Below are 72,089 nucleotides of genomic sequence, written 5' to 3' on the forward strand. Positions count from 1 at the left end.
TTTCTTCTCTGCTATCTTATGAAAAGTTTCATAATGTTACATTTTACTTTTAAATTTATGATTATGAGTTAATGTTTGTACAAGGTGCCACTTTTAATTCAAGATTTATTGTGCAGGGATATCTAATTGCTGCAGCACAGTTTCTTGAAAATGCTCTTTCCTCCCTGAAAATGCTTTTGTGATTTGTCAAAACCGAGTAAGCGACACTAGTTTGGACCTCCTCCTGGGTTCTCTCCTCTGTACCTTTGGTCTGTATGTCTATCATCTGCCAGTGCCACACAGTCTTGATACTGTAGCTGTGTATGAAGTCTTAAATTTGAGTAGATGGATTCCTCCTACTTCAGTTTTCCTTTACAGAAATTTTAAGCTTTTTTTTTTGAGGTGCCGGGGCCAGGGATTGAATCCTAAGTGGGGAGTCGGCTCCACCACTGAGCCACATCAGCCCCGCTGACTTGGTTTGTTTGCTTGTTGCTTGTTTTTGTTTTTATGAGGCACTAGGAACCAAACCCCGGACTTCCCATGTGGGAAGCAGGTGCTCAACGCTTGAGTCACATCCACTCCCCTAAGATATTTTAATTCCTTTGCTTTCCACATAAATATTAGAATAATTTTCATTATGTCAGCCAACAATCTTGCTGGAACTTTGGTAGATGGTGAGTTAATCTGAATACAATTTAAGAACATTAGCATCTTCATTTTGTTGGGAGTTCCAATCCATGAACGATACTCTTCCTAAGTTCACCCTAAATTATCATGGGTATAAAATTTGAAAACACATTTATTGCTACTTTTCAAGATTCTCCTTTGACTTTTCCTGTTTGAGCCCCCGTCCTCCTAAATTATACTGTAATGACCCAGTATATATATGAAGAAAGGGAGGGGGCTTCTTAGACCTTCTGCAAGGCTGAGACCAGAAGTCTAGGAAAGTTTTGCGGATGAAACTTTAATGAGGAAAAGATTGGTCAGCCTGATGTTAGCTTCACATAAAAGAACATTCTCTGTGTGACTCAGAGGTAAGTGCTTTTAAGCAGAATCTCACCAGAACCTACAGGCTCAGAGTGGCAGGGATGGAAGTTGAGGCAGGAATAAGCTCAACCTGTCAGGGAGCAAATGCTTTTGCCACATGCGGTGGGAGCAGTTGGTCAGCCTGTGCAGTGTTCAGTCTTTGTTTGAAATAAGGTGTGCTGTTCTTCCTTAACAGCATGTCCTGTATTTGGCCTACCATTTTTAAAAAACTCATGAGAGCACCGCACGCATGCAAAAGAAACAAGGAAATATTCAGAAAGTCTTCTTCAAATGAAAAAAAAAATTACTAAATTACAAAATTCAGTAGAGAGTGAAAATCCAATAGCCACCAGAGAAAACTGGATTAGTAAGATGAAGATGAGATTCTAAAAATTAATTGAAAGGAAAGGAAAGGGATAAAGCTGATGAGGGACTATGCGGAAGAATGTATAATAGAACTTCAAGTTTCAATTTACACGTAATATGCATTCCAGAGGAGGATACGGAAACAAAAATATCAGAAAAAGAAAGACAGTGATTTGAAAAAGAATTTGGAGAAGCAAATGAGTCACCAAGTTCCAGAGTACTTTCTTTTTACAAATAGACTCAGCCATTCCCTAGTTCTTCAATATTCTTCTTATTAAAGTCTGTAGAGGCAAAGCCCATATATGTACAGTCCAGCAAACCTATGCTTGAACAGGCAAAGCGTTGTCTGCAATAGGACAAGGGGAAGGAGAGCCAGTCTTCCTTCTGGTTTCAGCTAGTCTTTTACATCTTCAAGACCTACGTACATTTTCTAAACTTTACCCGCTCTGGGTTCCTTCAGGGGTGTGGGGTGACAAGAGGGTGAGAGTGCATGAGGCGGATCGCCTGGGCTTGCTTCCAGCTTGCAGGGATGTCCTTTGCCCACTTCCATTTTCCTAAGGAGCTTCAGCGGACAATGGCTTAGATGTCACAAGGTTGCTTTCAAATTTAAAGGAGATGACACATCCAAACAATGGCATACAGTAGGAATTCAGCATATATTTCTTCCCCCTTTCCTTTCTCATATACCTTCTAAGATATACAATTGTATAATTTTATAACTGACAATTAGTCATCCTACCAGGTTCTTAATTCCATAAAAATTTTTCACTTTTCAAAGTCAACTTTTTCATGCTTCCTTTTTTTCCAAACAACAAATAAAACAAATGCATACCTTTTCTCCTATGCCTTTGTTAATACAGTTGATTACATAGAGAAATTAGAAAGATGCAGGACATTGTATACCCTGCCATAACCCCATGGATGGACTGGGGGAGAGTGTGAACTACGATGTAAACTATGGTCTGTGCCGTGTGGCAGTGCTCCCGGTGTAGTCCCCAAATGCAGTGAATGTGCCTTACTGATGAAAGGGGATGTTGATGTGGGAGGTGTGTGTGTGTGGGGGGGGGGGGGGTTGGAGGAGGGGATGGATATGGGAACCACTTATATATATATTTTTTAAAGATTTATTTTTATTTATTTATTTATTTAATTCCCCCCCTCCCCCGGTTGTCTGTTTTCTGTGTCTTTTTGCTGCGTCTTGTTTCTTTGTCCGCTTCTGTTGTTGACAGCAGCACGGGAAGTGTGGGCGGCGCCATTCCTCGGCAGGCTGCTCCCTCCTTCACGCTGGGCGGCTCTCCTTATGGGTGCACTCCTTGCGTGTGGGGCTCCCCTACGCGGGGGACACCCCTGCGTGGCAGGGCACTCCTTGCACGCATCAGCACTGCGCATGGGCCAGCTCCACACAGGTCAAGGAGGCCCGGGGTTTGAACCACGGACCTCCCATGTGGTAGACGGACGCCCTAACCACTGGGCCAAAGTCCGTTTCCCGACTTATATTTTTTAACGTAACATTTTGTGTGATCTATCTATAAAAAAAGACAATAAGAAACAGTAAAAAAATTAAAAGAATTAGAATTTAAAAGAATATATGTATAAAATATAAGACCTGAATTATGTGTTAAGAAGCCACATACTGAAGGGTGAGCAAATCTGCATAAGAACAGGGCTTGTGCTAGGAACTATTACGTAGGATTTGAAATTTGTGGGATTCACTGCATTTCTATCAACAGAGGGATGGAACGTTCCATCTGTTAAATATGTAAGTAATCATATTTGGTAGTGGTGAAAACTGAAACTGCAGGAATGGAATGGCTCTTGTAGTAATACGAAGGCGGCACACATGTACTGTATCCTCACTACCGACTGCAAGCCAGAGGGTGCCACGTGTGCAGCTGGATCCTCACTGGCCGATTGGAAGTCAGAAGGTGCCACGCGTCTAGCCGTGTATTTACTGGCTAAGTGTAGCCCGAGGGCGCCACACGGGAGGTGCCTCCTCACTGCTGACTGTCAGCCAGGGAACCATGGGGCCCGTGGGGAGAACAACTGCTGAGGTGCCACTGACACACAGCAAATCGCGTAAAGTTGAAGTAAACAATTAAAATGTCAACTCCTTTTACTCCACATTTATCAAGGGCTAAAATCTAGTATGCTCCCTTGCCTGTGTCAATTTGAGGGACACGCATATATACTAGCCTTCAGGAATCAAGCCACACGGACGAAATAGCATTGCCAGTGATTTTACAATACTTAACCAGTTACAATTATTTTAAAATTCTATATTGAAACCTACTGTAGTAAAACAGCCTCTAGATGATTTTTTACAGTAAACTTGATTTCAAAGTCAAAAAATAACAGAAAAAAAGCAGCTTAACAAAATATGGAAGCGTTACTTTAAAAACTTCTGACCAGGCACAGTCATCTCAATCCAAAAAACAAGCTCAATCGTTTTAGCAGTGTTCAGAAAGATACAGAAAGGAGCACAGATTGATTTAATGACGTGACCAAGGTCTCCTTGTTAGTAAAGAAAATGAAGAAAAAAATACTTATTCATATTTCATAAAACTAAAACCCATGTTCTTTTTCTGAATTTAGCATTGATATAGTACCCTCTTTGCCTTTGCTACAAACTTATCATAATATCACTGTTAACTATAGTCTATTTTACATAGTCTTAACACCTTGTAGTAGAGGAACGTACTTGTATTCATATTATTATCCACAATCTTCATCTACCACCCAAATCACTATGCTATCCAGTCCCTGGATTATTTTCAAGCTGTCTTTCAATTAACATTAACCTCCCTAGACTGCCCCTTTCAGCCACAATCACATTCATGAATCAGCAGTGTTTTATATATATATACATAAAAGAATTAGTTAACTAGACCTTAAAAATAAACACATACATTGCCCACCTACACACACACACTCTGCTGCTGCGCTTTTCCCTAAAGGTGACGCTTTAGTTTCCTGGCTGCTGAAGAAAATACCTCGCAATGAGTTGGCTAAAACAGCGGAAATGAATTGGCTCACAATGTTGAGGTTAGGAGAAGTCCAAATCAGGTGTCATTCATCAAGGTGATGCTTTCTCCCAGGAGGCTGTGGCATTCTGAGGCTGGCTGCCGCGCCCTGCTCTTGGTCTTTGGCTTTTCTGCCACCTGGCAATGAACATGGCAGGGCTCCTTGGTTCCCCTGACTTCCAGCCCCTGGCTTGCTTTCTCTCTCTCTCTCTCTCTCTCTCTCTCTCTCTCTCTCTCTCTCTCTCTCTCTCTCTCAGTTTGAGAACATGTTTTTCTGGGGCACGTAGCTGGAAGCTACCACAGATGGTTTCAGTTACTAGCTTTTGTTTGTTTGGACTATATACCAGATACTGTGCTAAGCATTTTATTTATATTTTCTTACATTCTCACACTAACCTCGTGAAAGAGGCATTGTTACCCACGCGTAATTACAAATGAAGAAAATAAAATTAGAGAATTATATAATTTACCCCAGTACCATACAACATAACTAAAAAATAAAGTGTGGACATAGATTTAGGATTTAAAATTATGAAACATCTAGAAATAAAAAGTGGAGAAAATCTTTCCAGCCTTGATTTTGGCAAAGAGGAAAGAAGGAAGGGAAAGATGGAGGGAGAGAAGGAGGGATGGAGGCAGGGAGGGAGGAGGCCAGCTCCAAAATGCTAAGGCCGTAACTCTTCTGTTTTCTTTGAATCCTAATCTCAAACTGAGTAGATACCTCTTACTTCATCAACTGGTTATATCATGTGTGAGAGAACTAGAAAGATAGACAGAAAAATTGTTGCTAATTATCTCTATAACAAATTCACCTCTCTTGATTTCTTCTTGTAATTTTACATTCCGCTCTTTCCCCTCCCCTCCCCCTCTCTTCCAATCCCCTTCCTTCCCTTCCCTTCCCTCCTTCCTTCCTGTCATTTCCCTTTATGTTGGTGAGCTTGCTGGCAAACAACATGCAGCCAGAATGGCCGCTAAGCATACACAATGGCTATCACAAAAGGCACCTTCCTTCTTCCTGGCCAGCTTCCCGCCAGAGAAGCCCATGCGCGCCAACTTCAAAACTGCCTCATCCCATCAAGTAGCTGCTTCATATTATCCCAATCCCCTTAGCCCATCTGTAATTGACACATCACCTCAAGCGCCCACCCCTGCCTATATAAGCTGTGCCCCTTCCCCAATAAACCAGACCTGCGCCACGAGCCTGCGTCTCCGGGGCGGTTACTGTGTGTTTAACCTGGCTGTGTGGTACCGGGGCCCCGTTGTCACTGACAAGCCATTTGAGAAGTTCGCCTCACCGAGGTGAAAGCCGTCTAGCTAACGGCCAGGCCAGCCATATAGCTAATGGCCCCAGGGGCACGCCCACACCTTTATGTCGTGGCTATTTGTGTATTCTGTTTCTCTCTTTCTCTCTTTCTAATTTGCTTTCTCTGCCTCAGACCTTGCAGCAGAACCTAGCACCAGCCCTGAGTACTTGCTAACTGTATCCTCGAGTGAAGAGACCACTTTTATCTGCTGGAGTTTGAGAGCATAGGAGCAGCTTCCCAGGGTACTTCTAGCCCACAAATCCACTGCCAAGTTAACTTCCTTGTCTATTCTCCTATTCTCAATCTCTGGAATGGATATTAGTAACTACTTAACAAAAACACATTAAATTTTAAAATAATTATAGACTCACAAGAGGTTGTGGAAATAAAAATATCCCATGTACTGTTCACCCCATGTTTTAGTTCCCTGGGATGCTCAAGCCAATACCATGAATTGAGTTGGATTAAACAATGGGAATGTTTTTGCTCATGGCTTTGAGATTAAAAGAAATTCCAAATCAAGCCATCATGACTGTGATGCTTTCTTCTTGAAGATGGAGGCATTCCTGGGGACGGCTGCCTGCGAGTCTTGTTGTGAGCTTGCCACATGGCAAGCACATGGTTCATCTTCTCGTCTCTCCATTGTCTTCTGGCTTCCTTTGATATTCCGCTTCTGACTGCTTCCTCTGTGGCTTTCTCTCTGTCTGAATTTCATTAGGCTTATAAAGGACAATAGTCATAGGATTTAGACATATTCCGAATGAGGTCAGTCACACCTTAACTGAAGTCACCTCATCAAAAGGTCCTGCTTACAATGGGTTTACGCCCGCAAGAATGGATGAAGTTAAGAGCATGTCTTTCTGGAATACATAAAACAGCTTCAAACCACCCAACCCCAACCTCACTGAGGGTGACCTCTGACTTATCCTCAGGACACTATGGAAACCAGGACGTTAACATCAGTCCATTGCTACTAGATTACAGACTTTATTCAGATTTCACCTTTTTTTTTTTTGCAGGTTCAAATCCAGCTCTGTCATTTAGTAGCTGTGATAATTTATTTAGTCTTTGTCATATAATGTCACTTATTAACGAGGGTAACAGTTACTCTATTCCAAACATAATGTAGACTGTAAAAAAGCCAGGCAGAAAAGGGAACATGCTTTATTATTCCATTTATATGAAGAAAATACACAAGCAAAACTACTCTCTCGAGTTTGGTGGTTGAGACTGTGGTTAAACTTTAGGGCTGTGGGTAGAAGGAGCATCAGGGTATTCTGGGGTTCTGGCAGTACCTGCTTCTTTTTAAATTTTAGTTTAATTTTTATTTTTTAAAGACACTTAGATTATTCAAATGTCACATAAAAAATATAGGGGATTCACATATGCCCCATTTCCCACACTTCCCACATTTTCCCACATTGACAACATCCTTCATTAGTGAGGTACATTCATTGCAATTGATGAACACATTTTGAAGCATTGCCACTAAGTGTGGATTAAAGTTTACACTCTTCCACCCAATTCTATAGGTTATGGCAAGATTTATAATGCCCTGTATCTGTTGTTGTAACGTCATTTGGGACAATTCCCAAGTCTCAGAAATGCTCCCATATTACACTTGTTTTTCCCTCTCCATGCCCTCAGAACCTCCAGTAGACACTGCCTCCACATCAACGATGTAAGTTCTTCCAATGCTGGAATCACAACAAGTGTATAGTAGAATACCAGTAAGTCTACTTTGGTCAATAGTTCACTCCCCAACCCTGAGGATTCAGGGATGGTGATGTCCACTCCACCTCTAATTGAGAAGGGGCTGTGACCCCACAGGGCTGATGGATGGGACTTTTTTGCTTGAAGTGGTAGACTCTCTCGGTTCCTTGGTATGGTAGGTGTCTATCATCACCTCCATATTAGTTATTTTGGTTGAGACCAATGAACTGGAGAGTCAGATCTCATCATTTTTTAACCATGTGTGGTGGTGGTGTAAGTGTGGTATGTTTGGGGGGTGGCATGGGAGGGTGGTGTGCATGCTTCCATGTTGCAATGAGCCCCATAAATTATGTACCCTGGCTGTAACTGGCTATAATTGGACCTCCTCTCTCATGCTGCCATTTTCCCCCACATAGAAGGAGGTCTTTGGGTATCAGTTCAGATTTTAAAATAGATCATGAAGTTAATTGGTAAAGGTAGACGGTGTATCTTTGCACTTGAGTCTTCTCCTTACGGTGGGAATACCCAGTGCAGCAGTGAGGAGTACGAGGGTGTTGTGGACAGAAAGGGTAGTTTGCCATCACAGTGCATCAGTTGAAACTCCTGCAAGGACCTTAAAGGAAGGCTCTGCTCAGTTGGTTCAGAACAGCATGGAAATCTCCGATGGGCCATCTCTCCTTTCTTACCTTATCACAGCAGTGAGAGTCTGCAGTTAGCACCCACTCTTCTGCTTCCTCCTGGACCCTGGCAGGGGCTTCAGAGAAGGCGCTGTGTGGGAAGAAGCCGGTGAGGGGGAGAAGAGGTTGGAATTTTCTGAGAGGCCCCAAACAGCTTGAATGCACTGAACATCCCAGCTACCCCCTGCACTGTGTGCGCGAGGTCCCTGAGCTCTCCTGGAAGTGTGGGCTCCTTGGGGTCTTCTGGGGCTCCCTCCACTGGTGCCAGTGCAGCCCCAGCACAGCTCCTTTCCTGCCTCCAGGGTGCCCTCAAAATCCTGGACTGCTGCTGGCTCCTTCCTTCCTTTATTTATTATTATTATTATTTATTTTATTTATCCCCTCCCCCCTTGCCGCTTGCTTGCTGCCTGATCTCTGTGTCCATTCGCTGTGCATTCTTCTGTGTCTGCTTGTCTCCTTTGGTTGCATCATCTTGCTGTGGCAGCTCTCCATGGGTAGGAGCGTCAGCTCTCTGTGGGTGAGCCTGCCTTCAAAAGGAGGCCCCAGGACGCAAACTCAGGACCTCTCATATGGTAGATGGGAGCCCAATCGAGTGGACCACAGCCACTTCTCATCCTTCCTTCTTTTAATGGTATGATTATGACTTTCCTTCTCCCTCTCTCTCCTCTCCCCCTCTCTTGCTCTCACTCTCCTCCTCCACCCACACCCCGACGCACGCCCATTCAACACAAGCTTTGAGCTAGGAAGGGGAAAGGGACACAGAGTTAAGTGACCACCTGCTACCTCAAACCACATCATTCTGGCTGTGGCTTATTCAAACACAGAGAACATTAAGAGCTAGAAACAGGCTCATTTGGTTATTGATCAAAACAAAATCTATGTGCCAATCCTTTTGTGAATTATTTGGCTTAAGCAAATCCTTCAAACCCTATTAAGCACTCCCCATATACCAGAAATGTGTTAGTAAGTTCTACTCTTGTCGCTGTTAAAATGAGCTATATCACTTAATATTTCCTTTCCTGGATTTGAGCAATATCAGAAAGGCAAATAAACAAAGAAACATATATCAAGAGAAAGAAAAAATAGAGAAGGAGAGATTTTAATAGTGAATGTAGGAGGCGGGGCAAGATGGCGTCCAAGTTTTCTGGGCACAAAAGCATTGCAAATATTCTGAATATCATATAGACTTGAAAATTATGTGAAATTTAAATACTCTAAATTGGTATAACCAGATGTCAGAGAAAAAATGAATGCTCTGGCCCACCCTACCTACTAACTGAAGGACTGCTGGGCAGAAAGAAGAAAACAACTAGCTGAGACAGTGAAGACTTTTTTTCTCTAACACATAGGAACTCAAAAAATTTGCATATTTTCTAATACTAAGAATATAATCATTAAACTCCTTTTATATGTAACAAATGTCTGTAACTTCAGTTAGGCAGAAACAATGTGTCAGATGCTGAACTAAGAATTTTTAAAGGATTATATTTTTAAATCTTCACTGGCAAGTGGCAAAGCCAGGATTTGAACCCAGGATTCTGGCATCAGAGCTCTTTATCATCCTGTTACCTATCAATAAAACGTGGATTTTAAATCTTCATGGCCAGTTTCCTTTGCTCACAATAACCATTAATATTTCTTCATTCCCCGCTAATTTTTTTATTACGTGAAATATTAGCCCATGTTTGATAAAGGAAATGAACACATTTTCCAGATGAAAATCTCACAACTACCTATTCTACACAATGTTTTGGCTAATTAAATCTGAATAAAAATCTAAATCACAATCTGAATGTAAATTATTGTTATCAAGTAATTGAATTCCAGACCTGGGTGATATTTAAGTATCTCTTACACTCACATAGATTATATGCTTTGCACATAGTAAGAACTCAACAAATATTTGATTATTCAGCCATAGCAGATAAAGAATTGAATTACAATGGACAAAAGTTTCCAGCAGTCCAAATATTTGTCAGTAACTGTAAGTTTTCCATGGGAATAGAGAAGACAGTGAATTATAGGTGATTCAAATGTTTATTTTCTTGTTAATATTTAAAGACAAATAATTAAAGCAGGAAAAGAAGCAAGATGATTTTCAAGTACTTAAAAAAAATGACCAACGCTGTAGTGGGTAGTCATCCTACCATATTTCCTTTAACCAAATCCCCTTGCTGCCTTCTCCAAAAAGAAGCCTTACTCTGACTATAAAGATGCTTACCATCTCTTCACTTCTCACAGAAATTATTTAAAATTCATATTAAGTGAAAAGCATCTTTTTTCATTGAGACCATATTTTCAGTATGCCTTTCCAGTTGTTCAGTGAAGAAACAAAGCAAAACAATATGCTGGAAATTGCTCATTGTTATTCATATCATTATAATATCATGTTTGTTCTCGGGCACATTTTAAAAAGTCAGATTTGATTACAAAGTAGAGAAAATTGAACTAAAACATGTAAAAGCTTTTGTGGAAAAAATAAAATAGTGAATGTAACACAACCTGCCTGTCTATCATTAAGCCTGAGTCCCTGCAGAGGAAGGAGATCGGAGATCGGGACCGAATTGATCAGTGCTGATTGGTGAAACCTATGGGAGGAGGCTGGGGCGTCAAGTCTTCCTCCTCACAGGCAAAAAGGTGAACAGGAGGGCAGGCAAGTAGAGGGTGACTGCTTGAGGAGGAAACTGATGGATTAACTAGGGGCTACAAAGAAACACAGAGAAGAGCTAGGGGAGCTGGAAAAAATGTATCCATACAAGAGGGATGACAACTAATGAGAGAAACCATTACATTGGAAACTTAATAAGTTTGATATATTCTATACATCAGAACTCTCAAAAATTTTAATTTTGAAGAGCAACACTCTACAGAATTACATTTTCTTTTATGTTATATACATATAATGCATATTTACCATCTAGGCTTCAAAACCAACACAATATATAAAGTAGACCTCGTTTTACACAAACTCAACATATGTGAATTCAGGTATATGTGATCGGCAAACAAAAAAAGAAAGAAGGCAGGTAACAGATGTGGCTCAAGTGGTTGAGCACCCGCTTTCCATATGGGAGATGCCGAGTTCCGTTCCGGTCCTCCTGAAGAGACAAAACAAAAAAGAAAAATAACAAGGAAAACAAATGAAAAAAACCAATTCAGGGAAGCCAATGTGGCTTGGTGCTTGAGCACCGCCTCCCACTTATGAGGTCCCCTGCCCCTAATACTGGGGGGGGGGGGGGGGGGGAGGAAGCAGAGAAAGAAAGAGAAAAAGAATAAAAATTTAAAAAAAAATATTTCTATGATTAATTTTATTTACTTATTTTTATTAGAGTGTTTATTTGCCTTATTTTAAAAGATTGTGGTTGTGATAGGCATGTTCATATAAGAAATTCTTGTTAAATACTTATGAAATGGAGTTTGCTATTATATGTGATTTTCAACTTACGCAAGGGTCTTGGAACATATTGGTCCTATAAAATGAGGTCCTATTGTACTATACAGAAAAAACTACAAAAATAATTTTGATCTCACATATTTCTTTCCTTAAATATTGAATTCAGCCTCAAATCGCATCATAAGTCTTGCCAGCACTCTAACTCACACAATTTGCTGTTGTGTTACTATGACTATTTTGTAAAGTTGAGATATTTATATCTTTTGAGAGCCAGAGAGTAATGGAATTCCTTTTGAGTAATAGTTGGCAATGAAATACCGCAATCCTGGACAATATCAAATGACACAGAAGCACTAATCACTGTAAATTAAGAACACACATATTTGTTAAGAATCAGGCTGTATCTTTCTCGTGGAAGCTGTGATTGGTAAATTAAGTCAAGTGTGGCAGTTTGAACCTTCTGTGGACCCCAGAAAATCCTGTTCTTAAACGCCGTCCATTTATGTGCTTGTACACCTATTGCAGGTGAGTCCTTTGGAATGAATTCTGGTAAGGGACTTTCCCTATGGTTAGATCACCTCGCAGGGCAAGACCCAGGGCAGGTCTTCATCCTCTTACTGGAGTCCTTTATTAAAGGAAGGAATAAAATCACAGACTCAGGAAAAAGCAGCAGAGGCAGAGAGAAGCCTCCAAAAGTTGAAATCAATGAACTCTAGAGAGAGAAAAGGCACAGATGGAGGAGTCAAAGTTGAAGGCAATGAGGAGAGGGAGTGGGCATGGCCGTGTGCCTGATACCCACAGCTTCACCTTGGGGAGAGAGCATCTCCTGAAGATGCCTTGATTTGAATACTTTCACGGCCTCAGAACTGTCAGCTTTTAACCTAATAAATTCTCATTGTAAACGTCAACCCATTTCTAATATATTGCTTTGGCAGCATTTAGCAAAATAAAACATCAACTAATACATGTTTAATTTTTTTTAGTCAAAAATGAATGGTAGTCAAACTATTCACAGATCAATTCAGTCTTAATAGTTGACTTTTTAACTCCAAGTGAAGAAAAAACTAACTGCCTTTTCTAAGGTTCCTCATTTTTTCTTTATGATATATTTCAATTTTGCATGAGTTTTTAAAGAGAAGAGAAAAAACATATTTTAGAAATTTGAAATATTTAGTATGAGATTTTTTTACACTCAAGCTTTATATGTTTGATGTTCCTTCTATATCAATTAGTCGCCAACTAATCTTGTTTATATAATAACATTATGGGCTATTAAATCAATAGCAATTTTCCTAAATAGGCATTTTACTCATACATTTTGGTCAATAGCCATGCCCAATATATTTTCTTAACATCTATACATAAAGTGCTGTTCTTTGATATTTCTTAGCTCATTTATATTGTTCTTATTTTGGCGGAATTTATTTTGTTTTTCTTTAATACCTGTAGCCTTTCATTTAAACATCCTGTTCCACCGTTTATTGGGGTCAATTGAGTTTATTATCTTTTAATACAAAGACACAATAGCTATATAATCAAATAAGCCATTATAATTGATTACTCTTTATGAAATCCATGCACTACAAAGCAGATTTTTTTAGTATATGTTTCTTTCCTGTACAAGAAGTGGCACTATTATCGAAACTTTAAAAACTTACCGGGATTGATGCTTCACAACTAACTGCTATTTTTTCTCATCTGCTCATCTTCTGTCAACTACTTTTTAAAAGAACACATTTTTTCCCTATAAATTAACATTAAATGTTCTGGGCTATATGAATCCAAAATGACTACACAGAATCCAGTTCTTAACAGAAGTGTTATTTCAGAATGATTTCAAGAATAAACAGGAGGAAGTGGAAGGAGATGAAATCTTTAAATGGCCAACTGGTGATGTTTGTCTAATTATGCAGATCCTGACTGAAATGAAATCTAAATATCAGAGACAAGGTGGTGCTAATTAGATAAGCGGATCTGGGATCCATGTGGCTAGAGGATTAGTGCTGATGTGTTAGAAGTTACCCAGATATTTAAGAATTAAAGCAGTCTACTTCCATTGCTATTCAAGGTTTATCTGAATATTGAGTGAGTCATTCATTTCCTTTCATTTTATGTGCTTTATGATTTTGCTTTTTATTTTTATTTTGCACAATATGGTAAAGAAAATCAATAGGACAGTGAAAATTATATATTTAAATGCATATCCATCAAATCATATTGCAAAATAAATCTTGAATGATTTTACTCATGGGGCTACTGAAATGTCTTATTAAAAGAATGGTAGGATCTCACAGATAATCTGAAACAGTAACAAAAGGAAACTTTCATAAAAACAGAAATGTGTTCAATGACACACATATTCATGGAATTTATATTTTCTCCAGAGAACTTTGAAAAAGTGGCAGACACATTAGATTTATAGATAATTGCATTTCTGTACTTAATCCTCCACCATTACCCTTCTAAGTTTTGCCCTCGTAATACAATCTCTTTAGAATGGATACGAAATTAATTTCCATCAGTTAAAATACACAATCTATTTTGTAATCAAGAGTTATACAGATCCAAAAAAGTGTTACTAGAACAAAAATATGAAATACAATTTATATAACACACAGAGTTTGGAGTTTAAAAAAAAAAGTAGTCATGAATGAATAATCTTCTACCCAACCGCTATCTTTCAGATGTATAACAATGAAATAATATTCTCAAAAACTGCGAGAGTTCAAAAAACAAGACATATTGCCTCCTCCTGATAAAAAAAAGTGGACATATTCCAGAAAACCAAAAATAAATCAAATTTTAAATAGCAAATAAAATGAAAACTTGATTCTAAATTTAAAATGTTAAGGCAAAGCTAAATGACTTTTCCAAATTTGAATGTAAAACTGACAATCAAAATTTAAGTGTAATTATCTCTAAAATAACCTCAGTCTAAACAAAAATAGAAAAATATTGAAGAGAATTTGGGGTAAAATAAACTTATTATTAGGATATTATAAAAAGGGTTAAAATTTTATTTTATAATTATTAAAGGGGGAAAAAGGTACACATACTTGAACATGAAAGGAGCATTACTTTAATTGACTTTGTGTAAATTAAAGTAATGGAAAACACAAAGTTATTTCACATTTAATTTGCTATATATATATAACCAAATTTGCTATATATGTGCATATATATTCTTTGTAAATGCCCACGGAACATTCACCAATATAAGTCATATATATGACATATGTTGGGCCATAAAAAAAGTCTCAATAAATTTCAAAAAGTTAAATCATACCAGTATAATTCCTGTTCACAATAAAATTAAATATCAACAACAAAAGGAAATACTTGTAAATAAGTAATACATTTCTAAATAATTCATAAGTCAAAGATAAAATCATGATAAAGATGAAAATGTAATTTAGAACAAATAATAATAAAAATACAGCTCTCTAAATTGTTGTATGTGGCTTAATAAGTAACTATAGGAAAATGTGGAGGTCTAAATTATAGTAAAAAATTATAAGAAGTATGTAAAATAAGTGATCTAAATTCTAATCTTAAGAAATTAGAAAAAGAAGGGAAATTAATTGGTACAACAGTCATCAATCAATTTAAAAAGCTAAAGCCAAAAGTTTTTTCCTTTCATTAATCTCAAAGTCAGGTAAATGAGAAAAAGAGAAAGAGAAGAGAGAAATAAATTTTGATTACCTATTTCAGGAGTAAAAATGAGATGTCATCACAGAACCTACAGATTTTACATAGGATAATAATGGGATATTACATAAAATTTTATGACAATAAATTTGAAAAATTGGATGAAGTAAAATAATTCGCTGAAAACATACCAAGCCAGTTTCAAGAATAAATAGACAATGTGAATATCCTATATCTGTGAATAAAATTGATTTGGAAACTGCCCACTCTCCAAAAAAAATTCTTCTAAACATTTCAGAAGAAGTTCTTATCTACAGAAGAATGGGGCATAGGAATACCTTTTCATACCTGCATATATAAAGAGTTCTGACCTCTACCTTATACAACACACCAAAATTTATTTGGGATATATATTAGACTTGAATACCAATGCTAACTCTATAAATATCTAGGAGAAAACATAATAGATTATCTTCATTATTACAGAATAGGCAAAGTTTTCAATAGTAAGGTATAAAAAGCACAGACCATGAAAAATTAAATTAAAGCCTATTTATCAAAAGACAATATTGGTGAGGATGTGAAGAAATTGGAGCTCTCGTACTTTGCTGTGGGAATGTGAAATTGTGCAGCCACTGTGGAAAAACGTTTGGCAGGTCCTCAAAAAGTTAGTCGTAGAATGACCATATGTGCCAGCACTTCCACTGCTAGGTTATAAGCAAAACACTTGAGGGTGGGTATGAAGACAATGCATAAATGTTCATAGCAGCATATTCACAACAGCCAAAAGGTGGAAACAACCAAAATGCCCATTAATGGGTCAACAGAGAGACACAGTATATGGTATAGCCATACATGGAACATTATTCAGCCACAAAATAATGAAGTTCTGATTCTTCATCCACAAGTTCATTGTGGATGACCCATGAGAGCATGACGCTAAGTGAAAGGCAGCCAGGCACAAAGGGGAATATATTTTCTAGTTCCATGGATACTGAACTTCTAGTTTAGGTAAATCCAAAGTGACAGAAAGCCACGTGGTTGCTGCCAGGGTCTTAGGGGGAGGAAGGATGGGAGTGAGTGCTTCATGAGTGCAGGGTCTCCGTGGAGACGGATGAAACTGTTCTGAACCTACAGTGATGAAATTTGAACAACATGGTGAATATAATAAATGCTACTGAATTATAGACTTTAAATGGTTACATTTTTATGTTATATAAATTTCACCTAAAAAAAGATACTATCGAAACTGAAAAGGCAAATAGGGAGAAAAATATTTGCAGTACATGTATCTGACTAAGTATTCATATGCAGAATATTTTAAAATATACTCCTATATATAATAATAATTAAAGGAGAAGAACTCCCTCCATTCCTCAAATAGTTAAAAGTATTTTATAGCCACATCATAAAAGAAGATATCTAACTGGCCAGTAAGCATATTAAAATATGCTTTGCCATCATTGAAATTTTATAAAATCACAGACATACCAATACATCCATCAGAATGACCAAAATTAACAGATTATTGATAGAAATTTTAGCAATGATGTGGAACCACCTGACCTCTCACACACTGCAATGTGAGAATGAAATACTAGAGTAACTTTGGAAAAATTGTTTGCCAGTTTAAAAAAAAAAGTTTTTAAATGAAGTTATGTAAAACCATTCATTGACTCAGCCATTCTAGAAAAGAGAAATTAGAATATAAGTACACAAACACAGGTACAAAAATACACATAGCAGCTTTACTCAGCTCAGAATAGCCTAAAACTATAAATGTTCATCAGCAGAATTGAAAAAATAAATAACCCAAATGTTCACAGACATGTTCAGGGAATGACACACTATACAATAATAAAAAAGAATAATTGGCTGACATGTAATAATTTGGATGATTCTCAAATACATTATGATCAACAAAATTAGTCACAAAGAAATGTATACATTTTATGATTCCATGTTAACTGAGTTTAAGAAAAGGCAAATAAAATACATGGTTTTAGAAGTCAGAATACTTGTTACCGTGGGATAGGGAATGGAATTGAGAAAAGGAAATATAGAAGAATCATAAAGGGAATAAAGTGCCATTTTTTTCAGAAAACTATTTAGAATTATTTTATTTTATTATTTATAATTAATTATTTAAAGCTACATAATTAAGAAAGTGTAACATTATTGAAGGAACAGAATAAATTCAGTAATGGAATGGCATAACAAACTCACATACATGCACTCCATATCTAACAGATACAGCATTGCAAATCACTGCTAATAGGGTATCCATATGGGAAATAAATGACCCTCTAACAATCAACAAAACAAAACTTCTGGTTAAATATAAAATATTTAAAAGAAAATAGCATGGAAGAATATCTTTGTTACTTTGGGTAGGAAAGCCTTTCTAAAATAAGACTCAGAAAGTATAAACCACAAAGAATGGTAAAGTTGAGTATGTTACTATTAGGGATTTCTACTCATTGAAACGCAACATGAATCCAATGGCATGAAGAGCTGCACCTTAATTGGAGAGGTACGGCTTCCATATAGCTGACAAAAGATAAATATTCAGAATGAATAAATAACGTTAGAGTGTCTGCAATAAGAAAACTTACAGCCCAACCGGAGCACCCGTAAGGGACTTGAATTTTACAAGGGAAGAAACAAAAACGATCAATAAACACGAAAAAGTGAGCCAGCTCATTAGTAATCAAAGAAATGCAAACCAAAGTCACGTGAGAAACTTTCCACATCCATTAGCTTAGCAAATATTAAAATCTCTGAACTATCAAGCATATGAACGGGTGGAGCAATCAGTACTCTCTAAGTATTGCTACTGGGAATATAAATGGCACAGGCGCTTTAAAAAACACGCTTTAAAAACAGTGTGTCATTTCCTGGTAAGGTTGGAGGTGAACAAATCTAGTGCGCAAACAATTCCACTGCTTCATGAAACGGCTCTGCATATGCCCAAGAAATTAGTAGGAGAATGTACCTAAACACATAGTTTGTAAAAAATAATGGTAACCATGAGAACGGTTAACAATGAAAATGGATAACAATGGGAAGAATAAAACGAATACTTACATGTTCCTAAAATTATAAAGCCGCAGTGAAAATGATTGATCTATGACTACATGCACCAACATTTTCTCAATATAATTTTGAGTGAAAAAAGGAAGTCACTGAAGGCTAATTTAGTAATTCATACTTAAGTTCAAATGTAAAGAAAAGAAGGAAATAAAAAAGCAAAAACTCACTGAGCTACTGATGCGAAGGGACAGGGGATGGGAAAGGAGGATGAGGCAAAGGACTTCAAAACTCATGGTGGTAATGAATCACTGCCATCGCCTAATTAAAGGGATATGCAGGTTTTTTGTGCACTATTGATATGTGCTCATCTCATCGTATGATAAAGCAAATGTAATTGTATTAACATTTTGTAAAATATAAAAGGTTTTATTCTAAAGCTATGAAGAGAATATTATTTCCCCATTCAGGAGAAATTACCTCTTTGCTGCATTTTAGCCTGTTTTGTCATGCCATATAACAAAATAACTGAATTTCATGCTAATTTTAAACAATTAAGTGGAAAAAGCGAAGCAGTTGTTCATATGGAGATGGTTTTTAGAGTAAAGACCCCCTTCAGTCTCTCTACTCAATCCACTTCTTTTCCTTCTGTAAAGAATATCTATATCCATCTAGATCTTTTACTGTGCATTTGCACATAAAAATGGTAAATTCAAAAACATCATTTAGATGAGTTATGTTTTTGTTTTCATTCATACAAATAAGGTCATGCTGTAAATATGTTTCTGAAACTCTCTCTTCTCTGTTTAACACATTTGTCAGCCTTTTCTTTGGCCTTGCGTAATAATCGACTCCATTCTATTTCATTTTAGCAAAGTTCCTTGTGCACAACTTATAACTCTTCCTCTATTGACAGATAATTTTGCTATTTAAATAAACATTAAAACCAGTGCTGCAAAATATTCCTGTTTATATTTCTATGAACAAATATGTTAGTAATTCTATAGGGTCCGGCAGAGATGTGTAATTGTTGAGCAAAGTTTATAAATACAACCAAACTGCCTTTCTAAAAGACTTTTGTAATATGCATTCCCAAAATAGTTTTTTAACAAATCAATTTTATCGATACCTATTAATAAAGCATAAATCCATCCAAAGTGTACAATCAGTAGTATTCAGTACAATCACATAGTTGTGTAGTCATCACTCCTTTCATTCTTAGAGCACCTTCATTATTCCAGTAGCAAAAACAACAGTACTAAAAAACAAAAACCAACCAACCAAACAAACAAACAAAAAAACAAAACTTGTCACCTCTCAGTATCTCTACGCTTCCCTTGCCATATACAGCTGCTATTCTGTTTCCTTTTCTCTAGTTTATTTGTATTTATATTTTATAAAAAAGTCTTATACATGCAATACCACCCATATTCATATTTTACAGTAGGTTTCACTATGTTATACAGTCCCAAGTTACATTTATTAGTTAGTTTTCCTTCTAGAAATATAAATGTCCTTAGACTTTCCCTTTCAACCACCTTCCTACCCATTTAATAGCTCTGCTAGTCACAAACACCACGATGTGCTCTCACCATTTCTTTTCCTTTCCAAAGATTTACAAACAGCCTTTTAACCAATTTTGCTGAGACTAACCATCAGCTTTCCTTTCTCTGCCCTCATTCAGTTTTCTGGTGACCTATATTCTAATTATTAATTCCATGAGTTTACAAAGTATGTTTAGTTCATAACAGCACAATCGCACAGTATTTATCTTTTTGGGTCTGGCTAGCTTCACTCAACATAATTTCCTCCGGGTTCATCCATGTTGTCATATGCTTCCCAACTTCATTTCTTCTTACTGGTGAATATCATATTTATACACCAATTTGTTTATCCATTCATCATTTGATAGACACCTGGGTTGTTACTAACTTTTGACTATTGTAAATAGCGCCGCTATGAACATCGGTGTGCAGATGACCATTTGTGTCACTGTTCTCCTTCCTTCTGGGTTTATACCTAGCAACGGTATTGCTGCGTCCCAAGCAAAGTCTAGATTTAACTTATTTAGGAACTGCCAAACAGTCCTCCACAGCGGCTGTGCCCTTCTACATTGCCACCAATAATAAATGTGTTCCTATCTCTCCACATCCTCTCCAACATTTACAATTTTCTGACTTTTAAAAGCGGCCTGTCTCATAGATGTGAAATATCTCACTGTAGTTTTGATTTGCATTTCCCTAACTGCAACTACTAGTTGCCTAACTACTAGTGATGTGGAAAATGTTTTCTTGTGTTTCTTTGCCTTTTGTATTTCTTCTTTGGACAACTGTCTTTTCAAGTCTTTTGCCCATTTAAAATCAGGTAATTTGTCTTTTTATTGTTGAGTTGTATGGTCTCTTTGTATATCATGGATATTAAAATCTTTATCGGATATGTGAGTGCCAAATATTTTCTTCCATTGTGTTAGCTGCCTTTTCACCCTTTTGACAAAGTCTTTTGAGGTGCAAAAGTGTTTAATTTTGAGGAGGTCTCATTTATTTTTTTGTAAAATTTATTTATTTATTTATCTCCCCTTCCCTCGCCCCCTCCCCACCGTTGTCTGCTTTCTGTGTCCATTCACTGTGTGTGTATTTCTGTGTCCACTTGGATTCTTGCAGCAGCACTGGGAATCTGTGTCTCTTTTTGTTGCATCATCTTGCTGCATCAGCTTTCTGTGTGTGCGGTGCCACTCCTGGGCAGGCTGTGTTTTTTTTTGCTCAGGGAGGCTCTCCTTACAGGGCACACTCCTTTCATGTGGGGGTCCCCTATGCAGGGGACACCCCTGCATGGCATGGCACTCCTTGCACGCATCAGCACTGCATGTGGGCCAGCTCATAACACAGGTCAGGAGGCCCTGGGTTTGAACCCTGGAGGGAGGTCCCATTTATCTATTTTTGTTGTTGCTCATGCTTTGGGTGTAAGGTTTAAGAAACTACCGCCTACTGCAATGTCTTGAAGATGTTTCTCAACATTTTCTTCTAGGAGTTTTATGGTTGTTGCTTTTATATTAAATTCCTTGATCCCTTTTGAGTTAATTTTTGTATAAAGTGTGAAATAGGGTCTCCTTTCTTTCTTTTGGCTGTGGATATCCTGTTCTCCCAGCACCATTTGTTGAATAGACTGTTCTGGCTCAGGTGAGAGAGCTTGACCACCTTGTCAAAGTCACTTGACTATAAATGTGAAGGTCTATTTCTGAGTTCACAATTTAGTTACATTGGTTAACCTGTCTGCCTGTATGCCAGTATGATGCTCTTATTACCACTGTAGCTAAGTAAAATATTTTAAGTTAGGAAATGAGAATCCTCCAATTTCGTTCTTCTTTTTTAAGACTTTTTTACTTTTTGGGACCCCTCACCCTTTCAAATAAATTTGATTATTGGCTTTTCGATTTCTATAAAATGGCTGTTGGAATTTTTATTGCATTGAATCTGTAAATCAGTTTGGGTAGAATTGGTACTTTAACTATATTTAGTCTTCCAATCCATGATTATGGAATGTCCTTCCATTTATTTAAGTCTCCTTTGGTTTCTTTTAGCAATGTTTTATAGTTTTCTGAATACAGGTCCTTTATGTCCTTGGTTAAGCTTATTCCTAAATATTTCTTTGTTTCACTCACTAATATGAATGGATTTTTTTTTCTGATTTTTTTCCCTCAGATTGCACATCAGTAGTGTATAGAGATGCTATTAATTTTTTAGTATCAATCTTGTATCCTGCAACTTTGCTGAACTCATCTATTAATTCTAGTAGCTTTGTTGTGGATTTTTCAGGATTTTCTAGCTGTTGGATCATATCATCAACAAATAGTACAAGATTTATATCTTCCCTTCCTATTTGGGTGCTTTTTTTTTCTTTATCTGGCCTAATTGCTCTAGTTAGAACTTCTAGCACAATATTGAATAATAATGGTGACAGTGAGCATCCTTGTTTTGTTTCTGATCTCAGCTGGAAAGCTTTCATTCTTTCACCATTAGTACAATGCTAGCTATAGGTTTTTCATATGTGCACTTGACTGTATTAAGAAAGCTTCCTTCTATTCATATCTTTCAGAGTATATTTTTATCATGAAAGGATGGTATGTTTTGTCAAATGCCTATTCTGCATCGAGAGAGAATCATGTGATTTTTTCTTCTTCAATTTATCATTTTGGTTTATAGCATTTTTAATTTTCTTGTTCTGAACTATTGTTGCATTATTGGGATAAAACCCACTTATTCATGATGTATTTTTTTTTTTTTTTGAGGTACTGTGCCCAAGTATTGAACATGGAACCTTGTATGTGGGAAGCTGGTGCTCAACCACTGAGTCACATTGGCACCCTGAATTGATTCCTTTTCTTGTTTGCTTGTTGTTTGTTTGTGTTTCTTGGAGGAACTGGTACTTTTCATGTGGAATGCAGGCAGTTAACAGCTTGAGCCACATCCATTACCATGTAATTTTTTAAATGTGCTTTTAGATTCTGTTTGCAAGTATTTTGTTGAGAATTTTTGCATATATAGTCATTAGGGATATTGGTCTATAATTTTCTTTTCTCATAGTATTTTTATCTGGTTTTGGTATTAGGGTAATATTGGCTTTTTAGAATGAGTTGGGTAGCATTCTTTCCTGTTCAATTTTTGGAAGAGCTTGGGCAAGATTGGTATTCCTTAGGTTTTGCTATATTGTGTTCTCAGTTTTATTTGTGTCAAAATATTTTCTGAATTCTCTTGTGATTTCTTCTTGAGTGTGTTGTTTAATCTCTATATATTTATTATTTTTTCTTTTTTCAACCTTCATTCTGTTATGTTCAGAGAAAGTGTTTTGTGTAATTTCAATCTTTTTAAAATTTTTGAGACTTTTCTTGCAACCCAACATATGGTCTATCTTGGAGAAGGATCCATGAGCACTTGAAAAGAATGTATATCCTGGTGTTTTGGATTGCAATGTTCTATAGATATCTGTTAGGTCTAGTTCATTTATCACTATTCGAGCTCTCTGCTTCTTTGTTTATCATTTGTGCAGATGTTCTATCCAATACTGAGAGTGGTGTATTGAAGTCTCCCAATATTATTGCCAGTGTGTGCCTCATGTATCTTGGGGCACTCAGGTTAGGTGAATAAATAGTTGATATTGTTTGTCCTTCCCAGTGAATTACCCCTTCAGTTTTCTGTTGTCATATTGTATTATTTTTCTGTCTTTTTATCCTTTAATTTACCTTTCTAATATCTTCATTTTTATACCTTCTCCAAATCACTCATTCACCCTCATTTTTCCTTTAAGACTGCAGCACTTCCATTTGTATCTCTTGGAATTCTAATCCTTTGGTAACATAATCTATCAGTTTTGTTTGTCTGTGAAGACTTTGAACTCAGCTTCATTTTTGAAGGACAACTTTGCCAGATATAGAATTCTTGGCTAGCAGTTTTTTTCTTTCAGTATCTTAAATATATCATACCACTTTCTTCTTGTCTCCAAAGATTCTGATGTGAGGTCTGCACTGAATTTTATTGAATTTCCCTTTTATGTGATGCTTTGCTTTTTCTTGCTACTTTTAGAATACTCTCTTTAACTGTGATATTTGTCATTTTGAATAGTAGGTGTCTCAGGGTAGTTATATTCAGCTTTATTCTGTTTGGGGTGCATTGTCCTTCTTGGATATTGATATTTATGTCTTTCATAAGAGTTGGGAAGTTTTCAGTCATTATTTCTTCAAATATTCTTTCTGCCACCTTTCCATTCTCTTCTCCTTCTGGGACACTGATAATGCATAGGTTTGTGCATTTCACATTGTCATTCAATTCCCTGAGACACTCTTCCATTTTTCCATTCTCCTCCTATTCTCCTGTGTTTTCCAGTTCAGATGTTCTATCTTTGAAATCACTAATTCTGTCTTCAATTATTTCAAATCATCTCTTATGTACTTCTAATGTATTTTTCATCCCTCCATCGTGTCTTTCATTCCCATAAGGTCTGTTACTTTTCTTTGCAGGATTTCAAATTGTTCTTTGTGATCTCCCAGTGTCTTCTTAATATCCTTTATTTCTTTAGTAATATTTTCTTTGAATTCTTTAAATTGATTTATTAAAGTTATGTGATTATCATTGATTAATTGTCTTAATTCCTGTATATCTTCAGGATATTTGGTTTGCTTCTTTGGCTGGGACATTGCTTCCTGTTTCCTAGTATGGCTTGTAAATTTTTGTTGATGTCTAAGCATCTGAAAATATTGGTGGATTTACTCTGATGGCCAATTTCTTTCTCTTGCCTATTGTTGTTGTTGTTGTTGTTTTTCACAACTCTTCTTTGATATTTGGTTTGACTTCTTCTAATTCTTTAAAATTGCCCACCTTAAGTTATCAAAATTGTGCCAGGGATTCACTAATGGAGGACAGATTTTTTCTCAGGGGTTAGAGTACAAAGAAACCCAAAATCAGTTTTTGTCCATCCAATTTCAAGATTGGCCAGCACATGGCACTCCTTTCCACAGAGGTATATCTCTGTATTTTCCTGTGTTTTGATTTGTCCAGAGCCAAGATTCAGATCGGGCTCTGCTGGCCAAATTCACTGAAGAAAAGCCTCCCAACTCCCCACACTTTTCCCTTGTAACAGCTGACAGGGAGGAAGATGTCTGTTTCACTTTCAGTCACTGTGTAAGCCAGAGATTTTACCCCAGCTTATTATGTTGGGGTTGGGGGATGGGAGCCCTTCCCAGCCCTGGCAGGTGTTTGATAACTCACATTTATTGTTTCAGGGTCTTTGTCTCTCTCTGTTCCTTACCCTCCTTGGAGTTGTAAAGCACTGTCCAGGTATGCTGACCCCCAAAGCACATCACTCAGACAGCGTTTGGCTCTGTCTCAATTGTTTTTGTGAGAAAGTTGAACCCTGCCTGCCTAATCTGATGTGGTCTTCCCACAATTCACTCCCCAAATAATTTTTAATATAGCATTTCTTCACATTTTTTCATGTTCTTCGTTTTTAGTGAGTTCCAGTATCATTTTATGCATGTATTGGCCAACTGCGAGTTTAGTGAATTGCCTCTTCATTTCCTTTATCCACTTTCACTTTTGTTGGCTTTTCTTTTATTTGTTTATTTGAGGGAGCTATTTATAGTTTAAGGATGTTAAGCTTTTGTCTGAAAAACATTTTCATAGTATGACAAGGATTTTAAATTTTGAATATATTGTGTAATTCAAACACCTTAAATATTTTTTAAAAATATTTTTAAAATATATTGTTACTGACACTATTTATTGCCTGATATTGTGTTCTACACCTCTGGCTTGGGCATGAAAAGAGTTGAGGATATTGTAACATAGGTTTTAGATCACATCTGCTCTTAGGAAGGACAGTGAAAAAAAAAAAAGGCTGAATAGAGATATTTGGGCCCTAAATCTGCATGTGAAATATCTCTTTTGTATTTGAAATTTCATTGATTTCCCCTTGTTTTCTCACCTGGCTTATAATGAAGAACCTTTTTAGTATTATGTAAGTTTAAGTATCAGTATATTGTGAGGTACTTCCCCTATATGATGAAAATATTTTTATTGACATGTAGACAAAATAATCTTCTAAAATGTTACTTTTGTTAAAAGTGCATAGGAAGTTCCCAATAATCAAGGAATAAATACAAATTTGATTGCAATTAATTATCACTTAAGCCTTATTAAGAGACGTATTCAAATTAAATCCAACTTTTCATTTAAAAAATAGCTTATTTGGCCATATGGTTTAATTTAGGAGTTTGTTTTTACAGGGATGAGGCTCCTCTAACTTTTTATCACCATCTGGTGGCAGAGCATATATTTCTCAGAAGGCAACATGCTAGAGCACTGAAAATTGTTTTGACATTTCCAGTATTGAAAATTCAGCATAACCATACCATTGGGATTTCACAACAAACTGCCCAATTTTATTTGAAAAGAATTCTTCAAATATCAGGCATTCACATATTCAGAAGTGGAATTTTGGAGTGGGTTAGTTGAGCTGCTGGTCTATGCATATAATTTTTTTATTTTAGCACAGAGCTTCAAAAGCACAGCACCATTCAAATGCATTGTTTTTCATTTAATTTACATTTGCCACCTATTATACCTTAAACTTCAGCATTTACAGGACCATGTTCTTTTTATGGCAGTGCTCCACAGGACTTTCTACTGTTAACAGGCTTTGAAGTTCTTTCCATGAAGCCATGAGAGAAGCTACTTTTTTTCTTTCAGCCTCTTCAGTTTGCCATTGTCGGGCACCATGATACATTCAGCTCTCTCTACAAAGTTGCTTGTACCTTATGTAACTATAAGCATTCACTGAAGTTCACTTTCTGTTATTCCAGTGTTTCCTTGCCAATAATGTTGCTAGAAATATCTTACGCATACAGATGACATATATAAATAGATTTTGATGCATTAGAAAGGAAATTTAACACAGTGAGGCAATGAGTTCTAATAAATCAATTTCTAATATATTTTATGAATGGAGAGATAGGAAATGAGGTCTTAAATGCAGGTTTTTGTCCAAAATATATGGCAAAGCTGTTTTAAAAGTGTTTGTTTTGGATTTTGTTTGCCAATATTTGCTCACCATTTTCAAATGCTTACTTCTCTATTCTTTTCCACTAACTTTGGATTATCCTATGATAAATATAGAGCAGTGGGCAAATTTGCCCAGTTTTGGGGTGAGGGAGGGAAGAGGAGAACCTCTTATTCCAAAGTAAGTAGTCTTCATGTTACAGTTCACAGTGTCATCATTTTGCTGCTCTAGAAAGCATTCTCTTTTAGAACTTCTTGGATGCTGTCCCTACATGTTTATCACTTTATCAAATAATGCCACAATGATATGCAACATAGAGGGCCCACAGACTGGGTGCACCGAGGAGATCTTGAGTATTGTCCAATCCTCTCCTGAGTGTCATGTGTAACACACAAAAATTGGCAGATTTGGAAAGCCTCCTAGGAGTGACACCAAATTAATGAAATAATGTATGCTATGATTTGCTAATGTCTCCTCGCTGAGATAGGACACATTGAGGTGAAGCTCAAACAGATATTTTCATAGTGGAATTTTATTAAATAGGCAATTGTGCTAACATTATAATTATTCTAACTGCTAATTCACTTTCAAACACAAATAGAATATAGTCACCTGTCAGAAGCATATTTATAAATCACAGGACCCAGCAGCATCTGTAGATAAATGTGCACGTTAATAAGGAAAAGTACTGTGAAAGTGAAGTAAGTTTCATGGTACAGCCAGTAAATGCGTTATAGTCTCAGCTGAAAAAGGAGTCTTGTCACTGTGAACTCATTATATAGACAATAGGAAAAGACTTGGCATGACACCAATATGAATTTGGAAGAAAAGTGAAATTGTAAGGTACAATTATTGCCTTATCCTTTAGTGACTACAGGCAATGCATGAGCAGATTAAAATCTATGTAATGGCATTTTCCACATGCATTCCTGTCTTAATAAAATACATCTAGATATTATTTAAATAGTTATGTTATTTTAATTATATCATGGGTATAAGTTGGCAAAACAACTTATAAATATTGGCATAGACAATTTTTTCACATTATTCAAACCTTTATTTTCAATTCTACTCTTTTAAGTCATATATTTGGCATTATTTCTTGAAATTATCACCTGTAGTATCTGGGTGTAGCTCTACCTTTAATACGGATCATGGATAGTTCATATGTATAAACTTATTTGCAAATGAAAGTCTAAAAACTATATATTTACATGTGGTTTTATTATATATGGTTTTTAGACTTTTTTCTATATACTTACTTTATTAAAATTTTATTATGAATTTTTGTAAGCACATTGATACATCATTTATTTAACAAAGTCTTGGTGTACATACTATATGACAAGGCATGTTTTAAGGACTGGGAATCCAGTGGTAAATGACACAGTTGCTGCCCTCAAATAATTTGTATTTTACTATAAATAAATCGATAATCAAGATGATTTCAGATTGTGATGACTGATAAGAAAAAGTTGAAAGGGTGATAAGATAGCTAGGCTCATGGCCAAAGTCCTCCAGGAGATGAAAGATGAAGAGTGAGTCAGGGGAGGAGGTGAGGACAGAGGTTTCAGGGCAGAGGAAAGAGCAAGTGCAGAATGGACTCTATGGAAATGGAAGGAGGATGTGAGTGTGGGGTGGCATGGGGTTGGGTGAGTGGAGTGCAAGGTCTTTGTGAGAGACCAAGAGTGGTAAGATGAGAAGAAATGACCACGCTGGAGACTCACATTACCTGTAGGCTGTGCATGGTTCAAATTTTGTCCTAAGTTAAATGGGCAGCTCTCAGGAAAGGGCCTTGGGAGGATGTGGAGAATGACGTGGGCTGATTTATGTTTTCTATAGATAATTCTGTGGTGGCTTGGAAAATACCGAGCGTGTACATTTGAACCCAATGCTGGCATGAGAGAAAGTCTGGGAATTCAGTTTTACAGGACAGACATAACTCAACACTGAGTTGGAAAACAGATGTTTTCTTGTCTTCTAGTCAGCTAGTGTTTACACTCAACCATTGGGGCAGTCAGAGTTCTTTAGAAAAGGGCATCAGTTCCAACGCCCACCTGCAGACCTGGTCTCATAACCCCATCGTGTCTTTAAAATCGAGGCCCTTAGTTCCTGGGTTAGTTCTGTCTCTCTCTATAACAAACCACTCCAAAACATGGCAGCTGTCAACGACACACCTTTACTGAATCACACCACTGCTGAGCGTCAGGCATCTGGGGCGCTTTGTGGGGTGCTTCCGGCTCACGGTCCCCTATGATATTGTCAGTATGTCAGAAAGGGGGTGCAGGTCTGTGGGCTTGAAGGGAGCTGCAGGAGCTCCCTCTCCCGGCAGCTGACCGGAGGCCTCTGCTCCCTTCCACAGCCAGCTCGGCCACATCCCCTGAGGCTGCTGAACGCCCCAGGAGATGAGCAGCAGCTTCCCCAGGCCTGGACTAGCCGAGGCCGACCTCCCCTAATTCTACCCATTAGAAGAGTATCACTTCCACGGTCTCAGTGAAGGGACCATGCCCCACCTTTTAAAGAGAAGGTCGAGGAATTTGTGATAATTTTTAAAGAACCACATTTAAAGTGGTTTAAAAAAAAAAGCCCCCAAGGCAGCCAGAGTTTTAGAGCGATAGCTCATATTTCAGGTTTCTTTTTAGTTTTGGCCTCTAGATATTTCCTCTTTTTATAATGAACTGAGTCAATTATTCCAAGAATTTTTGTAAAAGAAGACTTATCTAGCGTTTATTGGGTTTGTTTTCTCTTGTTGTAATCTTACAATGTAGTATTTTTAGAAACACTATTGTAGTATGCTCTTCCAAGCTTCAGAAAATATTCCAAATGTATTTTTGAAAACACACCCTTTGAAATTTACATGAAACTAAGAATAAAAGATAATCGTGAGACAAAATCGTCCTAAATCAACTCATATGGTAGAACTTCTGTTTTCAATATCAACATACTTTCTGTTTCTCAAAATTGGGTTATTCACAGAAATCTATAATTTCTTCTTTGCTCCATACTCAGTGAAAAAGGATGCTGTGCTTCATAAAACTTCTATTGAGTAAAATGTCAGTTAAATAAATATTACCTAGTGACAGCAATGTATATAAAATTTACTCCCTTAAAAGTTGAGTGTGATGAAAAAGCTATAGTACAATATTAATAAACAGTACTGAGAATTTACAATTTTGTGTATGATTCAATACTAAGCATGTTCTAAATAACAACTTGGCAACGTTCAATAATATTTAAACACTCAAAGCCTCAAACTTGCGATTAAGGAATAATCAAAATCTGTGACCAAAATCTGTGACTAATCAAAATCTGTGAATAATGTCACTTTTAAAAAAATCTATTATATTATTTTAAAGTAAAAATGTATTGTAAATGCCATTATTTAAATGTTTATATTATACTGTCTTATGAATCTTACGATAGCCATAATTTATATACTCTAAATCTCTGTTGTGCTTATAGCCACAGACACATATGGCTATTACCACTTTAAATGTGGCTACAGTGATTAAGGAACTGATATTTTAACTTAATTTTGTTTGAAACAAATTAAAAATTGAGGCTTGTCTCAGTTATTGGAAAACTTTTTAGTATGCTTGGAACATATTGGGGCTATAAGTCAACTAATTGCACTACACACTTTATGAAATCTAAATAAAGATCAACTCTTTTCAGTGAATATTTAGCACATGTTTTGTAGGTGTAAAATGCACACCTGATTTTAAAGATTAATATGAAAAAAACATGTTACATATTTCATTATTATGTTATAATAATTACTTTTAAATGTTAGTGTGATTGATATATTGGATTGAGTAAAATATAATATTAAAATTAATTTCACCTGTTTCTTTTTACTTGCAAAAGAGGAAACTAGAAAATTTTAAATTACAGATATAACGCATATTGGTTTTTATCAGACAAAGCTGCTTTAAACTATACTTTAGAAATAAAAAGCATTTGACAAATTGCCATATACTATGATATTTGAGTATAATTCTTAGTGTTATCAACATTTGATGCTTTACATTAAAACAGAATAAAATTTGAGGAGTACAAAAACTGAAGCATTTACTGCTTACTTTTAATCCATTTAAAAAGTTTATTGGTGGCTTTTTGTCCCCAAATTTGAACATTGTGTCCCAGTGTCTTCCATAACTGGTCTACTGTAACAATGAGGCAACTATGCTAATATTGCTTATTTTTGGCTTGTTGACTTAAACGTTCATGCACTACAAATAAATATTAACTTTTTCTTTTTTTTCTGTGTGACCTACTGATGATTGCCACTAGTTGGCATTTTTCAGAAGGAATGGCATTTAACACTGATCAAGGGTATGTATTTGAACAGAACACAGATTCATTCTATGGTTTGGGGTGACTTAACTTGCTTATGTGTATATTATGTATTTATCTATAAATTCCAATTTAACTTTTAGGTTACCTACATAGGAAATGATGCCATTCGGTCATAAGTGTAAAATGTTTAGGAGATAAGCTGAGCTGAGTACATGTTGTATAGTGTCACTAATCCCTGTGACTGGGGAGCTTTAAGAACCTGATCAGAATATGTGTCTGCTTCTTTCCAGCCTTGAAGATCTACGCAGTTCTTCATTATAGTAAGTGAAGACTTTGACTGCATTCTTTCAAGACTCTGTCTCGCTTTCTAACCTTTCTCCATTCATTTTTTACATCTTGCAAAAAACTAGTTACGATATGTGGGTGGTAACATGATTCTGTCCCTCCAGGAACTTAACATTTAGCATGCACTTTTAGAGGATTGATATGAACCTTGCAATTGAGGGAAAAGCTAGGTTGCAAAAAATATTTGAGGAGACACTAAATAGTGGGAGAACTCAAACTAGTTTCTTAGGAAATGAGGAGGGTAATGCAAAAAAATGTATACTGCAATTAAAAAGCAAACAGGTGTGATAATGAAGGGTTGGTGTGCAGTGAATGAGCAGAGGCACCAGCACATTCTGAACCAAGATCCCTGGGAGAAGAGTGAGGCCCTCAGCAGATACAGGGGAACGGGGACACATCATGCATTGAGTGAAATGTGTGAATTGGTGTTGGAACACGTTGGAGGTGGGATATCCTGTAAGAGAAATTAAGTAAGAGGTCAAATATTCTGATATTGGACCTAGAGGTATCCAGTTGGAGGTAGAGCTTTATGGGCAACTGTTAGGATTTGTAAGGACACGAGGGGGTTTTCCCAGAAGAGAGAGGCTTTTCCTTTTTCTAGAGACAAGCTCCCAACATGACAAGTGTTAGGGAAATCACCCTTACCAGGGGCTTCCAGCATCGCGATTTTGACATTGGACTGCTGTGGCCCATGGAGACTGCAGGGGTGACTGTAGAACCCATCAGGAGAATACTCACCACCAAGTTCTCTCTTAAAAACAAACAAACAAAACTATCATGGAATTGATGAGCAAGAATTCAGAACAAGAGGAAATGGGTACTTTAAATGATGAATGAAAGCCGGCTATGTAGCCTCAGTCCAATTCTGAAGTTGAGGAAAAGCATAGCAAGGACTGTGTTAAGTCTACAGGACTTGGTACTTGAGATGAAAACCAAGACTGGATTTGATTTCATATCTGACCAATGTATTGAACCTTATATCATTTATAATTTTAGCTAGTTTTAATTGGCTACCTTGATGAAACAGCTTAATCCCATTCCAGTAACAATACAATTTCTTTCATTCTTACCCTTCAGTGATGTGTTTGACATATCCATTCTTTGCCAATAAGGTTAAATTTTAGATTTAACTTATTTTGTACTTAAATACATTTCATTCCTTATGAATACTGTGTTTACATGTACATGTGCACTTCTAGTACATTAGCTTTTTGCTGATCATAACCCTCTTTTGAAAAAAAAATAGTTTCATCTTGAGTTCTTGACTTTTATTCATGTCTCTGGCACCCATAAAACACATTTTTAGGGTAGTGTCCTTGCTTACTCTCACATAGCTGAAAAGTCTTTCTCCTTCCTGAATTTCCGAATCACCATGGATGCATCAAGTGTGGGGATCAAGAGCAAATAATGATAATGGCTCAGAATCATATAACAAGTGGTTGAAACACCAGCTCTAGAGCTTTAAAGAGATCATTTTGAAACCCAGCTCTGCCATTAATAATTGTATGATTTTGGAGAACTGCTTAACTTCTTTGTGCCTCAACTTTCAAAGTGGTAAAAAGTGATCATGGTAATTCAAACACCATAAGATTTTGATGAGGATTTTATGAGTCCAGGTATACAAGGCACTTATAAATATGCCCAGCACATAGTAAGTTCTCAAAAATGTTCACTATTTATATTGCAGACCTTTTATATTATAACCATTACTCTCATGTCACGGCATTGCTTTTTTTGTTTTCCGGCAATTGTCTTCCAAGAATGGCATTTAAGGAAGAGAAGAATGATACAAACTTTTTAAATTTTTTTGCTGGAAAATATGACAACAAGCTCAATAAGTTTATCATATATTTTACCTATAAATAAATCCTATGAAGATTTTTATTATTTATATTTAATTGAATATCCTTTCCACTGCATACTGATTACATGTTTAATTGATTTCAATTTTGTGATCAGTTTTCTTCCTTTAATGTCCCATTCTTCAGTGCTTAAATTAGATTTACTATTCACTGACCTGGAAATCAACTTTGAATAATGGCATTCAAGCTAGTTACAAGATTTTATATTTTCAGATGTGAAAAGTATTCTGTTATTTTCACTTTAATTAAATGTATTATTCTTGAGCCAGATACTTGTCACTTTTAGGCTATGTTTATATTTTTGAGGGTAGAAATCTTAGATCTATCTAATTTTTGTTCCTCTGAGATTGAACTGGACACTTGTGACCCATATTTGAGCTTGAAACTTTCTCTTTTATGGCTTAAATTCAAACATGCCTTCACTTTTATTTAATCATTTATGCACTTTAATGAATATCATTTAGTTGAATTTAGCCCCTTTAAGCCCCAGATTCAAAGTTTATGATTAGAAAATGAAATATTTGTCTGTTATTGACTGATGCTTTCTGCCTCATCTGCTCTGTTTTTTTGTAGTACCAACACTTATTTTTGTTGTGATGGACATAGCACCATTTTTGTATCATGTTCTCTGTCATTGTTTCATGTCTCTGATTCACCCAGCTGTGTAGGAGGCTGAGCTATGTCCGATGATCTATATGGGACCCAATGCCCAATGCCTTGGCTCCCAGTCCCTGGTGTTGGAGCTTGATGCTGAAGTTCCCCCTTGATGCTGGGACTTTTGGATTTCTTCATCTCGGGAAGGAGTGCCTATATTTTGCTTGTGGGATAAAGAGTGAGCCAAACAGGCTCAAGCTAGAAGCACACAGGAATGATTATTCATGACTGCAATGAAATATTTCTAGATCTTCACATTCCTACATGGAAAGAACCTTGTAGACTCCCTTCTCCCTCGTCTGTTTCAGCTTTATGCAGCTATATGGCTTCCTTCAACCAGTGAAATAGGAAGGTGAGGAAATTGCTGCTTCTGGGTGGAAGCTTCAAGAGTCTGGGCATAAGGCACTATTCTCTCTTTCTCTTTCCCTCTACCATAGCAACTTGTAGTGCTCCAGTTGTGGTGACTCCATAAGTCTGGACAATGGAGTGAGGAGAGCACCAAGCAGAGTTTCAGGCAAGTAGTAATTAAACTGCCTTGTGTGGGTCAATAAAGTTTGGTTGTGTTAAACAATGGAGACTTTGGGTTTGATTGTTACTGCAGCATAACCTTCCCTATTCTGACTGGTATAAAGATAGTTCTTTCCTCATATAAATAAATCTTGCTGCCTCAGAGATATAAAAATTTCCTGGCTAAACTTATAGATGCAGAATAAGAGTTTGATTTGTTTTACTTTGTGCCATCTGTTTCTATTACATTATTGATGGCAAGTATAGTTTTTATTTTTCAATGTTGAAAAATAGAGGAAACTAGGCAATTTTGTAGGAGTATCCTACTGAAATATTTATCATAAATGACAAAGTACATAGTGTACTTACGGAGGTGAAAAAAAATCAAGATAAAAGAGAGTTAAAGTAAAGAAATATGTTGAGACTGAGACAGTGAAATCTGCATAAAAGGAAACTGGAGGCAAAAAGTGGGGATTTTAATGAATTAAAGCTAGGGATTTAAGATAAAGCTAGTGTGGTAGTTCCAAGTGGTAACAGAGTAATAGTTATGACTGTATAGAAAGCAGTGGAAATTTCCTGGTTGTTGGTGTTCGTGCATATATTCAATCAGGTTGCAGTTGAGATTTTGCCTGAATTGATATGAATCTACAACAATACTGTGATTGATGGGATTTTGTGTTATACCCATATTAGAGATAAATTTCTTCACCTGAGCAAAAGGCAAGACAGTACCTGGCCAAAGAGACAAATATTTTCCATTTGTCCCTTTATATCCTTTCTCTGCCATAGTTTGTTCCCCAAGACTCTTTACCAGTTTTCAGTTGGCTTCAGGCTAAGTGGGATCCAGTAGCAGGAGATCAGCCCATAAGACTTTAGAGAAGAAAGGGTATATCTTGCCCATTCCTTCCCTGCTTTTGTAGTATTTTTCTATCAGCTCTATGCCTTTAACCTTCTTGCACCAAAGCGCCTTCTCCAGCAACTCTCTTGCCTCACTGACTTCTGGAAACAGCATTTTCCCTTGTTCTTTGGCTTCCAGAGTGGCAATATCTTCATTTTGTTGCTAGTTTATCTGACATACTTTGATGCGTCCCTTAAAATTACAAGTAGTCCCCTTAATATTGTCTCTGTTTTTAAAACCTCTTAGTTCGTTCCCTTTCCTGCTGGGATTCTGACTGACACAAACATGCATATTAAATTCTGAGAATGGAGAGAGAGAATGCACCAGTTGCTAATCATTGAGGTTGATGGGCTGTTTTCCAGAAATAACACTTAATCTATGGTGGAGGTTAGCATGTCAAAGAAGAGCAGTGAGTGGGCCATGGTTTGGGAGGTCTCACCATGATTATTACTATTAGGAAGAATTTTTATCGTGACTCTAGTAGTGGCTTATTCAGTGGTACTGGACTCAACACAGTTGAACACTAAAGGTGGTTCTCTGGCAATTTCGAAAACCAGGACCAAATAGGGAAAAAGGAAACCTGAATCAGGACAGTAATTAGCAAATGTTTACATACTTAAATGTATTTCAGGGAGAGCAGATGTGGTTCAAAGGGTTGAGTTCCACCTCCCACATGGGAGTTGTGTTTGATTCTGTTGCTTCCTGAAAAAACAAAAACAAACAACAAGCAAAATAAATGAAAAAAACAACTTAGGGAAGCCAACATGGCTCAGTGGTTGAATGCTGCCTCCCACATATGAGATCCCAGGTTCAATCTCCAGCCCCCAGTACCTCAAAAAATAAAAATAAAAAAATAAATAAAATGTATTTCGGTAGAAATTTACTCCACATTTCTACTTGAGAACTTCATAGGTTAGCTTCTAGGTATTTTGGGCTTTATTAAAATCTATATTTTAAGTGAATTTATTTACTTAATAATTCATGATTGAAACAATTCATGATTGAATACCACCCAACAAACAATAAGATAAAGAAATAAAATACATTTACAAATAAGATTGTGCAATTTGAATGAAATGGGATATTGTTTGAATTCTCATAATTATACTACCAGCTATTTTATTTGTTGAAATAAATGTGCAGTATTAGTCAATAATTTCAAAAGTTCCTCAAATTTTGATCACAATTAATAGAATTTTAATACTGATGGTGATGGATAAGAAAGACTCAATGAAACTTGATTAAAGGAAAAAATATTGCATATTATTAGTCAAAATTGAGGTTCAAAATAATATTTCCTGAATTGTGGAAACCAGGCCAATACTTTATGATACTTTTAATGTTGTTCTAGCAAATGATCAAAACAGAGTAAGCCAAATTAAGGAAAAGAAGCACATAGGTCAATTGAATGAACAACATTCAAGGAACTAGAGATAAGCTGTTTCAGTTTCTTTGCTGCTGAAACAAATACATGCAATGGGTTAGCTAAAACAACGGGAATTTATTGGCTCATGATTTCAGAGCTCAGAAGGTTTGCTTCCTCCCCAGGACGGTATCTTCCAGCTGGCCGGCAATCTTTGGGGTTCCCGTTTTTCCATCACATGGTGACATCCTTTCCTTTCTCCTCCGACTTTGGTTTCTTGCTGCTCTCCCTGTGGCCATCTCTATAAGGATTAAGATCCACGTTGATCGAGTTAGCCATACCTTAAATGAAGTAACCCCATTAAAAGGTCCTACTTACAATGGGTTCACACCCACAGGAATGGATTAAAATTAAGAACATATTTTCTGGAGTATATCAGTCCAAGTACCTCATAAACAGTCACCTCAACTTGCCCTTTAAGGCAGATTGACAATGAAGTGATAACAGAAGAGGTTTAAAAAGATTGTAACAAAAGGATAATCATTTTATCAAGCACTCCTAATGTACATTCGTTTGGCTGCTCTAGTGCAATCTCATTACAGATTTTAGTCAAAGTGATTGCATACAATTTATTTTATTTGAATCCAGCTTTATAAAATGAATTTGCAAGTATATGAAATTAAAATCCAGAAGTTAAGAAATGAAGAAAAGATCCAAGATTTTGGTATCTATTTTTTCTTTAGGGGGACTATTAAGAGAAGAAAAAAGCATTTTGAGAAATTGTTTAAAAAATAATACAGTACATAGTTCTTGTGCTTTCCTACAACCTAGCCTTGTTCCTATGGGCAACATGTTCTATCTTCTCATGCAGGAATGCAATCCAGGAATGATGACTGAGATTCTTATGGGTGCATAGCCCAGAGATAGTAAAACAGTAATATGATTAATTTAACATTTCTGTATTTGTTTTATTTGGGGTGCGGGGGAAGTTCAAAACATCTCCGTCAGGTAGGCAAACTACATTCCTATGTGATTAGAATGAAAACCAATTCTCTTTTGAATTCTTTCTGAATCCTCTCAACTTCAGAGACTGGTGTTAGAGAAAATGGATTTTGTAGTCCAAATTCCAAAGTCTGATATAATATAATGCCATATTAACCACATGTCCCATTCTTATTTAAAATGTCTCATAGTTCCAATGTGTATTTTTATCTTCTAGCTCTGCAATGCTATAAGATGGGAATTAATAAGTAAATCTTGAATTGTAACTTAACTACTTTTCAAAATAGGTGTATGACTGCAAATGCAATCATTTTTGCTGCCAGGATTTTGGTTGAGAAGGTTTTAAAAGTTCTTATCTGGTCATAAGTATTTTGAAAATGTCAAGCCCCAAATATACATAGATCATGCTGGTTATTATTTTATTAAGTCAAAGCTTTATGCAACATTTTCTTTAATTATAGGATCTGTTGTCCTATAAAGGAGCATGTTTTATGAGCAGTAGGATCTCACTGAGCCAATCTCCTTTTAAATGACATTTTGAGTAAACTGAGGCCTTCTGTTCTCATATGAGGACCTCTCAAGACTTGGAGTAGTATTTCCAAAACATTGTACCCTTCTTCCAAAAGGAGAATTATAGGCTCCTTATTGTGGGACACTGTATTTGTTTCCCCACCTGTTTATGCCAGTTGTGCTTATCATTGAAATTTAATTATTATTTGTAGTGCTTAAATATAAAAGTCAAAAATTGTTTCTGTGAAACCCAGTTTGAATGTTCCAGAAAAACTTAATGAAATTAAGTTGGTAAATTTTGTTGTTAAAATAGATATTAATAAATAAAATTAAAATATTCAGTTACATAACAAAATCTTAAATTCTCATGTCTGTTTAAATAAACTTAAATTGGATTCATTGCTGATATGGTTTAGACAAAAACAAAAGCTAATAAAAAAAACCCTAGAATTTGTCTTTAGTAATAACTGCAAAACTTCCAATGTTTCAATTTCATGTACTTCCCCTACTTTGATAATAACTTAACTGATGTGCAATATCATTTACTAATTTACATGTCTTTTACTTTCAACATTGTTATTGACTGCATACTTTGTTGTAGGAACTCTTCTAGGTATTGGAAATATCAATTGTAAGTAAAGAATAAAAGTTTCTGATGTCAGAGAGCTCAAAATGTAGTTAGATATATAAAAAAATTTCATATAGTGTTAATACTTCAGTACAAAATGAGTAAGTGCTTTGGGGAAACAAAGGAAGCTATAACTCCTTTTGTTCCTTTTATTTATTTAAAACCATAGTAGATAACCACAGATATCTGATTATCTGAGGAGGAGGGGAGATTATGGGATGTTGGAGTTATCTATGTAGAGTTTCTGTTATTTTTGTAACTATAATGTAATTTTGAAATCATTTCAAAATAAAAAACTTTTTAAAAATTTATCCTGGATTTTTTAAATAGCAAAGAATCACAAATTTTTCATGATAAGCTCCTGACTTTGTGGGAATGGCAAGTGAGTGCTAAATTGAACATACATTTCTTTTGATGTGCACTGACTAATTCTATTAGTTCGTCATTCATCACACAGTTATCAGTTGTTTTTTTTTTCAATTAATTTATTGAAGTATATCATTCATACACAAACATACATAAAAGTGTATAATAAGAGTTGTGAACTTACAAAACAAACATATATAACATCATACAGGACTCTCATAATTCACCCTATCACCAATAACTAGCATTGTTGTTAAACCCTTTCAACTAATGATTAAAGAGCATTGTCAAAATATTACTACTAAAATATTTTCCCCCAGCCAACCCTATTATTATCTCTATATCATTTATATATGAACATACATAAACAATTAAGTGTATAGTAAAAGTTGTGAACCTAAAGCAAACATGCATAACATCATAAAGGGGTCCCATACATCAACCCTCCTCCAACACCTTGCATTGTCTTGTGACATTTGTTACAAATTATTACTAACCATAGACCTTATCTTAGTTTTGGTGTGTTTTTCCCCCAGTCCACACTATTTTTATTTTTTAAATATATTTTTACAACAGAAGTTGTAAACTTATAAAACAATCATGCACATGCGCAGAATTCCCAAACAACACTCCTCCATCAACACACCACAATGTGGAGGAACATTTGCTACAGATAAGATAATATCATCGGATTGTTACCATGTCCATAGTGTACATTTGGCTCACATTTTCCATACTGCCTCATTATCAACACAGTACATCTTTTGCATAGATGCAAGAATATTATATTATTACTGCTAACCACCATAAGTCACTCCAGTTGTATTTTTCCCATGTTTCTCCACATTACCAACACCCTGCAGTAGTGATGTACATTTGCTCTAGCTCACAAAGGACCCTCTTGCATCTGTACCATCAACCACAATTCTCATCCAACTCTTGGTTTACTGTGCTATTCAGTCCCTAGATTATTCTCTAGCATTCTGTCAGTAGACATTTACATACCTAGACTACCATTTTCAGCCACATCACCATTTATAAACTATCTGTTATGCACTATGTGTTACCATCCATTCTATACATTTCCACACTTTTTTGTCTTTATTTATTTTTTTAATATTAAATTCAAAAAATATGAGGTCTCCATATACCCCCCACCCCCTTCACCCCACTCCTCCCCCCATAACAACAATCTCCTCCATCATCATGAGACATTCATTGCATTTGGTGAATACATCTCTGAGCACCGCTGCACCTCATGGTCAATGATCCACATCATAGTCCTCACTCTTCCACAGTTCACCCAGTGGGCCATGGGAGGACATACAATGTCCAGTAACTGTCCCTGCAGCACCACCCAGGACAACTCCAAGTCCCAAAAATGCCCCCACATCTCATCTCTTCCTCCCAGCCCTACCCCCAGCAGCCACCATGGCCACTTTCTCCACACCAATGCCACATTTTCTTTGATTACTAATCACAATATTTCATGAATAGAATATCAGTAAGTCCAATCCATACTCTATTCCTCCATCCTGTGGACCTTGGAATGGTTGTGGCCATTCCACATCTATATCAAGAGGGGGCTTAGATTCCACATGGATGCTGGATGCAATTCTCTTGCTTTCAGTTGTAGGCACTCTTGGCTCCCTGGTGAGGTGGTTGACCTTCTTCACCTCCATGTTGGCTGAGTGGGGTAAGTCCAATAAACCAGAGTGTAGAAGTCTGTTGAGGCTATACATTAAATATCAGTAGTCCATCTCAGTCCTCCTCTTATCTCCTTTAAGAATCCACCACCTACCGCCACCAGGTCTTGAAGATACTTTCCAAAAATTTCTTCTAGGAGTTTTATGGTTCTTGCTTTTATTTTTAGTTTTTTTAATCCATTTTGAGTTAATTTTTGGATAAGGTATGAGAGAGAGGTCCTCTTTCCTTCTTTCGGCTATGGATATCCAATTCTTTCAGCACCATTTGTTGAATGCACTGTTCTGCCCGAGTTGTGTGAGTTTGACAGGCTAGTCAAAAATCACTTGACCATACATGTGAGGGTCTGTTTCTGAACCATCAATTTGGTTCCATTGGTCTATGTGTCTGTCTTTATGCCAATACCATGCTGTCTTTATCACTACATCTAGGTAATATGATTTAAAGTCTGGAATGAGGGTACACTTTTCTTTTTATGATGTTTCCAGCTATTCAGGACCCCAAACCCTTCCAAATCAATTTGATGATCATGTTTTCCTTTTTTTTTTTTTTTTAGTGTTGGTGGAATTTTCATCAGGATTTCATTGAATCTGCATATCAATTTGAGGTGAATTGACATCTTAATGATATTTAGTCTTCCAATCCATGAGCATGGAATGTTCTTCCAGGTTTTAGGCCTTTTTTATTTCTTTTAACATTGAGTTTCAGTTTTCTGAATACAAGTGCTTTATATCATTGGTTAAGTTTATTCCTGCCTATTTGAGTTTTATCTGTCATATTTTATTTTCAACACTCTTTTGAGACTTTTCATTATTTTTATTGACAGAATCTTCATTTCTAGACTCTCTTCCAGGACTCTCTCTCCTGTCTTCTTTTCAGGCTCTAGCACACCCTTTAGTATTTCCTGAAAATCTGGTCTCTTGCTTAGAAATTCTCTCAGTTTCTGTTTATCTGAATATTCTGATCTCGCCCTCATTTTTGAAAGACAGTCTTTCTGGATATAAGATTCTTGGCTGGAAGTTTTTCTCTAGTAGTACCTTAAATATTTCAGACCACTGTCTTCTTGCTTCCATGGTTTCTGGTGAGAAATCAGCACTTAATCTTATTGGGTTCTTGCTGTTCTCAGAGTTCTCTCTTTGGCTTTGGCATTTGACATTCTGATGAGTATGTGTCTCAGAATTGGTCTATTCAGATTTTTTTGTATGGGAGTACATTGTGCTTCTTGGACATGGGTATCTATGTCCTTCACTAGAATTGGGAAATTTTCTACCATTGTTTCTTCAGATATTCCTTCTGCCCCTTTTCCCTTCTCTTCACCTTCTGGGACACCCATGACATGTATGTTTGCATGCTTTTTGCTGTCATTTAGTTCCCTGTGTCCTTGTTCAATTTTGTCCATTCTTTTCATTTGTTCTTTCATATGTTCATTTTCAGAGACCATTTCTTCAAGCTCACCAAACTTTTCTTCTTCCCCCTCAAATCTGCTATTATGTGATTCCAATGTTTTTTTAAAAATTTCATTGATTGCACCTTTCATTCCCATAAGATCTGCTATTTTTGTATGTATGCTTTCAAATTTTTCTTTGTGCTCATCCCGTGTCTTCTTAATATCCTTTATCTCTTTAGCCACCTCATTGAATTTATTAAGGAGATTTGTTTGAGCATCTATGATTAGTTGTCGCAACTCCTTTAAGTCATCTGGAGGCTTATCTTGGTTCTTTAACTGGGCCATAGCTTCCTGTTTCTTGGTGTGGATTGTAATTTTTTGTTGGTATCTTGGCATCTGGATTACTAGAGTATTTATTCTGGCTGCAGTTTATCTTTTTAGTTTAGGGCTTCCTGACCTTTCTCCCTTGCTGATTGTGCAGTAGGGCCAAGCCGCTATAAGCTGTGGAGGCTCAAGCTGCCCTCATTGCACTAGGGACCAGTGAAGCTTCTCCCAACTTTCTCCTTTGCCATGGGTGGGGACAGAGGCACAGCTGTGTGGAACAATCCAAGTCATGCAAGCCTAGACTGTAGTTGACCAGAGAGACTGATGAAGACTCACACCCTTTTCTGCCCTGTCTGGGGGAGGGATGGAGCTGCAGGTATGGGTAGTAATCTGTGCATTTGGGACCAAGATGACCACAATTGCTCCAGTAGAGTTCCAATTTTCAGTCTGTACCAGCCACAGGTACCTGCAGCTATCTGGATAGGCAGGTATAGGGCCTGCCAGCCTCCTCCGTGCCAGGGCTAAAGCTTACTCTTGGGCTGCAGGCCAATCTGGATGAAAGAAACTTGTTCCTGCCATCACTGTGATTTTTGGTCAGCCAGGCTTCCCCTCAGGCTGGGGGTGGAGTCAAAATGGCAGCTACCAGCCTCTTTCTGACTTGGGCAGATTCGCACCCCAGCTGTTCCCAGTGTTATGTCTTAGCCAGCTGAGTCTACCAATCAGTAGCTAAAATCGGCAGCCAATCATCTCCAATTCCAGCCACAGAATAGGTCCTGCAGTGGGTCATGCTGCCAGAGTAGGACAATCACCAGCTCCGCAGCTTGGCCAGTAAGTTCCCGGAGAGGTTGGCAGAGGACCCCCCATCTTTCTCTCTGCTGGAGGTGGCATTGGGGTCTAGGCTAGAGCTGCAATCTGATCTGGTTGGATAGAATCTGGTCCCCACCAACACTGTGACTTTGAGTCTGCCCCACTTCCTCTTGTGGCTACACGCCTCTTTCTGGCTTGGACAGGATTATCCTTTAGCGCGCTGAATTTAGTCATGAGTAGCTGAAGTTGGTGCCTAACCGTCTCTTCCTTCCCCATTTTTGGGAGTGGAGCTTCCAGTTCAGGCTGTGGAACAGCTCCCGAGGTGGCTCGTGCCTCCAGTGGAGGATGGGCACTGGCCTTGGGGCATGGAGTGCTCTACTCATGAGTCTTCTCCGCAGATGTGCAGTCTCCTCCTTCCATTCCTTCAAGGATGTGGCAGGATGCTCTTCTGGGCTCCTGGAGCTCCCAAACAGGTGTTTCAGCTAGTTCCAGACTGCTCTGAGTGTTTACTAACTGCCTTGTAGCAGGAGCTGACTCTAGGAGCTCCTTACTCCACTGCCATCTTGCTGGTTGTCTCAGTTAAACAGTTTTGATATGTAGCATACACTTATGCTTAAGGAATTTATTAAAACTGTTGTTGAATAACACTAGAAAACTTAGAACAATCCACTGACAAGTCTGAACCCTGGCAATTTGTTTTTATTATCACAAACAAAATATGGCCTTAATAGACAATTACGCTTGTTATTTAATTATTTTCTCAAAATGGCTTCATATGAACTACTCCAAACTGAAATTATTATCTTTGACAGAAAATTAACACAATGTAATTGGTTTCTATCAAATAATTCTGTACAGATGTTAATTTTTTTAGGTATCTGTGGGGTACATTTTGTTCCTAATACATCCTGGCAGGTTCACCAGAAAACCATGTTGTTCTATATTAGGTGTTTCATGGGAATGCTACTGAGGATTTTTTACATCTGCTATGATAATTTTCCAAGTTCAAAACTATTCTGCCTCGCTCTGTGGTATAGAACTTTGAATGTTTAGGCAAACATTCAATTTGTTTTCAAATTGGAACATCCTCAAACTTATTACTGAGAAAAATTCTAGTTTCTCCCTCAAGGAAAATTCATGCAAATACATAATGATTTTTTCCTGCCTTTTGTTATAAATAAAATAAGAGAAAAATGAAGAAAAATAAACTGATATGCCTGCATTATATATTTTTATTTTTTAAGTTTTCTTTATGAAATTTTATTTCCTTTACACAACAGAATCACACTTGGTAAAGAAATATACTTCTTTTTACTTGTGGGGGAGTAGAAAAGAAAGGGGCATGAAATTATTGTAGCACAATGTTTCCCCACTATATTCAGTGGCTATGCTATTACATCTACAATTTATTGATCCTCAAATGTCACAAAACACTTGATAGCTCTTTTAAGGTAATTATTATATATGTATACTTAAAAATAAAAAAAAATTAGAGTCCTGGAAGTGTAGATATTTGAAAGACTACCAACTATATTCTAAATATCTTACTAGAAGTAATATTCAATATTATTTTGGGAATAGTTTCTATTATGAAAAAACTAACCAAATGTACTCCTTAATTAAATTAATGGAAAGCACATACACAAACATTTTTTCTTAGGGGAACAGGAAACTGTGAAGTCACTGCTGACCTAAATGAGGGTCATTTCGCCTTATTAGCTAAGTATTTGATTTACCATTATATTGTTTTAAAGTTCATTTCAGAATTGTGTCTCTGAAGAATCTGCTGTTATTTTTTAGAATGGTGCAGGAATATTTCACTTTCCTTTGTGTAAGCCAAGATCCTGGACTGTATCTGAATCTCAGTTTATTTTGCCATAAATATGGGGTTGTTTATTTGTTTTGAAAGATACTTGGTACTATGTAATATAGTGATAAAATGGCAATTTGTATAAATTAAACTCCAGATTCAACAAAACCAGTATTGAAATTTCAGCTGATTTTTATTTTTATTTTTTTGCAGAAATGGACAAATTGATGCTAAAATACCTATGGAAATAAAAGGAATTCAGATTTCCAAAAGCAATCTTGAAAATAAGAACCATGTTGGAGGATTTCTACTGCCTTATTTCAAAATTTACTATAAAACTCCAGTAATCAAGAATGTGTGGTACTGGCGTAAGGGTAGACATATGGATTAATGGAAGGGAACTGAGAGTCTAGAAACAAACCCTTATATTTACTGTCAACTAATTTTTGACAAGCATGCCAAGGCAACTCAGTGGAGAAATGATAGTTTTTTCAACAAATATTTCTGGAACACCTGGATAGTCAAATGCATAACAATGAAGTTGTATCCTTACCTCACACTGTGCACAAAAATCAACTAAAAATGAACCACAGACAAATTCTTACAGGTATCTATGACCTGTGATTAGGCAATGGTTTTAAAGAAAAGATATTTTTAAAAGTAGTAAAATAAACAAATTTAAAAAAATGAATCAGAGTTCATCAAATTCAAACAGTTGATGCTGCAAATGATAGAACCCAGAAAATGGAAGAAAATACTTGCAAGTCATATATCTGACAGGAAACTTGTATCCAGAATATATAAAGAACTCTTACAACTCAGTAATAACAAGACTAATATTCCAATCTTAAGATGGGCAAATCTGCAGGGGACAGTCAGCTTCCTGCCAGCCTGGAGGTCAAAACTTCAAACCTGCTGTGGAGTCCAAGTGCTTCCCAACCTGAACTGTTCAGGCCAGGTCAAAACTGACTGCCCCATTGATGGATGTAGCATGAATGAATACCTGAAAGTAACTTGTTTCTCTCCTTGTTGCTAGGATACAGTGAAAACAATTATATGTAAATTAGAAGGTAATGAGATGCAACCCTCTCTTAGTGCCAAATTCCAGTTCTTGTCGTCAAGAACATCCTGTTGAAGCAATGAAGTATGAAAACCAGCTTCAACCAGTTGGCCAGATCTGCGCAGAAACCCCTGGCTGTCCTCACTTCAACTTGTTTAATTAGCATAGTAGAATTCCCACCCAGGGGTAGAGTTTTTGCCCCTTTTTTGATCATGCAACGTATGTACAAGCATGATTTCCTAAACATACTAATTATACAATTATATAACCAGCTATATATGTTCACCTATATTCATAAAAGCTAATGTCTAATTAAAGCAAATGCTATGTAGTAATTTAGGTATTTAAGCAAGAGTAAAACTGCATTGCGGAGAGTCAGGTCTGAGTCACTTTAGACTGACCTTGGCTCCTATCTGCAGATATAATGAATGTAAGTTCTGACTAACTCTCATGTTAAATTATTTTTTAAAAATTCATCTCTGGGTATCACCAAAGGCCCAACTTTGGGGCCTAACAAATTGACCACTCCACCAGGACTAAAATAAATAAATAAAAATGGTAGCCAGAGAATGCTTCCAAGGTGGACATATGGATTAATGGAAGGGAACTGAGAATCTAGAAACAAACCCTTATATTTACTGTCAACTAATTTTTGACAACATGCCCCACTGCAAGTAGATGGCTTAACTCAATAGTGTCCAGTCACTCTAAAATCTACCATCCCTGTCCAGGGGTGAATTGCAAATACTAGAAACAAAACAGAACAGTGGGCTGTCATGCGCTGCCCTCTGTGGAGGAGAAATCTGTGGAAAGACATCTGAAATACCTGCCAGCAATGACAGGTAACTGTCTCTCATGTCCCTGCCCACTCCTCTAACACCCCTCTTGGGAAAGTTAAGTCAGATACCCTCATGAAGATCTGAAAGCATGCTGTTGAAACCCAAGAAGCAGCAGAGCAACTCCACAGGAAAAAGCAGACATCATGGCTACCAGACCCTGTGGCAGTAACTCCAGCTACCTGCTACTCGCCAGCAGCTCATGGACATCACCCACGAGTGTCCATCATGCTCAGTCCAACAACTGCAACAATTACCTCACTGGATGAGACATACTGACCGAGCACAGACTCCAACAGCACAATGGCAAAAGGATTACATCGGTCCCCTCTGCAAGGTGTGCTTCCACTGCCACAGACGCTGCCACAGAACACTTGTAACCAACCAGCTGCTATTTGCTACCAAAAAAATAAGTGCCCTATACGGGGCACCAGCCCAAATTAACAGAAACAAAGGAACTCCATTTACTGGTCACCTCATGCAGTCTTAGGAATCAGAATATTGTTTAAACTTTCCATCTGCCTTATAACCCCACTGGTGCAGCTCTTATAGAAAGGATGAATAGCTTTTGAAAGGAACAATAAAAAGCAATAAAGAATCTTTACATCAATGAACTAAGAAACCATTTCCAACCTTAACCTTTTAAAATTCGGCACCTCAGGTTACAACCCCGGCGCCAATTGAAAACCTAGTAGGAAGACCGATGCAAACAGTGAGAATAGGAATTAAAAGACCAGTAACCCTACAGCCCAAAAGGGGAAGTAATAATAATCTGTTGTTGCTCACCCCAAGCCATACAAATTGGGAAAATGAAATCACTTGACGGTGGTGCTGGCCCATGTAGCCTCACTGGTTAGGAATCTTAAACCCATGGGAAGCAGGAGTCACCCAAAATGTTATTATAAAACCACAAGAAAATTTAAGTAGCCTTCAGTATTTGTAAACATCTTTTCAGGATGAGTGGATGCTTTTCCCTATTGAACAAAACAGCATTCCAGGGTAGCTAAGTTCCTCCTCCAGGAAATCATCCCAAGGTTTGAGCTGCCCCAAACAACTCAGTCAGATAATGCACCTGCTTTTATTTCAGCGTAGTTCAAGGTATCAACCAATGTCTCAAAATTAAGTGGAAATTGCACATAGCCTGGAGATCTGAGTAGTCAGGAAAGATGAAAAAGATGAACTATACCTTAAAGAAAACCTTAAATAAGATTTGTCAAGAAACACAGTTAAAATGGACAAGCACACTTCAGGTCAGGGTGGCCCCTAGAAGAGGACTTGAATTAAGTCCTTTCGAGCTTATATATCGAAAGCCCTTTCTGAACACCCAAGGGAAAAAGCCCAGTTCCCCAGTAACCTTGGAGGGAGCCCTCCCTGAGTGGGCCTGGCACTCAGGAGAGTGCCTCACCACCTGGCATGCATATGCCAACATGCACCCTGACCAGCCTCTCCACCCCTTCTCAGCTGGGGATCAGATTCTTTTAAAAGTCTGGAAAAACAAGCACCCTGAAGAGCAGCTTAAACCTACATGGAGGGACCTCACACAGTACTATCAACCTCTCATTATTGTTTAAGTTACAGAGAATCAAGTCCTGGGTCCATCATGCCAGGGCAAAATCTTACTACTCATCAGATCCAGCAAATAACGGTGGACCTAAACTAGAGATCACACCTTACCATGAAGCCAAATAGGAAGTGGAGACCGTTGAGAACCTGCGTTTCCTATTTAGAAAAAAAACAAACAACAAAACACCTCCACCGGATAGTAATTCTGTTCTTTCTATACAAAACTTACCAATAACTAGCCCTGAGGGGAGATACTAATCCTCCTCATACCTGTTTTACAAATAACCCAAAACCTCTGCGGTAGAACCAAGTGTTGGTACTGTGTAAATTTGCACAATCAATATCAAGTCATGCCTGGACTAGCTGTACTGTGGAATGCTCCGGTTAATCTGCACCTTGAAAGCAGTGGCCAGAAGAGCCTATGTAAACAAAATTCAACACACATTTGTAAAAACAAACCCCAAATCATGTAACACTACAAATGGTCAAAGAAAGCAATCCAACTAATCCCCTTGTTTACCTTCTTAGGGATCACAGCATCTGCTGAAACTGCAGCTGCTTCCTTATACTTAGCCACCAATCTTTCCAGAGGATTGAGAGCATTGAGAAACTAAAAAACAAAGCCAACAACCTCATAACACGGGGAAATAATTTCTCCTTCTGGAACCCATCCAGCTTCGCCAAGCAGCCACTCCCCTTCATTTCTTACTATCCTAATTCTTTTGGCAGTTGCACCCATACTCATCTCATACATGCAACACTTTATTCAAAAGCAATTGCAAACTATTAACAGACCGACTTTTCCTGCTCAGTCACCCTCTTACAATTCCCAAGAAATCAATGCCCATAGTGTCAGCAGGAAGTAGTTACAGAAGATCTGAGCTTCATCTCTTTCCCGTGTGATAAAAATATCGCCAAAAACTAGGAGGGAACTGATGTGATGTAGGATGACTGAATACCTGAAAGTAACTTGTTTCTCTCCCTGTTGCTAGGATACAAAGGAAAGAATTATATGTAAATTAGAAGGTAATGAGATGCAACCCTCCCTTGGTGCCAAATTCCAGTTCTTGTGGTCTAGAATATCCTGTGGAAGCAATGAAGTATGAAAACCAGCTTCAACCAGTCGGCCAGACCTGCGCAGAAGAAGCTCTGTCCTCACTTCAACTTGCTCAATTAACATAGTGAAGTTCCCACCCAGGGGTGGAGTTAGCCACCCTTTTTGTTCATGCAATGTGTGTGTAAGCGTGATTTCCTAAACATACTAATCATACCATTATATAACTAGCTATGTGTGTTCATCCATATGCATAAGAGCTAAGGCCTAATCAAAGCAAATGCTAAGCAGTAACTTGGGTGTTTAAGCAAGAGTGGAACTGCAGCACAGAGTCAGGTCTGAGTCGCTTTAGACGCACCTTGGCTCCTGTCTGCAGGCGTAATAAATGTGAGTTCTGCCTAGCTCTTGTGTTAAGGTTTTATTTTCAGTACTTCTCTGGTTATCCCCAAAGGCCCAGCTTTGGGGCCTAACACTGTCTACAGTGCACTTTGGTCACCTGCCTATTCCTGCATTGCCAGCACCTGTCCAGGTGTCAGCCCCCACGCTCAAGCCCCAGTGTGACTTCCCCTGCCGTCTGCAGCTGTGTCCACACTGCCATCCCAGGCCCTCAGCTGTACCACCACGACTGCCACCCATGAGCAGAGCAGCTCTGGGGCCACTGCGTCAAGATCTCAACTTGAGTGAGCCATGGGGTGGGCTCTCTCCCACCACTCCCTTCCCGAGCCGGTGCCGGGCTTTCCGCAGAGCCACGTTGGCTCCGCCACGCTTTTGAAGAAAGGAAACTGAATACTAGATGTTCAGTAGGGTGAGAAGGAGTGAACAGAGGGACCCTGTTCAGGGAACCTGGGACAGGCATCAGATAATCAGCTCTAACAAAAATACATGATTGAAATTGCATAGATATTGATGCATTTTGCTACTACCTGCAAACAGTAAAGTTACAGTCTAAGTTAAGTCTAATATCTCCTGCCTAAAATTAACCACATTTAATCACTTCAGCAAAATAAAAATATTTTTTTAAATTCATAATCTGTGTAAAATACTAGACCCAAGTGATGGTGGCTACATGAATTTATACTTGTGATTTTTAAAAATGGACGAAAGATTTAAATAGACATCTTTCTGAAGAAGATGGGAAAACGGACTTGGCCCAGTGGTTAGGGCATCCGTCTACCACACGGGAGGTCCACGGTTCAAACCCCGGGCCTCCTTGACCCGTGTGGAGCTGGCCCATGCGCAGTGCTGATGCGCGCAAGGAGTGTCCTGCCACGCAGGGGTGTGCCCCTCGTAGGGAGCCCCACACACAAGGAGTGCGCCCCATAGGGAGAGCCGCCCAGCGCCAAAGAAAGTGCAGCCTGCCCAGGAATGGTGCCGCCACAGTTCCCCGGCCGCTGATGACAACAGAAGCGGACAAAGAAACAAGACGCAGCAAATAGACACCAAGAACAGACAACCGGGGGAGGGGGGGAATTAAATAAATAAATAAACCTTTAAAAAAATAAATAAATAAAGAAGATATGCAGGTAATCTATAAACATTCAAATATGCTCAACATCATTAGTAGTTAGAGAGATGTAAATCAAAACCATAAGAGACTGCTTTTTACGCACAAAGTTGGCTATAATAAATATAATAGAGACTAACAAGTGTTTGTGAAAATGTGGGGAAGTTGGATCCTTACAACTGGTGAGAATGTGAAATGATTCAGCCACTTTGGAAACAGTTTGGCAGTTCCTCAAAATATTAACTATAGAGATATCATATGATCCAGCAATTCCACGTCCAAATATATACCCAAGAGAAATGAAAATATATGTTCATGCAAAAATTTGCACATGGATGTTCACAGCACCTAAAAAGCAAATTATTCATAATAGTCTTAAAGTAAAAACTGTCTAAATGTTCATCAACTTATGAATGGCTAAATAAAATGTGGTATACCCTTACGTTGGAATATTATTCAGCAGTGAAAAGGAATCTAGTCCCAGTACATGCCATAGCATGTATGAGCCTTGAAAACATTATGTTAATTGAAAGAAGCCAGTAATAAAATACCATATGTTGTGCATTTCCATTTATGTGAAATGTCCACAGTAGGCAAATCCACCCAGGCAGAAAGCAGATTTGTGGTGGCCAGGGCTGGGAGTGACTGCTAGTTGGGTTTGGTTTTTGCGGGGAGGAGGGGCAGGACAGGTGATATGAATGTTCTAAAATTAGATGTGACAATGTTTGCAAAAATGAATATATTAAAGATGAATTTTATTCTTTAAATGTGTGAATTTTAATATGTATGATTTTATCTCTATAAAGCCATAAAAAGCAAATTTCCTAGAGAAGTAGTAAAGCAGATGCTATGAAAAGGGGATCCGTGAGGTCTGAGAATGGAAAAGCCAGTGAGATGAGCAATTCCACCTCTGGCCTCTCCCTCGGAAGGCCCTTGACAATGAGGACCATTTCAGGGACAAAAGTCAACACCTCTCAGGCTCTTGAAATGACTGGGGGAGAAAACCCCCAAGTTTTCCTCATGAATTAACGCCTGATGGGGCTCTGGCTTAATTTAAGTGTTGTGGTGACTAATTTTTAACATGGGTTATTAATATAGAATTGATAAATCATAATTTACATGCTCATTGTCCCTTAATATATAAACATTATGTACAAAACACCACTAACAAATTATGCTATTGTGACATATACAAAAATGGCACACACCTCTGGAAGTTGTTACTCAAGGTTGCTTTCTACAGACATTTCAATTACCAAAAGAAAGATTCTTCTCCTCTGGGTCGAGTCAGCCTAGTTCCAGCTTGTCTCTTGGTCAGACTGGATTTCAGATCCCAGGCTCCTCCGTTGGTACCTTTCTGCCCTGCACAGCCTGCACAACCATACAAAGACTCCCTTGATAAGCACTACTTTCTATTTTGTGTGATTACTATGATTAGCATATATAAGTTTAATGTCTGCATAGTCCATATCTAATACATCTTTGTATAGCACAGAAAATTTTTTTGCCTAAAGAACAAAACCATCAATATTTTTAGGTTTGTGTGCTCTATGGTCTCTCTTGCAAGCAGGCATCTCTGCCGCTGGAGTGCAAAAGTGGTTGCAAGGTATCAACAATTGAATCTGTGTTCCGATAGAAACCTGACATACAAAAACAGGCAGCAGGCTATAGTTGGACAACCCCTGCCTTAAACTGTATCTATTACTTTGGAAAGAATATGTTAATTTTTAAAAGTGTTAAATAAGATGAGACAATAACACAAAGTTCCAGTCAGTGTATCTGACTGTTCAGGAAATTGGCAAGAATCAGAACTTTCAAAAACCTGAAAAGGGTTTTCAGTTTTATTGTTATTAGGTAGACAGCTTTTGGTTTCATATTGATTTCCTCTACTTTGCAGTTTCCAATTTCATTGATTTCTACTGTAATATTTTGTTATTTTCTTCTGTCTGCCTTAGGTATAAATTACTCTTCTTTCTCTAGTTTTTGAGGGTGGGTGTGTAGGTTATGATTTCAGATCTTTCTTCTTTTCTAATATATGCATTTAATTCTATACGTTTCCCTTTATTGGTGTTTGAATCATGTCCTCCACCAAAGGCATGTTCAGGTCCCAACCCTGGTCCTGTGGGGCATTGGAGGCATTTGTAAAAAGAACCTTTAAAGATGTTATTAGTTGAGGCATGCACAAACTTAACTCAATATAGCTGAAGTCTTTGTAAACCAAGGACACTGGGCACAGAAAGAGAAGTCATGAGGGAAACGAGAAGCTGGAAGTCAACAGAGACCAGGAAAGAAATGAGAAATTGCCATTATGTGCATACACATGTGACAGAAAAGGCAAGGAACCCTCAAAATTACCAGTCACTCAGAAGATGCCAACCCTTAGAGAAACTACGCCTTACAGCCTCTGAAACTGTGAGGCAGTAAATCCCTGTTGTTAAGATAATCCATCGAATGGTATTTGTTTTAGCCAATAGAAAACAACTCTCACTGCATCACACAAATTTTGATGTTTCATTTCATTTCTCATTAGTTAGCTCAAAAAATGCATTTTAAAAATTTTCTTTAGATTTCTTCTTTGACTCATGCATTATTTACAAGTGTGTTGTTTTATCTCTAAATATTTGGGGATTATCAGCTATCTTTTTATTATCGATTTCTTGTTTTATTTCACTGTAATCTGAGAATAGTCTTGGTTTGCCTCCTACTTGATTACATTTTTAAAGGTGGAGAATCCACAGGCTATGGCATCACGCTGGCTATGGCACCACACGGGCTGAAGATATCACATGGCTGATGGCACCATGGGCTGATGGCACCATGTGGACTGATGGAGCCACATGGGCTGGTGACACCATGTGGACTGATGGTGGGCTGATGGCACCATGTGGACTGATGGGACCATGTGGGCTGATGGCACCATGTGGGCTGATGGCATCATGTGGACTGATGGTACCATGTGGACTGATGGTGGGCTGATGGCACCATGGGGACTAATAGCATTGCATGGATTGATGGTACCATGTGGACTGATGGTGCCACATGGGCTGATGGCACCATATTGGGCTGATGGCACCATGTGGACTGATGGAGTTGCATGGGCTGGTAACACCATGTGGGCTGATGGAGCCACATGGGTTGATGGTACCATGTGGGCTGATGGTGCCACACAGGTTGATGACATCACACAGGCTGATGGCACCATGTGGGCTGATGGTAACACATGGGCAGATGGCACTTGGAATGCTGTCTTGGACATGGCCAAGGTCTTCCCCTCTCACATCCAAGGAGCAATATAAGTGCAAATTTTTATGTCTCCAATATCTATTTGCCTATTTCTCTTTCTCCCCCCAGGAATTAACACCATATCTACTGCAACACAAGTGATGAGGCAAGAAACAGGGTTGGCAAACACTTCTATACATGTGAGTCTTCTTTATCAGGAAAATTCCCTCTGGTTCTTATGGCAATGGAAAGTACAAACATAAAGCACTACAGAATATTGAACAATGGTGGTATGAAGCTGTATGTACCCCAGAAAACATGTTCTTAAGTCTAGCCCATTCCTGTGGGCGTGAACCTTTTGTAAGTAGGACTTTTTCATGAGGTTTCTTCAAATGAGGTATGTGTGGCCCACCTCAGTCAGAAAGGATCTTAATCCTATTACTGGAGCCCTTTAGAAAAGGGACAACTTCTGACAGAAAAATGAGATAGCCACTGAGAGAGCAGCCAGAAACTGAACATCAGCTAAACCTGGAGACAGCTTCATGTCCCAAAATAAGGTATGAGGATTACTGGTATCCAGCCCCATTGCACCACAGTCTTTGGGGGAAAGCAGCACATTGATGATGCCTTGATTTGAACTTCCTTCTAGCCTTAAAATTGTAAGCTACTAAAATGCCATGGTTTAAGTTCACTAATTTCATGGTATTGACTTGAGCAGCCTAGGAAACTAAACAGACCGTACCCACAAGTTCTTGTTAGCTTCTCTTCCTCACTGAGGACCTTACCCAAGTCCATTAGAGAAGTAAAAATTCTCCAGCATCAAGGATAGGAGCTCAAGCTCGTTGACCCCTCTCCCTTTAGGGACATGGAGACCTCGTCCCCCTCTAATCCTCTTTCTCTTGAAAACATCTTAAATTTGCAGAAAGGGCAGGGAGGAATGGGGGACTCCGAGGGCAAGAATGGCTCTGTGAGTTTAAACAAGGCTTCACAATTATTTTCAGTTTCTAGCACATGGTGATGGCTAATGGCTTAACCAATCAACCTTCCAATGTTTTTGTTCCAGCAGCATTCTCTAAAGCAATGTCCTCCTGGTGACACTACCTGTTTGGGGGCCCAGGAACTTGTGGGAGTGGCAGCCAAGGGCCACCTGATATCTACCTGGACCTCCTTTGCCCAATTCATCCTTGCCCAATTCACACAGTTGCAGCCTTCCTCCTACTCTTTAAAGGCACTGCTCTTTAAATCTACCCACCATGTCTTTTGTGTTCTTATACCACAAAATGTTTCAGTTTGCAAACCTTGTCTGACTCAATTAGCACATTCCCATAGGTAAACTTTGGCAAAAAAAATGTTCCCAAGCTCCCTCTGTTTGGAATGCTCTTTTAACTAAGCCAGGTTTCTTGCTACCTTCAAAGTTAAGATTTTAAAAAAGAATTGGTTCAAGAAAGCTTTCTACACTGACAATGTTTGATTGTATCCCACCTAAAATTCTTTCATTCAGAGTAGTTTTTGTTATCACATGACAATGAAAATGTATTTCTCAGCTATTTATTCTTTTCTGTGTTTCATCTACCATATCTCTAGGTTATAACCCCTACAAGTAGGTGCCTTAGTTTGCAGGGTTGCTGTAACACAGTGATGCAGACTAGTTGGCGCTCAGCAATAAAATTGTTTCGTGTCACGGTTTGGAGGCTGGACGTTGGGCCCAAGGTGTGGGCAGGTGCCGTGCTTCCTCTGAGGTTTGCAGGGAACTGGCGGTGGCCTGGCGCCTGCCACGGGACCAGCTTTCTCTCTGCGTCTTTGCATCAGTCTGTGCCTGTGCCCAAATTTCATCTTCTTATAATGACTCTAGTCCTATTAAATCAGGGGCCAGCCTAACGGAGTTTGGCCTCATCGTAACTAATAACATTTTCCAAGATCCCATTTATAAAGAAGTTTATTTTAACATAAGCAGGAGTAATGCATGTGTCTAATTGGGAGAACAACTCAATCCCTGAAAGTAGGCTCTACAATGTTCACACTGTCTCACTCTCTCCATTATATCTGCATTTGCTAGATACTCAGCAGGATGGTTCAATGATTATTGAGAATTAAATAGACTTTGGGCAAAAAACTCAATCACTAGCCTAAGAGCATGAACAACTATTATTTTTGTCAATTTGCTTCTCAAAATGGTTCACTAGGATTTTTATGGTGGCTTCTATGCCTTAGTCTGTTTTGTCAACCAAAGTCTGAAGGCATAACCTGCTATTTGTCTCTTTATTAATTTTCCCCTTCTTGTGGATTTTCTAATTAAAAAGTAAAACATAATTCACACAATGCAAGTGAATGAACATAATGACAAGCGTTTAAAGTTTGAAAGTAATTTTCTGTAATTTATCCTCCTATTTTATATAATTATGATCAAAAAGCTCTTACCTAGTCAATTGAACTTATTAAAGAGATTATATAATTAGAAAACACACTTTTTCAAGTACCAAAAAGAGCTGCAAACCATTTTCTAATCAAACACTAATATTACTCATTGACTTTTCTGAAAATTTAGGTCAAGCTTTGATTGTTCAGCATTATCTATTATTTCATTATATTTTTTATTGATTCTCTATTACAACATTCTAAATTGTCCTTTCAATAATTAATAGACACAATTACAGAAAAGGACTATGTTCATTTGTGGACATAATAAGATAATTTATAAAGGTCAGTTAACAATATGTAGAAGGAATTTATGGAGTAAAGAGCATGAAGGGAAGATTTTGAGGTATGCAGGTTTAAGAAGAGGTTGAGTGTAGGTATGAAAAAATTGATAAAGGAATGGGGATAATCAAGTTCTCCCTGTGGTTTGTTGAATTATATACCCCAGGGAGAAAATGAAACATGTTTGTAGCCTTAACCCATTTCGGTGGGAGTGAACCAATTGTAAATAGGATGTTTGAGGATGTTATTTTCAGTTAAGGTGTGACCCTAATCAATGAGGTAGGTCCTTACCCCTATTATTGGAGGCTTCATAAGGAGAAAACTATGACAAGGAGCAGGAAGTCAAGAGAACAGGAAGAGAAAGGAGAGGACATCATACCATGTGATGGGAAAGTCAAGGAACCCAGGGATCACTGGCCATCCAGAATGCTACCAATCTCATGATGCCATAAGCCTTCTAGTCCCTGAAACTAAGTGCCAATAAATTCCTGTTGTTAATTCAACCCATTGTGTGGTGCTTGTCACAGCAGCCAAGGAAAATCCCAAAGAATCAACTCCTGAAACTAATAAGCAATTGTAGCAAAGTTGCAGTGTATAAGGATAATACACAAAAGTCAATTGCTTTCCAATAAGTAATTGAAATTTTTAATTAAAAACACAATGCATCTATATTTACAAAAATGAAATCCATAGGCACAATTTTGACAAAATGTGGATAGTACCTGCAGCAGTTTGACATAGTTATGAATTCCAAAAGTAGATATTGGATTATCTTGAAATCTGGTCTGTACCTGGGCATGAATAAGTTATGATTAGGGCTTTGATTGGGTCCCATCATTAGGACCAAATAAAAGGCATGGCAAAGGACAGAGTTGAGGGTTTTTAATGTCGGAGTTTTGATGCTGGAGTTTGATGCTGAAGCCTTAAGCTGGAGCCCCAGGAAGTAAGCACACAGAAGAAAGAGAAGCAAGTCCCAGGAAGGAAGGAACCCAGGAAGCCTGCATCCTCGCAGCCATCGGCAGCCATCTTGCCCCAAATAGACTTTGATGAGGGAAGTAACTTATGCTTTATGGCCTGGTACCTGTAAGCTCCTACCTGAAATAAATATACTTTATAAAAACCAACCAATTTCTGGTATTTTGCATCAGCACCCCTTTTGCTGACTAATACACTATCTAATTAAGAAAACTACAAAAGTCTGATAAAAGGAATTAGAAAAATTTAAATAAATGAAGAAATAAAAGGAATTAGAAAAATCTAAATAAATGAAGAATATTCTTGTTTATATATAAGACTCAATATTGTCAATTATTTCCAACATGATCTATAGATTCAACACAGTTCTAATAAAAACGCCATTCAGTTATTTGGTGGACATAATGAACTAAAGTTTATATCAAAGACAAAACTCTCAGAATAGCCAAAACAACAGAGAATAAGGAAGTCAGAGGACTGACATATCCAGTTTCAAAATTTACTACAAAGCTACAGTGATCAAGGGAGTATGGTATTGGTAAAAGAATATGAAACAGACTAGAGAGCCCAAAAGTAGACCCAATCAAATATAATGAACTGAACTTTGACAAAGAAACAAAACCAATTCAATAGAGAAGGGGTAGTCTTTTTAACAAATGCTGCTGGGATACTAAGAATGAAGAAATACTTGGCAGGAAATACTTGCAAACAACCTATCTGTTAAGGACTTGTATCCAAAATATAGAAAAAACACATAAAACTCAATGATAAGAAAGCAAACAGTCCAATTAAAAAATGGGCAAATTATTGAACAGACATCTGGCCAAAGAAGACATACAGATGACACACAATCATATGAAAAGAAGCTCACAATTATATATCATTAGGGAATTGCCAATTATAGCCATAATGAGATACCACAACTTGTCTGTTAGAATGGCTAAAACTCCAGAACCGATAACCCCAAATGATTACAAGGCTGCAGAACAGAGACATCCCTCAGTGTAGGAGTGTGTAAACAGCCCATGGTGCATCCATACAATCAAGTGTTATTCAGTGATAAAAAGAAGTGAGCTCTCAAGCCACAGAAGACAGGGAGGACCCTTGAATGCATAATGCCAAGAAGCCACTTTGAAAGAAGCCAGTCGAAAAAGGTTGTGTACTTTTTGATCTCAACTACATGATATGTTGAAAAAGGCAAAACTATAGAGATAATAAAAAGATCAGGGGTTTCAGGGGGTGCATGGGAGAAAGGCAAGAGATGAAAAGGTGAAGCACAGCAGACTTTTAGCATGGCGAAACTATTTGGAACATCATTGTAATGGCAGACACATCATTTATCTGTCAAAACTCACAGAAGTGTAATTCACAGAGTGGACTATGACATAATCTACTGACTTTAGTTAAAAATTATATCTCAAGGGAAGAGAATGAGGCTTAAGCAGTTGGGCACCCACCTACTACATGGGAGGTCCCGGGTTTGGTTCCCAGTTCCTCTTAGAGAAGACAAGCAAGACAGCAAGCTGATGCAACAAGATGACATAATGAAGAAATACAATGAGAGATCCAACAAGCAGGGAGTGGAGGTGGCTCAAGCAATTGGGCACCTCCCTCCCACATGGGAGGTCCCAGGTTCGGTTCCCAGTGCCTCCTAAAAAAGGAAGATGAGCACACAATGAACAACACAGGGAGCAGACAGAGAGGGCAAACAAAAAGGGGGTAGGGGTGGGGGTAGAAATAAATTAAATAAAATAAATCTTCAAAATATAATTATGTATCAATACTGGTGTGTTTCTTGTAACGAATGTCCCATACTAAAGCCAGATGTTAGTAACAAAGGAAACAGTTCACAGAGTATGAAAGGTTTGGGTGGAGGCAGGCATATGAAATTATGATCATGTACTCAATTTTTTTGTAAATAGAAAATACATTAAAATCTGTTAATGATTTAAAAGTGCATTGTCATTTTTAAGATACTTTTAGAGGATGGATGAATGCAGGATCCAGTCAGAAATAAAATTTTTAAAAATATTTGGAGGGAATTTTGTTTCCCACCAAGAAGGAGTAGAAAGGACTTGTTTAACAATCTTGACATAATGAGAAAAACTGCTGAAAGAATAAAAAACAGGACTCTTATTCCTGACAGAAAGAAAGCAAAATAAAGGTAACCTCTGAAACTGGAGAAAATTTCTAGGCTGAAGAAAAAGAAAGGGAATCTAAACAGAGCCCACTCTGAGTGAGAAAACAAGAAAACAGGTCATTTAGACTACGGAGGCTAGAATTTCTGGGGCAGAATGCTGGAGGCGGGGAGATGCACTGAGAGCTGAGCTGACTGGAGACCGCTCCCTCAGCCTCAGCTGGCCGCTGGTCTCCACATGTCGGAGGACCTGCCTAAGGCTGTGAAGGAACTACCAGGAGGAGGGAGGCAGAACAATCCAAAACCCAGTACGGCAAGTCTGCCTGGGCACCCACACGTGGCTCTCACAGTGCAACACACTAATTCTAAGAACCCTGGCAGTTACACAAAGCAGTTAAAAGCTTGGTGTTGGAACTTCATTTAAGAAATTGGCCAAACAAGGAAAATTGAAATAAGTGGCAATAAATAATCATGAAATGTTAAAATCATGAAGGAAGAAACAGAAACACATTATTAATGTTAAAGTTGTGCCCAAAAGCTCACTCTGAAAGGGAAAAGAAATGGAAATATACTGGGCTGTGGTATGCCCTTCCTGAGACAAGATGTTTACTGTCAGAAAGATCTGAATACTGCTTCTTCAAGTGGAGAGCTGAAGTTATTCTTTTCATGAGTAACTGTTGTTGCAAGAAGTGTTATGAAATCTACCTGCACCCTGTCTAAGTTGGAGAAGTATGGATTGAGTCATTTAGAAAGAGAGGCTTCTTAAGTTTTCTGGTGTGTGTTTGTGTGATTGTGTGGACATTTAAGATGATAGAATCCTTTATTTTAAAAGATACTTAGTAATACTTAAGATTTTTGAGCACGATTCGTGTGGTGGGCTCTAAGTACTTTAGAAATATCATTTTATCCTTACCAAAACTCTGCAAACAATAATCTAAATTCTGCTCTTATGGATAAGAGTATGCTTAGTGGAGCAAGATAATCTGCCACAGTCATATTAAAACATGAATTCAAACTCTGGTCAGACTGACTCCAAAACCAATAAATCCAACTCTTCTGTGAGTCTATGATTCATTCCAAGTTGCTTTACTGGTTTCCTCTGCAGAGGAAATGAAGGTTTATCAAATACATATATTATCTCATGTAATCCTCACAACAATTTGATGATAAGAGAACATTTATGGCCATTGACAAATGAGGAAATAGGAACACCAACTATTAAATGGCATGCTTAAAATGAGACAGCTGTTTATGAAAGACCCATTTAGACAGTTCAATATAAAACTTAACAACAATGTATAAAATTATCCTATGGCACTGCAACTTAAGGCTACTTTTTTTCTAATTATTTTGGTGTTGTGAACAATGACTCTAATTCTGAAACCAACTAAATATATTATGTAATTTTCATTCCATGCAAAATTTAAGCTGCAGGTAAATTCACCACGATTTATTTTTTGACATAATATTTTATATGGAATAATTTAAGAGATACTTGATTTTGAAAATTCATCAGAATTGTGCCTTTTCCTTTTTATCATGTACATAAATTTTGAATTATAAAAATTTTGAAATGTGATGTAGAAACATGTTTAGAGAGTGCCGATTTCAATCTAATGTAATCTGTTATATTCAAACATAATGGCAACTTACATTTTGTACCCTGAAATATATTCTTTAACAACTACCTAAGAAAATTTTGAGAATTAAGCACTATATTTATGCTGTTAAAACTTTGGGAAGGGAATTTTATGTTTTCTATAAATAGGATATATATTCAGAGTACTCTGGAGTATACATCTATGTCTCTTTTTCCTTGTAAACACACTAACAGAATACTCCGCTGGAATACAGTTGGTATTGGGGCTTCCAGCTTTTTTATTATGTTGGAGAATTTGCTCATTCAGATCTTGAAGTTGATACTCGTGGCACCTAATCAATCACCATAAGGCCTCTCCCTTAGCACCATAACCGCAGGTTTGTCCATGCACAGACCCAAGAGCCAATCCTGGCCCATCTAATCCAACTAAGATCCTGCAAGTTCACGTGCCATTGGTGCTTTATTCTTGGACCCACTGTGCCTTCTGCCCCATGCAATGTGAAAGGAAGCTCAAGTAACATTTTCCTCGCTCTTACAGGGACTGGATGGTGGAACTGCTCTCGTAAGCTCAGCTGGCCTTTTAGAGGCTTTAGCAAGGACGTGCTTCCAGGAAGTAGGGCGTCAACTCTTGCAAGCATGACAGCTGCCACTCACGCAGAAAGAAGGGCAAAGCGTTCCCTGACCCGGCAATGTTCCAGCTACGGGTTAGTCATGACTGAATATGAAATCATTTTAGGTGCTTGTGTCATTCTTAGCTTTCATGTTTCCTCTGTCTTTGTGGCTGAAAGCACCAATTAAATATGGCATCATTACTTCCGTTTAAAATATCCCACTATGGAAAATTCAAGGGCAAAATGTAAGAGGTGGACTTGAGCTCCCCGAGGCCCCAGTTCTGGGTGAGGCTAGCCTGTCCACCCCGTCCCTTCTGCTGCCCGCAGCTATAAATCATGCACAGACTGTATTTGGAACAGTTTTCTGGGGAGCAGGCAGCCTGGGACAGACAGAATCAGGGGTGGGACTGCCGGGCAGTGGGGTAACCATTTCCTCCCGGGTCTTCTCTGGCCTGAACTCCACACCCTGGCAACTCAGAGGGGCCCACCCAGAGAGCGTTGTAGGAGAGCTCTCCAGGGGGAAGGAAACTCCCAATGCTCAGAGAGGTGCACAAAGCCCCTCTTTGGTTTTTTCTTTCTTTTTCACTCTTCTCTCAAGCCCACTGCAATCCCAAGAGGTGGCAGGAACTGGAACTTGCTCTCCTTTTGGAATTTCCAGGCCCCGGAACCAACTCCTGTTGCTTCTGTCTCCCTCAGCTCCCCAGGCTTAGCTCCAAAAAAAAGACACCCTCTGGAAGCATATTTGCCTGGGGTGACTCCAGCCCCGGCTCTCTCAACAGAGGACCACAGAGGGTCCAGGGAGCCAGAGAGTGCTGGGGAGATGTTCCGGCTGGAGCACCGGGGAGGGAGCTGGGGCTTCCCAGGACCACCTGCTCCTCCCAGCTGGGCATGGGTGGCTCTGCTCTTCCCAGGCTTCCAGAGGCTCTGGAAAGAGATGCTGGCTGCAGGTCTCAATTGTACAGTGACTGAGGACACAGCACTGAACTGCCACCCCAGGAAGGTGGATTGAATGTGCTGCTTGAACCGACCGCAGAACACACTCAGGAGAGGAAATAATAAAGACAGAACAGAAAACACAAAATAGGGAAGCAGACGAGGCTCAACTGATAGAGCTCCTGCCTACCATATGCGAGGTCCAGGGTTCAAACCCAGGGTCTCCTGACCCGTGTGGAGCTGGCCCACGCGCAGTGCTGATGCGCACAAGGAGTTCCGTGCCATGCAGGGGTGTCCCCTGCATAGGGGAGCCCCACACGCAAGGAGTATGCCCCCCATTGAACTGCTGCACGTGAAAAAAGCACAGGCTACCCACGAGTGGCACCACACACATGGAGAGCTGACGCAGAAGATGACGCGACAAAAAGAGACACAGATTCCCAGTGCCGCCAAGAATGGAAGTAGACACAGAAGAACACACAGCAAATGGACACAGAGAGCAGACAATGGGGGGTGGGGGAACAGGGAAGGGGAGAGAAATAAAATAAAAAGAAAAAAAAAAGAAAACACAAAATATACTCAAGGAAACACAACAATACCTAAAAACAAAATCCACCACAACCGAGTGGGGTTTACCCCAGGAACGAAAGGCATGATTTTTTTGGTAAGGATACACAAACTCATTTAAAACCGTATAATGTACTATTTTTGTGATCTATGTACCTTTAAAAAAAAGGCAATCAAATTTTTTAAAAATTCAAAAAATAAATAAATAAATTCTGTTAGATTAAAAAAAAAACTGTATATGCAAAGGCCTGGAATAGCTAAAGTGATTGTGAGAAAGGAGAAAGGAGAAGAAACTTCGAGGCAGCCCAGCACCTATTCACAAGACTTAACATGAAGCAACAGCAGTCAAGGCAGCAGAGTGGGGAAGGGGCACCACGGAGAAGAGAGTCCAGAAAGGCCATTGGGTTTTCTGACACTGGTACAATTTGTGATGAAATAGAGAAAGAATTGTCTTTCAGTAAATCATATTGACATGAAAGACATTAGACATCCATGTCAAAAAAAAAAAAAAATTACTCAAACTATTACACAAAAGTCAACTCCAAATGGATAATAATATCAAAATGTAAAACTACAACACTTTTTGAAGAAAATATAGGAAAAACTTTGTGTCCTGGGGTCAGGCAAAGAATTCTTAGACAAGACACCAAAATCTCAATCCATAGAAGAAAATAATAAATTGGACTTAAAATTTGAAAACTTTTTCCATGAAACACTGCAAAGAGAATGAAAAGACATGCTACAGTATTTGCAAATTATATATATCGGACAATGGAATTAGTATCCAAAACATCTAAATTACTCTAAAACTCAAAGAAATTGAACAAACAAATAAATTTTAAATGGACAAAAGACAAACAATTCTTCACCAAAGGGGATATGTTAAAGCAAAATTTGCACACATAAAGATGCTCAATGTCATTAGCCAATATGTAAATACAAAGTAAAACCAAGATGCTATGCAACTACATACCTATATACAACAGAAATGCACACATGCATACATTTATATACATACAGAGAACACCAAGTGCTTGTGAGAATGCAGTGGAAATACAACATTGTTGATGGGAACACAAAATTTTACAGTTTACCTGGAAAATAATTTGGCAGTTAATGAAGTTGAAAAAAATACTTGCTATATTACCAGTGTGATGGTTGGGCTCATGTGTCAGCTTGGCTAAGTAATGGTGCCCAGAATCAAGTTTAAAAGTGACTATCACCCAAGGACTTGTACCGTATTCTGGAGAGATTTAGTGTGTTTCTGGTTGTATGCAGGACCGTTGTGTATTGTTAGACAAAAAAATATGTCTGTTTTCATTTAGACCTTAAGTATGTTTTAGGATAATGTGTAAGGCAACCAAGTTGACAAGGGTGGACTGTAATGCTTAGACTCAAGGGTTAACTTGGCCGGGTAATGGTGACCGGTTGTCAGGTCAAGCAAGCACTGGCCTAATTGTTACTGTGAGGACATTTTATGGACTTAAAGCATTATTAAGTTGATTGCATCTATGACTGATTACATCTATCGTCAACTGAGGAGGCTGCCATCAGCAATGAGTGAAGTCTCAACCAATCATTTGAAGGCCTTGAAAAGAGAAGTGATTTCAGCATTCAGAGAGAGAATTCTCATCTCTACTTCAATCCGCCTGCTTCTCCTGGGGAATCACTGAAAACCTCCATCAGAGTTGCCTGCTTGCAGCCTGCCCTTTGGAATTTGGACACACACATCCCCACAGTCTTGTGAGACAATCTTATAAAATCTCATACTATTTGCAGATATCTCCTGTCCATCTGTCTCCCTGGGGACCCCTGACTAGTACAACCAGCAATCCCACCCCTGGGTATTTACCCCAGAGAAATACAACTTGTGTTCACACAAATATGTATATTTGTTGCAGCTCTGTTTGTAATTGTCCAAAACTAGAAACAACCCAAATGTCCTCCGTAAGTAAATTGATATAATAAATGTGGTATATCCATACAATGCACTACTAATCAAAAATAAAAAAGAGGCACTATCAGTACACACACTAGCCTGGATGAATCTCTAAGGCACTATTCTGAGTGAAAGAAGTCAATTTCCAAGGTTACCACCGCATGATTTTGTTGTTGCTCCTCTTTTCTAAATGGAGGTTTGGTTGTAAAGCCTTTATAGTATATTTTACCTCTGTCTCTGAGCAATAGCCGTTTGGGAGGGATTAAATTTGTCCTTTAGCCATAGGTTGCTGGACCTTAAGAAACTACATCTGGGCCTGATAGAAAGAAATGCCCCAACTTCCAGAAGGGGGTGAGGGCAGCTGGAACAGTAAGAGCAGATGGTTAGATGGATTCTCTCTGGGGAGGGAGCAGTAGATTTGATGGCTACATCTGTGGAATTAATTTCCTAGGGCTGCTGTAACAGGACCACAGACCTGGAAGCAAAAACAACGGAAATGTGTTCTCTCAGCTCCGGAGGCCAGAAGTTCCAAATGGAGTCGTGGAACCTCGAAACAGAGGCGTGGGAGCTCCAACTGGAGATGTGGGCAGGACCATGCTCCCCTGAAACCTCAGGGTCAGCCTTTTCTTGCCTCTTCCACTTCTCGAGTCTGGTGACAAGCTGCGGCCTGTGCCTGTACCCCAAATCTCTACCCCGCCATCACGAGGCAAATCCTCTACATTGGTGTCCTCTGCTTCTTCTAAGCACACCCACTATTGGATTTAGGACCCACCCTAACTCCAGGATGCTGACACCTTGAGCTCCATTGCAGATTATATCTGCAGAGACTCTCTTTCCAAGTAAGGTCACCTTCTGAGGTTCCAGTCGGGAGGAGGAGGCATGTTCAACCCAGTGCATTAGTGATAATATTTAAATAGGTATATTGATTTCTCTTACCCAGAATGCAAATGTGAGGCTTCTCAGGGCAAATCATTTCTTTTTACAATAATAAGTGCAGGCATTCCCCTTACCCCTGTTCCCCAGAGCTATGCTATTCGAAGCAGATGTCACCCCACAGGTACCAGGGGTACACTGCAGGAGAGGAACCTGAAATTAGGAACAGGCCCTCCTGGAAGATGGAGAGAGTCATCATTGGCCAGAACCAGCTCCTAGATCCAGGGTCCAGGAGACATTCCCCTTCGAAATGTAAACGAATTCTCGCAGGAAGAGAAGGGGAAAGCCCAGCCCCTTTCTCCCAGCACAACACCTGCCTCGAATCAGAGCAGTTGGCTTCAGCAGGTCCAACAGCCTTTGAAGTCCAAGGCCCATCCTTTAACCCACATCTAGGTTTCTTTGCACAGTCTTAACCATGAAAAACTATGAAAATATTTATATTGCTTCTCAGCAATAGGTGGAAGGATTAAAAACTTTTCTTCCTGTAAAGATAAGTATGCCCATGTATATGTGCAAGGGATCCAAAGGTTGGCATGTATTTCATTGTGGCGGCAATAATGATAATAGAATAAATATTTTCATATTTGGCACCGCCAGTCATCGCCACTGTGATTCCTATTATTTAAGTAAAAAATGCTTCTTTAGTAGACGGTGAATACAGTCAAATATATGCTACAGGACCTGCTCAATCCTCCCCACCCAGTATTCATTTTTCCACCCATCTGGCAGTGGAACCCTGATTTTCAGCTGGGCATACAGTGTGCAGAAGGAAGACAATACTTCGCAGCCTCCCTTTAAGTGAAGTGTGGACAGCTAATGGGACTTAAACATCCAAGTCCTGTAAATGAGGGCATGTCCCTATCTGCTTTCCTTCCTTCCTTTCAGTTAGTGAATGTGCAAATGTGATGGCTGGTTTGGAAGCACTCATCTTGGGCCATGAGGTGACATGAGGACCGGAGGCCTGTGCAGATATCAACAAGATGGAAAGGCTGAGTCTGATGCTTCAGAGGGTCAGGCCAGCCCTGGATTATCCAACTCAGACTTCTCTGTGAGAGAGAAATAAGCTTCTTTCCTATATAAGCCGCTTCTGTTTTAGGTTTGCTTTCTGCTATTTGCCGCTAAGCCTAACCCTAATAATACATTATTTTATTGTTATTTCTTGAAGAAAAAGCTATACCATATATTTCTGCTTCTTTCATATATTGATGTTTTAACCCAATGCATGTAAATGACAAACATTCATTCTCAAAGTATCACTATTAAATTATTTCTAGGTTCTGGACAAGGATTAATAAGCCTACCATACAATGGACATTCTTCTAGATGTTACTGGTAATAGATAGATCTAGATAAAGATACAGATAGCTTAAGCTGCTAAAATTATTTCATTGGGCTCTTTCCATGCTTTTTTGCTTTGCCTAATTTATCTGTATGATAGGAAAAACTCTGCAACATATTTCTTTTCCCCATTTCCCAAATGAGACAAGTGAGGCACAGGATTCTAAGTAAATGGGTCAAGAATTTTAACTTAGATCTCTTGGAAGTCAAAGTCATATGCTATTGAATCCAAATGTTTTTATTAAAGTGGTCTGACATAGGAACAAATAGCTGTAGTGCAAAGGATACATTATTTAAAAGTTTCTAGGGGATTCACAAATGAAAATGAGCAAGTACTAAAGAAATACTATTAAATTCTAACCATTTACAAATTAATTTTCCCTCTTGAAGGAGTTCAACTTACTTCTCACTCACAAAGCACTTTCAGCTATTTTGGTCTTTCTGTGCAATCAAGTTTATTGCAAAATCTCTTTTTTTTTTTTTTGTCAAAATGTTTCCTATTCTTTCAAGAAGATATTTCAATTATTCAGAAATGATTGATATGCTTTTCATTCTTCAAGCTCCTAATGTATTAGAAGTTGAAGTTTGAAAATATAAGGAAAATATACATGATAAATTTCTCCACTAATTGTCACTATATTACTAAATCACATAGCTTCCTGAAAGGCTATCTAAGTTTCATTAAATTGTGAAATTCACTACATAATTAGTAATATTAGATTGAATGGTTTGTAGCCAAGTAATTTCCTATTCTCATTCTAAAGAAAGAACAGTTATCATGGTCCCTTAAGAATGGAATTGCTATTTGGGCAAGTGTATGAGTATCTCTCCTATTAACAGTGGCAGGTAATACATTTGTTTGACTATAGGAATGGAGAATCCCAATTTTCATTTATATCATGCTTAACAGGCCTAAACCTACTAAAGAAAAAACAAAAAGAGTAGTAAATTGTTTATGGTTTGGGAAGTTCATTAATTCTTTCATGACAATAATTTAGGATTGGAAGGATCTCGTCAAAGATTACTGGCTCCCAAATATTTTCTCTTGCTCTGGAAACTGTTGGAAATATTTAAACATATGAATTGAATTAATTCCTCAGTTCAGCTTGTTTCATTGACTGGTTTTGGAAAGTCATTTTAAATCTTCAGCTTAGACAACCACTGGAAAGAAAATTGGTTTCCTCACAGCAGATAAATTAACTCACTCAAGGTACTTCTGGTTAAGGATATATTAAGATTATTTAGCTTGACATCTAGAGTCAAAGAAAACTATTAGTAAAGTAAATCTCAGAAGGAGAGGTGAGAAACCCTGAAACAGTGGAATTGACAAAATGATCTTTTACACTCTCAAAGCTGTAGGCTCTCTAATAGCATGATTTCCACCCAGAAGCAAATACTGTTTACATTTTAATGTGTCTTCTCACAATCCAATATCCATGCACAGTGTGCTTATTATATTAATTTTTTAAATGATCAATTCAATTTGTTGCCATTGCAGGGTCAACAATAAAAATATTGACATCCTCTATTTCCAAAGGAGACTGATACAGGAAAATGGTCTATGTAGTGCAGATATCAATTCTCTGCTCCTCAAAGAGCTGTATACATAGTCTGAACCCTAATTTTGTAGCTTTATTGTTCCAAACTTCCCCGGTGAGTTCTGTGCATTCCTGAAGAGTATTTACTTCTCTATCTGCTTCCACACACCTGAATCCCTGATGCTGTATCTGTTTAAGAGCCTTGTTCTCTCCAGCACTTTCCTTCCAACGCCAAGGACTTATCAAGGTATTTTCCCAACAAATACATTTGTCTTCTAAACTCATAGTGTAGCACTTCCCAACTTGCTTCCTTTAAGTCTCTGTTGTACTTAGTTTATCAGTTAACATTTAGGGTTCATCTCTCCTGTGTAGGGTGCCATGCTATCATTTGTAGGGGATGCTAAGGTACCTAGGTATCACTTCCTATTTAGGATTTCCAGTGTAGTGTTTAGAGGCAAACTAATTCCAGCTCATTCCTTCCATTGCAATACTTGTCTCCCATTGCCATTTATGGTTCAGGCTCTGCTATTGTCTTCTCTTCCTAGACTATGGAACAGTCCCATGTTGACTGAACTCTGCAAGTGTTGACTAAACAGCCCCCCGTGTTGGTTGAACAGCCCCCCCGTGTTGGCTGAGCACCCCCATGTTGGCCAAACACCCCCCATGTTGGCTGAAACCCTCCCGTGTTGGCTAAACACCCCCCCGTGTTGGTCGAACAGCCCCCCGAGTTGGCTGTACAGTCCCCCGTGTTGGCTGAGCAGCCTGGTGTTGGCTGAACACCCCCGTGTTGGCTGAACACCCCCATGTTGGCTGTACAGTCTCCCGTGTTGGCTGAGCACCCCCGTGTTGGCTGAACACCCCCGTGTTGGCTGAACACCCCCGTGTTGGCTGAACACCCCCGTGTTGGCTGAACGTCCCCGTGTTGGTCCTGCCATCTTACTTCTAGAGTACCCTCACTGCAATTAGAAGTTTTACTCTTAAGTGCAATTCCCAGAACTGTAACTCTTCAGGGACTGAACAGAACCCAAGGCATAATGTTCCACCTGTCACGCGATCCCGTAATCTGCACCACACCGTCCACCCTAGTTCATACATAGAACAGTCTGCCTGATATTTAAACCTCAATTCCACAAATTTCAAAAGTTGGGTACTTTTCTCTCTCTTCTCCCTCTTTGTTCCTGATCTTGCTTCTGTGTGGAATTTCCTTCAAATCCCATTCTCTGAGCCACCAAACCAACTCTTCAAATTCAAATTCAACTCCTTCCATTCAAGTAATCCTCAGCTCTGTCACTGTCTCTTCAAGAAAATCTTTTTTAACGTGCCTCGAGTACAGAGCAGGTAGCCCAGATGGAGAGCACCAGGAGCCCTGAAAGGCAGCTCAACGTTTGCTTTGACTGTAGTCTCCCAGAAACACGAGCACATGCAGCTCCCGAGATGACCATGACAACTGTGTGTAGCACCTCCATGGGGCTGGCTGGAAGGCCAGCCTCTACTGGGGGCTTCAGCCACAGTGACTACATGGTGATGGTGGAAATCACCACTCAGTTGTCCTTCCCAAGACCTTGCTGCTGGGAGCATGGTTGACTGACAACCACTGCCCCTTTGGAGCCACCCCTGAGTTGACAGCAAAACCCCATTACTTCCTGGCACTCAGTGAACCTCAGAGCTCTGTGGAGGCAGGATGGCCACGCAGCCATGCCTGATGTGGCCTCTACAACTGGGCAGCATTTACTGGCTAACACTTTCTCAAAGTCACACTGTGCTCTGATGCTCCTTATCCCAGTCCTTCCTTGCTTCTGTCCTTTGAGAGTTGTCACACCTCCTCTGTGTCTGAAGACATGCGCCCCCTTCCCTGTGTCATCCTCCATGAGTATTCCCCCAGCACATCTCTTGTACATCTAAAACTGTCTGGGTAGCTTTTTCTTAGAGATTCTGAATGGACACACCTACACACGACCTCTCTAGCATGGCCATCACAGTGTATTTAGACTTTGTACACATGCAGCTGGCTTCCCCCTCTCCAAGTGAGCATCCTGAGAGGTGAAGGCAAAGTGCCACTGCTTTTCCTGAATTAGTCTCAGAAGGTTGATGATGTCATTTCTGTCATAATCTACTGGGTAAATCAGTCCCCCAACTCAAATGGAGGTATGTCGAACACTTTACAGCCATTATTTTAACTGTATTAGTTGCGTTTTATTTTTTACCTGACAATTTTTATAGCCTTCTTTTTGTCTAAATCATAATTTAAATTATAGTTTAAATTTTTACACTTTTGATAATTTTTACTTGTATTACATTGTAGTCAGAAAATATAAATAATGCAATATATTTTTTGAAAATTTACAAATAAACTTAGAGGTGAATATATAATCTATTTTCAAATGTTCCACAGGAACTTGAAACCACATGATT

At 38.2% G+C, this 72,089-nt stretch overlaps 1 long non-coding RNA gene across 1 annotated transcript; it reads right to left on the reverse strand.

The window, feature by feature from the left end:
* Positions 1–10,916: 10,916 nt before the first annotated feature.
* LOC111762301 (uncharacterized) lies at positions 10,917–49,217 on the reverse strand. Its single transcript, XR_009180980.2, has 4 exons — positions 49,150–49,217; positions 35,886–35,971; positions 31,994–32,099; positions 10,917–11,183 (listed from the first exon to the last, which is right to left on the reverse strand). It is a non-coding gene; the product is annotated as an uncharacterized lncRNA (long non-coding RNA).
* Between the last annotated feature and the right edge of the window lie 22,872 nt (positions 49,218–72,089).

Source organism: Dasypus novemcinctus, chromosome 16 (genome assembly GCF_030445035.2).
Source record: "Dasypus novemcinctus isolate mDasNov1 chromosome 16, mDasNov1.1.hap2, whole genome shotgun sequence".
NCBI classification, from domain to species: domain Eukaryota; kingdom Metazoa; phylum Chordata; class Mammalia; order Cingulata; family Dasypodidae; genus Dasypus; species Dasypus novemcinctus.